General features: G+C 41.2%; 2 protein-coding genes across 9 annotated transcripts; one reads left to right on the top strand and one right to left on the bottom strand.

The window, feature by feature from the left end:
• Positions 1-26,420: 26,420 nt before the first annotated feature.
• ACHE (acetylcholinesterase (Yt blood group)) lies at positions 26,421-32,128 on the top strand. Its single transcript, XM_020979166.2, is given in 6 exon segments — positions 26,421-26,484; positions 26,487-26,588; positions 28,257-29,320; positions 29,702-30,186; positions 30,787-30,956; positions 31,830-32,128. Coding segments are annotated over 6 exon segments (1,992 nt in total). The 5' UTR covers positions 26,421-26,435; the 3' UTR covers positions 31,952-32,128.
• Positions 32,129-33,393: 1,265 nt separating this feature from the next.
• Positions 33,394-55,361, bottom strand: SRRT (serrate, RNA effector molecule). Of its 8 annotated transcripts, none has more exons than XM_078155581.1 (20): positions 54,991-55,361; positions 53,438-53,567; positions 45,933-46,061; positions 44,653-44,799; positions 44,206-44,418; positions 42,265-42,434; positions 37,838-38,016; positions 37,598-37,699; positions 37,375-37,492; positions 37,081-37,250; positions 36,796-36,857; positions 36,605-36,683; positions 36,172-36,360; positions 35,636-35,809; positions 35,366-35,519; positions 35,021-35,214; positions 34,246-34,402; positions 33,908-34,010; positions 33,677-33,809; positions 33,394-33,577 (listed from the first exon to the last, which is right to left on the bottom strand). In XM_078155581.1, the coding sequence occupies exons 2-19, from the start codon at positions 53,557-53,559 to the stop codon at positions 33,722-33,724; spliced, it is 2,550 nt and encodes an 849-aa protein (XP_078011707.1). In that variant the 5' UTR covers positions 53,560-53,567; positions 54,991-55,361; the 3' UTR covers positions 33,394-33,577; positions 33,677-33,721. The 8 variants fall into 8 exon arrangements, with proteins under 8 accessions (XP_078011707.1, XP_020834801.1, XP_078011706.1 ...); XM_020979142.2 differs by having other exon boundaries at positions 33,908-34,006; positions 54,991-55,359; XM_078155580.1 differs by having other exon boundaries at positions 33,908-34,006; positions 55,002-55,359.
• Between the last annotated feature and the right edge of the window lie 16,728 nt (positions 55,362-72,089).

Genomic DNA, 72,089 nt, shown 5'->3' with positions numbered 1-72,089 from the left:
ATCCAGCAATAGCACTTCTAGGGCTATATCCCAAAGAGATCATAGAAATGGGAAAAGGACCCACATGTACAAAAATATTTATAGCAGCTCTTTTTGTGGTGGCCAAGAATTGAAAATTGAGAGGATGCCCATCAATTGGGGAATGGCTGAGCAAGTTGTGGTATATGAATGTAATGGAATGCTATTGTGCTATAAGAAATGATGAACAGGCTGACTTCAGAAAAACCTGGAAAGACTTATATGGTCTGATGCTGAGTGAAGTGAGCAAAACCAAGAGGACTTTGTACACAATAACAGCCACGTTATGCAATGACTAAGATTGTTAAACTGAACCCTTCTCAGCATTACAAGAACCTAAGACATCTCCAGAGGCCTCGGGATGGAAAATGCTGTCCACATCCAAAGAAAGAACTATGGAAGTCGAATCGCTATCACTTATTTTTACCTTCTGTTGAGTTTTGTTTCATCTTTCTGATGGTTCCTCCTATTGGTTTTAATTTTTACGTACAACTTCACTAATGTAAAAAATATGTTTAATGGGTATGTAAATGAAAAGCCTATGTCAGGTTGTGCACCATCTTGGGGAGGATGGGGGAGAGGAAGGGGGGAGAAAAATTTTCAACTCAAAAGCATATGGAAGTGATTGTTGATAAATCAAAATAAATTAATAAAATTAAAAAATAATAAAAACAATCCCCTTTGGCAAAAAAAAAAATTTTTTTTTGGTAGTTTGATTGCTATGGCATTGAATAAATGAATTTAGGTAGAACTGTCATTTTTATTATATGGGCTCAGCCTACCCCATAAGCAACTGATATTTTCCCAATCTGACTTTATTTGTGTAAAAAGCGTTTTGTAATTGCGCAGATATTGTTCCTGGGTTTGTCATAGCGGGTAGACTCCCGAGTATTTTATATTATTTACAGTTATTTTAAATATCTCTAATCTATCTCTTGCTGCTGGACTTGTTGGTAACATATAGAAATGCTAATGATTTATGTGGGTTTATTTTACGTCCTTCAACTTTGCTAAAATTGTTAATTATTTCAATGTTTTTTAGTTGATTTTTTAGGATTCTCTAAGTATACCATCATATCATCCTCAAAGAGTGATAGTTTTGTTTCCTCATTGTCTATTCTAATTCCTTCTATTTCTTTTTCTTCTCTTATTACTATAGCTAACATTTTTAGTACAATGTTGAATAATAGTAGTGATAGTGGGCATCCTTGTTTCACCCCTGATCTTACTGGGAAGATTTCTAGTTTATCCCCATTACAGATAATGCTTGCTGATGGTTTTAGATAGACACTGCTTATCATTTTAAGGAAAGCTCCACTTATTCCTGTGCCCTCTAGCATTTTTAACAGGAAAAGGTGTATTTGTCAAAAGCTTTTTCTGCATCTATTGAGATAATCATATGATTTCTGTTGGTTTTATTGATATAGTCAGTTATACTGACAGTTTTCCTAATATCGAACCAGCTCTGCATTCCTGATATAAATCCCACCTGGTCATAGTGTATAATCCTGCTGCATAGTATATAGTTTATGATATTGCTGTAATCTCCTTGCTAGTATTTTAAAATTTTAGTATCAATATTCATTAGGGAAATTGGTCTATAATTTTCTTTCTCTGTTTTGGCTCTTCCTGGTTTAGTATCATGGTACCATGTTTGTGTCATAAAAGCGTCTGGTAGGACTCCTTCTTCACTTATTTTTCCAAATTGGAATTAGTTGTTCTTTAAATGTTTAGTAGAATTCACTTGTGAACACATCTGTCTCCTCTTAGGGAGTCCAATGATGACTTATTCAATTTCTTTTTCTAAAATAGAGTCATTTAAGTATTCTATTTCCTCTTCTGTTAATCTTAGCAATTTATTTTTTCATAAATATTCATCAATTTCACTCAGATGGTCAGATTTATTGGTATATAATTGGGCAAAATATGTCTTAATGACTGTTTTAATTTCCTCTTCATTGGTGGTAAATCTGCCCTTTTTATTTTTGATACTGGATATTTGGTTTTCTGCTTTTTTTAAAAAAATCAGATTAACTAATGATTCTTCTAGGGATTCTTTTTTGGCCTGAGACCAAATTACATTTTTCTTTGAGGCTTCACATGTAGCCATTTTGACACTATTGAACTCTTCTAAGTTTGTGCCTTGATCCTTCCTGTCACCATAGTAACTTTCTATAGTCAAGTTCTTCTTTTTTTTCCTGTCTATTTTGCGACTTGGTGTTTTTATGTGAGAGTTGGGCTCTAGTTCTACACTGTCCTAATCTTTTTGTGCTGGGGCTGAAGGTCTTACTGCTTGCTGGCTTTCACTGGGCTTTCACTGGCTGAACTGACTGAAATTTTCTGGGTTATATGACAACAGGAGGTTATCCCTAAGGAGTCAAGGTTGCCTCCATTGTCCATCTCTATAAAGGTAAAAGAAATAGGTTGTGCTGTGACAATCATGGGGCAGGGCAGGGGTGCAGGGTATGTCTCTCTGTTAGACATTGCCATCAAGATTCTTGCCAGAGTCTTCCTTAATAGCCTGATCCTTCACCTGGAAGATAGTCATCTACCTGAGAGCCAGTGTGGCTTAAGAAAGGGAACAGTCAATGTGGTGTTTGTTGCCCAACAACTCCAGGAGAAATGCCAGGAGCAGAATAGAAGTTTGTACACAACATTTATTGACCTAAGGCCTTTGATATTGTCAGTTGTGAGGGCTTGTGGACAATTATGACAAAATTTGAGTGCCCAGAGAAGTTTATCACAGTATTGTATGTCAGTTCCATGAGGGGATGCTTGGACAGGTTTTAGATAATGGACAGTGTTCTAGCACCAGTCATCAATGGAGTGAAACAGGGCTGTTTGCTTGCTCACATACTTTTTAGCATGATGTTTTCAGCAGTGTTGTCAGACGCCTTCAACAAGGATGAAAATTACATCAAGGCCAGCTACCACATTGATGGTAAATTATTTAACTTGAAAAGGCTACAAGCTAAGATGAAAGTGGAGGGAAAGTGCATGACTTTTTGTTCACAGGTAATTGTGTACTCAGTGCAGCCTCTGAGGCCAAGATGAAACAGAGTGTGGATAGATTCTCTGCTGCTTGTGTTAATTTGTATTGACAGTTAACACCAAGAAAACAGAGATTCTTCGCCAGCCAGCACCACACCATCCATACTTGGAACCACCAATTACAGCAAATGGAGAAATATTGAATGTTGTTGATAAGTTCGCTTACCTTGGCAATTACTTTCCAGAGATGTACACACAGATGTTGATGTTGACCCATGCATTACCAGAGCTAGCTCAGTGTTTGGAAGGCTTCAAAGGAAAGTGGGAGAGAGAAGAGCTATTACCTGCCTACCAGACTGAAGGTCTACAAAACCATCGTGCTCACTTCATTGCTGTATGCCTGTGAAATCTGGACAGTATACCAGTGCCAAGCCAGGAAACTGAATTGCTTCCATTTGAATTGTTTTAGGAAGATTCTGAAGATCAGCTGGCAAGGTAAGGTATCAGATAATGAGGTCCTTTGAGCTGAACTGCCAAGTATTCAAAGTGTGCTGCAGACAGTGCAACTCCAATGGGCTGGCCACATGGTTTAAATGCCAAACTTACATTTGTCTGAAAGACTATTTTTATGAAGAACTTACATAAGGCAAATGTTCGCATGGTGGTCAGAAGGAGCAATACAAGGACACTCTCAAGGTCTCTCTGAAGAACTTTGGAATCAATCATGAGACATGGGAGGTGCTGGCACAGGACCTCCCAGTATGGCATGCCCACATCAAAGAAGGTGCTGTGTTCTATGAACAAAGCAGAATTGTAGCAGCTCCAAGGAAATATGAGATGTGCAAATATAAAGTCATCTCCAAATCGTCATGTAGACTATTTGTGCCTAACTTGTGGTAGAGCCTTCTGAGCTCACATTGGTCTGATCAGCCACAATTGTACACATTGTACATTGACCCTGACATAGTGATGTCATTTTGGTCTTCTTCAAGCATGAAGGCAACCACCAGTCAGAGTGCTAAAGACTTTCTTTTTTTAATTTATTTTTTTCTCAATTATGCTATAAACAAAATTTTTACATTCATTTAAAAAAATTTTACATTTCAAATCCTCTCCCTTCCTCTCTCCCCTCCCTACCACTGAGAAGGCAAGCAATTTGATATGTTATATATGTGTAGTCATGCAAAATATTTCCATATTAGTCATGCTGTAAAAGAAAATACAGACAAAATAAAACAAGAATAATAAAGAAAATTTTTTAAAAGTATGCTTCAATTTGTATTCAGATGCCATCAGTTCTTTCTCTGGAGGTGCATAGCATTTTTCATCGAGTCCTTTGGAATTGTCTTGGATCATTGTATTGCTGCTAAGACATTCACAGTTGATCATCACACAATATTGCTATTGCTAAGTGCAATGTTCTCCTGGTTCTACTCACTTCGCATCGGTTCATGTACATCTTTCCAGATTTTCCAGCATCTTGCAATAGTATTCCATCACAATCATAAACTACAAACTGTTCAGCCATTCCCCAATTGATGGACTTTCCTTCAATTTCTAATTTTTTGCCACCACAAAAAGAGCTACTATAAATATTTTTGTACAAATAGGTTCTTTTCCTTTTTAAAAAAAACTCTTTGGGATTTAGACCTAGTAATATAGTCCCTGGTCAAAGTTTTATAGCCCTTTGGGCATAGTTCCAAATTGCTCTCCAGAATAGTTGGATCAGTTCACAACTCCACCAATGGTGCATTAGTGTCCCTATTTTTTCCATATCCCACCCACATTTGTCATTTTCCTTTTCTGTCATATTAGCTAATCTGATAGGTATTGGGTGGTACCTCAGAATTGTTTTAAGTTGCATTTCTCTAATCAATAGTGATTTAGAGCATTTTTCATATGTCTATAAATAGCTTTGATTTCTTCTTTTGAAAACTGCTTGTTCATATCCTTAGACCTTAATTAGGGAATGATTCATGTTATAAATTTGACTCCTAGAGGTAACAGGGAGCCTCTGGAGTTTATTGAGGAAGGTAGTGACATGGTCAGCACTACGCAGAATAGAATGAGAAGAGATGTGAAGCAAAGAGAATGGCTCCATTGCTCCCCCCCCCAACCAGAAGTGAACTGCACTCTGACATGTATAGCAACCATCTATGTATCATCTACATGAGTGAGTAGAGAGGGACCAAGTTCAATCTTGGAGGTGTTCCCAACAATTATAACTTTTCTGGCCAATTTTGATCCTGCTTAGGATTTCCTCTGGAAATTTCAAAATATGGCTCATTTCTAGCTCTCATCTAGCAGTCTTCTGTTATTTTGCAAGCATCATGCTTCCAGGAACTTAGAACAAAGAAGAAGTTTATTATATATAAGAGAGAAATGTATACACACACACCACACACATACACACACACACACACACACACACACACACACACACACACATATATATATTAACTGAGCCCCTAAGTACTAAATCTACCTTCCCTTTCTTGTCTAGTCAACCTCTGCCTGCCTTCCCCAGGGACCTAGGAAGTCACTTCAAACTTAGGGGATGTGGGGACCTCTAGCAGCCCCCTACTTGCTAGAGCAAGGAAAGTCTTGGAGGCAATGTCAAGTGAAGCAACCCACTCTTTTCATGGGCCCCACATTTACCAGTGACCTGCCATTTCAGATTTATAGTGGTATTCTGGGACATGCAGGAAAAGAATTCAGAGTCACTGGAGAGTTGACTGTCCTTCCCTAAAACCTCACATGAGACCTTCCCTAAGACATGCCTCACAGTCCTAGGGGAAGGCATGCTCTCTCTTCTACATTGTGCTGCTTTCCCACTATTCTGCTTCCCACAATTCTTGGCTTACCAACAGCTCCTTGCCTGGATACAGGAACTCCCCACTGCTCTATCTTCTGCTGCCACCATCACTGCCTCTGTCTCCACTGCTGCCATCCACTGAAAGCAATACAGGAAATGTGGTTAGAACAGTATAGTGAAAAGAGCACTGGATTCATGCAAGTCTGTGCTTGAATCTTGACTCTGAAACTCACCACTTCCTACTACCCCCTTCTCTGACCCTTAGTTTTCTTCTCTCTATCCACTGCATCTGGGACCGTCTCCATTCATACTGATAGTGTATCTGGCTACTGGATGCAGATGGCTCCAGAGGAGAAAGTGAGGCTGGTGACTACACAGCCCTCCCTCACTTAAATCCTATTCACTTGCATATCATGGAATCACCTCCCTGATGTCATGGTCCTCTTAGAGAAGGAAGGAAAAACCACAACAGGAATTCTTATCTCTAGACTAGGGATCATAATATCTGCAGTACCTACTTCACAGGTTTGTTGGGGGAATACTTTGCAACCCTTAAAGACATTATAGTTTGTTTGTTTTGTTTTGTTTTGTTTTTACAATGAGATAGCCAAGGTCAATATGCCTCCAACACTTAACATAACTAATTCTGTTTCTAGTCAGGACCACAGCCTTGCCCAGCCAGCATGAAAAAAGACAATTAGGGTGATTGAACCGACTTCATGGAGAAGGTTCTTTTGAGCTGAGCCTTGAAGGAAACTAGAGATTCTGAGAGGGGGAAAAACCAAAACTTAAGTAGAAAATCCAGGCTTAATACCTGAGTATGGAATTACCACATTGAAGGTAAATAGAGTACAGGATTTGGGTCTTTCAGACTTATTCCAAGACAAATATTGTAACTGCCATCCACCACAGTTACATAAGTCAATATCTGAATGAATAATGAATGGATAAAAAAGCATTTATCAAGAGTGTGATGTGCCAAGCACTGTGAAATGACTGGGGATATAAATACAAAATCAAAGACAGTCCCTGACCTGAAGAAGCAGACATTGCAATGGGGTTAACCCACATAGAGAGACACTTTGGAGGAGATTATTATCAGTTTATCTCATTTCGGCTAATTTTTTTTTTGAGAAATTTGTTCAAAATGTGATACTAGCCCCCACAGGTGGTCTTTTGGTAATGGAGTTCAAGTGCTACGTTCCTAAAGCCTAGGGAAAGATAGTGTGTATGTTAATTCTGCAGCAAGAGCAATTTAATAATTAAAAGGGTGCCTACTCTGAATTGCCCACCAGATAAAAATTCTATGTAAGCTACCAGTCCACAACTGTTCAGTCGAATAGCCCCATCCCAAGGGTCTGTAGTACCCCTGCTAGACACCAGAGGGCACCGAGACAGTGAATAATCAGGATGCTTTTTCAGAGTCAAGCCAGGGATGCAGAGATGGGGCCAGAGCAAGTCTGACTAACTTGCTGACCAGGTCTGACTGTAATCTAGGGTAGGATAGGGTTGGGTTTTTTTTATATTTTGACAACTGCATTTTTAATATAACTGGCTTCCTTGTAATCTTCTGTATTTTATATATTTGAAAACATTCTGAGAAAGGATCGAAATGCTTCAAAGAGATAACCAAAGGGATCAATGATACAAAGAAGAGTTTAAGAACTCCTGTTAGGAGAGACTAGCCATGATGGTGAAGTTGGAGGAAGCAGTACAGACCACATATCAGATCTAATCCTAATTGGGAAATCCACAGAAAAATCACAGTGTCATTTTCCCAGCCCAAATCAGCATAGGGAGAGGGTAATAATAGCTAATAGTTATGTAGCACATAGGGAAGATGTCAGAGTAGGTCAGAAAACTTCATGGTCTACAAATTTCCTCCACAAAAAAAGACAGAACATTGCCTCAGAGTGAACATAGAACAGCAGAAATAAACAAAAGTTGGGGTAAAGCAGTGTGGCATTTAAAAAGTCCAAGAGACAATTTCTGGGTAAATAGTCATTTTATTAATAATGATAGAATTTTAATAAAAAGAGGTCAGTGGCACTCTCAAATGCCATAGACAATCATGGGGTGGGCTCACAGCTTATATGCCCTGAGAAGGATGTGTGTTCCAGAGGGTGGCAGTCAACTCTGATTGGTTAACAAGTAATGAGAGAATGAATATTACAATGAGGGGCTGAACTTATTCTAATGAACTTTGATTATGTCATTTACTTCTAAGTAGTTCCCCTCCACACCTTGGGCAATGTATTTGAATAATTTATTCCCCTCCAAATCTTTGTAGAGCACAATGGCTACCCAACCTGGGTGGGGTTTAAACAAGGTTGCTAAGAAAGTTAATCCAGTCTCGTTATCAGCAATGTCCTTCTAGAGATGGAACTTAGAAATAGAATTAATCACTTAGCACAAGAGATATAAAGCTTTACCCAAACAACAGATTTCTTGAAAATTAGAATGGGTCAAACAGAAGTTAATGATGCCATAAAACAATAAGAAATATTAAAAATGAAGTCAAAAGTCTAAATTAAAAAAGAACAAGAAAATTTAAGGAATCTCATAATGAAGGCAATTAACCTGGCAAGTAGATCAAGTAGAGATCAAATACTATCTGAAAGTCATGATAACATGAACTATAACAGAGCCATGAAAGAACATTGCCCGAATCTCTGAAAACCTGACAGCAAAGTAAAAATAAGAAGAATCCACTATTTACTTTCTGAAAAAAAAAAAACCTCAAAGATGATCCCAGCAATATCCAGAGCTTTCAAATCAAAGGAAAAAAATACTGCAAGCAGCCAGAAAGTAACAAAGAGCCACAGCCAGGATCACACAAGATTTATCAACCACCACAAAAAGAAGAAGAGTTTGGAATGTGATATTCAAAAAGGCAAATAATCAAGAATAACTTACTCTGAGTAACTAAGTATAATCTTACAGGGAGCAGGAGGGAGGTATACTTTTAATGAAACAGAGAACTTCTAAGGATTCCACATGAAAATACCAGAGCTAAGTAGAAACTTTTAAATAAAAGCACAATACAAATACAGAATACAATACAAATCAAGAGAAACATAAAAAGATAAATATTAATGAGCAATCACAAGGGAATAAACAAGGGTGAAATAATTTCATTTTATTAGAGGGAGGTAATACAAGTGTCCCTTCAGAATAATAATATCATTGGGGTTTATAGAGGAAGTCAAGTAGAACAAAGTGTTTTTATTATGTCATAATAATCAAATAAGACAATGGGAGAAATGGTAGGAAAAATTATCTCACATAACCATAATACATGAATAGAAGACTATAGAAATAAAGAAGAGGGATGGGGTCACTGGGTGACACTTGAACCTCACTTTCATCTGAAATGTCAAAATACACACACACACATACACACACACACACACACACACATAAAGACAGTTAATACAAAACCTTCTCCTAAGAACCTAGTTCCCTCCTTCCTCCTTTTTAAAAATCATTTTTAAAAAAACTTTTCCAGGAACCCTTTTTGGGCCTGAGACCAATTTACATTTTTCTTTGAAGCTTTGGATATATCAGTTTTGATTTTGTTTTCTTCTTCTGAGTTTGTGTTTTAATCTTCTTTGTCACCATAGTAATTTTCTAGGTTAGGTTCTTTTTGGTTGTTTACTAATTTTTCATCCTACTTCTTGATTTTTAACTTTATGTTAAAGTTGGGATCTTCTCTTGAGGTGGAGGGGGCATTTTCCCAAGCTTCAGGTTTTAGAGCTAGTTCTTAGGGTCTGTAAGTTTTCAGTTCTTCCAAGGTGGTGTGATCTAAGGAGAGATGTGCTTACTACTCTCCTAGCCTGTGATCTGGCCTTGTGAGTGAACACAAACACTCTTTTCCACTCCCAGACATGGAAACTACATTATATTGAAAGGTGCCAAAGACAATGAAATAAGATAAATACTAAACATGTATCACAAAATAGCATATTTTTACTTAAAAGAAAAACTAAATGAAAATAGTGGGGGCCCTCAATGTACTCCTTTTAAGAACTAGAAAAATCTAACAAAAAAAAAGTTAAGAACCTGAATTAGATTTTAGAAAAGTTAGATATGACAATTATTAGTTATTACATATAATACATAATAATATATAATTATTAGTTATTATATATAATATGTATTATATTATATATAATTATTATTATTAACTAGTAATTATTGACTCAGAATAGAAAGAAGTATACTTATGTCTTCGCTGTGCATAGTACCATTACAAAAACTTGCCATATATTAAGGCATTAAAAAAACCTTACAAAAAATGCAGAAAATAGGGGCGGCTAGGTGGCACAGTGGATAGAGCACTGGCCCTGAAGTCAGGAGGACCTGAATTCAAATCTGGCCTCAGACCAAACACTTGACACTTACTAGCTGTGTGGCCCTGGGCAAGTCACTTAACCCCAATTGCCCCCCCGCCAAAAAATGCAAAAAATATTAAAAATCAAGTATATTGAACACAATGCAATAAAAGTCATATTCAGTAAAGGGTTACTGAAGAGATAATTAAAATTAATAGGAGACTCCCTATTTGCTGATGGTACAATGGTTTACTTTATAAATCCTAGAAAAGCAGCAAGGATACTAATTGAGACAACTGATAGCTTTTGCAAAGTTTCAGGCTACAAAATAAACCCTCGGAAATCAATAGCATTTCTATATAATAATGACAAAATCTGAAAGGTAATAGTAGAAAAGAAAATCTCATTTCAAATAATTACAAAATACAGAAAATATCTGATGATCACACAAGATCCTTAAAGAAATAAAGAAGAGGCAGGTAAGTGGCACAGTGAATACAGCACCTGCCCTGGAGTCAGGAGGACCTGAGTTCAAATCTAGCCTCACACACTTGACACTTACTAGCTATGTGACCCTAGGCAAGTCACTTAACCCCATTGCCTAGCCAAAAAAATTAATTAATTAATAAATAATAAAATAAAGTTCAATTTAAATAGCTGGAAGAATATTCAGTGCTCATGGTTAATAAATAATAAAATAAAGTTCAATTTAAATAGCTGGAAGAATATTCAGTGCTCATGGCTTGGCCATATCAACATAATAAAAATGACAATGTTTCCAAAGTTAATTTATACTATTAATGCTATCTCAATCAAATTATCAAAAGAATACTTTACAGAACTTTGTAAAATAATTACAAAATTCATTTTGAAAAATTAAAAATCTAAAGCATCAAGAGAAATAATGAAAAGAGATTGGAACAAAGGGGAAATAACACTTCCAGACACCAAATTATATTATAGTATATAATATAATAACATATATTATAGCAACAGTCATCAAAAGAATCTGGTATTAGTTAAGAAACGGAGACAGACTAGACAAGAAGAATCAGAAGCAATTAATTCAATAATAGGAACTGGAAAAGATGAATTGCTTAGGAAAGAACTATCCATTTGATAAAAACTTCTGGGAAAACCAGAAAGTAGTTCGACAGAAATTAGATCAAGACCTTACACTATGTTCCACAATATATACTAAATAGGCATTTAATCTTAATATTAAAGCTCATAATATGAAAAAAAATTAAAGAGAATAAGATCATACACCTTTCATATCTCTGGGTAGCAGAGCTACCTTATCTTAATTAAACATGGTATAAAGGCAATTACAGAAGATAAAATTGATCACTGATTACATGGAAACAAAAAGGGAAGCAATCAAATGGGAAAATTTTTGTATCAAATGTATCTGATAAGGATTTGATATCTAAGATACATAAAAAATTAAGTTATGTGTGTATATATATATATATATGTATATATATATACATATATATGATGAAAATTTTTAAATAAAATACTAGCCAGGAGACACCAACAATATATCACAAAAATTATACATGGTGACCAATTAGGATTTTACCAGGAGTACAGGGATGGTTTAACATAAGGGAAAACATTAATATAAATGATTATACCAATAACGAAAGTAACAAAAATCATATGATGATATTAATAGTTGCAGAAAAAACTTTCGAAAAAATATAAAACTCATTCCTATTAAAAACACTTGAAAGCAAACATATAAGTGAATTTTCCCTTAAAATGATTAAGAAGCATCTACCTAAAACTATTAGCAAGTATTATTTGTAATAGGGATAAGCTAGAAACCTTCCCAATAAGATCAGGGGTGAAGCAAGGATGTCCATTATCACAAATATTATTCAATACTATATTCAAAATACAACAGCAATAAGGGGAGGAAAAGAAATTGAAGAAATCAGAATAGACAATAAGGTAATAAAACATCTCTTTTTGCGACAATATGATGATAAACTCGGGAAATCTGAGATTCAACTAAAAAGTTAGTTGAAACAATTAAAAATTTTAGTAAAGTAGCAGCATATAAAATAACCCACATAAATCATTAGCATTTCTATGTATCACCAACAAAACCCTGCAGAGAGAGTAAGAGATACCTCATTTAAACAACTGCAAACTGTTTAAATGCCTGGGAGTATACCTACTAAGACTACATGAACAACATTATTTTTAAAAAAAAAACTTTTTATACAAATAAAATCAGATTTAAATAATTGGAGAAATATTAATTGTGCATAAGTGGGAAGAGACAATGTAATAAAAATGATAATTCTACCTAAATTACAAAAAAAACCATTTTATTGAGCTAGAAAAAATATTAATAACAATTCATTTGGAAGAATAAGAATGTCAAAGGAACTAAAGAAAAAAATTTAAAGAAAAGAGGTTTAGCAGTACCAGACCTTAAACTATATTATAATGCAGTAATTATCAAAATTAACTGGTACTGGCTAAGAAACAGAAAAGTGGATCAGTGGAACAGAGTAGACATACAATACACAGTAGTAAATGATTATAGTAACCTTGTGTTTGACAAATGTAAAGATTAAAGCTTTGGGGATAAGAATGCACTATTTGATAAAAAAAAATTATTGGGGAAAACTGGAAACCAGTCTGGCAGAAACTGGTTATAGATCAGTATCTTACACAATTTACCAAGATAAGGTCAAAATGGATACATGACCTAGATATCAAGGGAGATATAAAAAAAAAAGCCTAGAAGAATATGGAACACATGTTATCAGAATTATGATAGAAGATGAATTTATGAATAAACAAGAGAGAGAGCATTATGAGATATAAAATGGATAATTTTGACTACATTGAATTAAAAAGATTTTGTACAAATTAATGTAGCCAATATTAGAAGGAAAGCAGAAACTGGGAGGGGGAGAAGGAGATTTTATAGAGAGTTTCTTGGATGGTCTCATATCTCTAATATATAGAGAACTTTGTCACATTTACAAGCGTATAGGTCATTTCCCAATTGCTAAATGGTCAAAGGCTATGAATAGGCAGTTTTCAGAAGAAGAAATAAGAGCTATGTATATATATAAGAGCATATGAAGAAATGCTCTAAATTATTATTGATTAGAGAAATGCAAATTAAAACAACTTTGAGATACCATCTCATACCTATCAGATTAGCTAAAATGATAGAAAGGGAAAATGACAAACGTTGGAGGGGATGTGGAAAAATTGAAACATTAATATACTGTTGGTGGAACTGTGAATTGACCCAACCATTTTGGAGAGCAATCTGGAATTATGCTCAAAGGTTTATAAAACTGTGTATACACTTTGACCCAGCAAAACCATTATTAGATCTGTTTCCCAAGATAATCAGGGAAAAAGAAAATGAACCTATATGTTCGAAAATATTTATAGCAGCTCTCTTTGTGGTGGCAAAAATACTTGAAATTGAGGGGATGCCATCAATTGGGGAAAGGCTAAACAAGTTATGGTATATAATGGTGGTGGAAATCCTATGGTACTAAGAAATAGTGAGCTGATTGATTTTAGAAAAACATGCAAAAACTTGCAAGAAATAATGAAAAGTGAAATAAGCAGAACCAAGAGAACATTGTATACAGTAATTAGCAATATTTTTTGAAAAATAATTTTGAACAACCAAGGTATTCTGAATACTATAAATACTCAATTATAAAGGACCTATGAATGAAGATGCTATCTACCTCCAGAGAAAGAACTGATAAATACAAGAATGCATAGCATGGTTTTACATATATTGATAAATCTTTCTCAAATGGTGGCCTTCTCCAGTGCAGGATGGGGAAGGAGGGAGGGAGACAGTCTGGATATAACAAATGTAACCAAAAAAGTAACAAATGTAACTAGAAATAAATAATTTTATATATATATATATATACATACATATATGTGTATGTTTATGTATGTATAAGATCAAATTGATAAGTGGTTAAAGGATCTAAACAAACTAGGCTTAAAAGAAGAATTGCAAACTATTAACAACAATATGAAAGAAGGTCCCAAATCACTAATAATAAGAAAAATGACAATCAAAAAAACCCTGAGGTTTCACCTTACACTCTGCAAATTGGCAAAGATGACTAAAGATTGGCATAGTCAATGCTGGAGATGTTGTGAGAAGATAGGCACACTAGTGCATTGTTGGTAGAGCTGTGAATTGATACAACCACATAAGGTGACTAAAATGTCCATACTCTTTTGAACCAGAAGTTCCAGTACTGGGCTTATATCCCCAAGGAGACTGCTGATAAGAAGAAAGCCCACATTTACACCAAAATATTTATAGTCACTCTTTTTGTAATAGCAAGGAATTGAAAACAAAGTAGATGTTCATCGTTTGGGAAATAGCTAAACTAATTATGATAATAGGCATACCTCATTTTATTGTACTTCACTTTACTGCACTTTGCTGACAATGCAGTTTTTTTGTTTTTTGGTTTTTTTTACAAAAGGTTTGTGGCAACCCTGCATTGAACAAGTCTATCTGCACCATTTTTCCAACAGCATGTGCTCACATCATGCCTGAGTCACATTTTGGTAATTCTCACAATATTTCAAACTTTTTCATTATTATTATATCTGTTATGGTGTTCTGTGATCACTGCTCTCTGATGTTACCATAGTAATTGTTTTGGGGCACCACAAACTGCACCCATATAAGATGGTGAACTTAATCAATAAATATTATGTGTGTGCTGACTGCTCCATTGACCAGCCATTCCCCCATCTCTCTCTACCTCTCCTTGGACCTACCTCTTCCCTGAGACACAGCAATATTGAAAATGAGCCAGTTAATAACCCTATGATGGCCTCTAAGTGTTCAAGTGAAAGGAAGAGTCAATCCATGCAGCAAACTTCACTGTTGTCCTATTTTAGGAGATTGCTGCAGCCATCCAGCCTTCAGCAACCACCACCCTGGTCAGTCAGCAGCCTCAACATGGAGGCAAGACCCTCCACCAGCAAAAAGATTATACCTTACTGAAGGCTCATGTGATGGTTAGCATTTTTTAGCAATAAAGTATTTTTTATTAAAGTATATACATTTTTTAAGACATAATACTATTGCACAGTTAGTAGTACAAACATAACTTTTATATACACTGGGAAACCACAAAATTCACGTGACTCACTTTATTGTGATATTTGCTTTATTGAGGTCGTCTGGAACCAAACCCACAATATCTCTGAAGTATGCCTGTACATGAATATAATGGAAAATTATTGTGCTGTAAGAAATAATCTATGTGATAAACACAGAGAAGCATGAAAAGATCTAAAAGAACTGATGGAAAGTGATACAAGCAGAACCAAGAAACACTATAAATAATGGCTGCAACAATGTAAATGGCAAGAATGACTATACACACACAAAGTGAATGTTGTAAAATTACAAAGATCATGGCTCAAAAGAAGATATAGAAGACACCCCCACTCCACTCCTCTACAAAGGTAGGAAATCTACAAATGTTGTACATCGCACATATTTTCAGATTTTTTTTGATGTATTGATCAGTTTTGCTGATTTTTTCCCTCTGCTTTTTCTTTCTTTCTTCCTTTCTTTCTTTTTTTCCCCCCTTTAAAAATACTATTTGTTGTATGGGACAGATAGCTTGAGGGAGGGGAAGGTACTGGGGGAAACTGTGGTGTAAAAATCAAAAGACATTAACAAAAACTTATTTTGAAGAATTACTGAAGTCTAATTAACAAAACTAAAGAATAGGCAGGTCGAAAACAAATCAAAGAAACACAGATAATTTCCTTAAAGATAATGACAACACTGAGACAAGATAACAAAATTTAAGGGATATAGTCAAAATGGTCTTTAAGGGGAAATGTATATCTCTAAACATTTTCATCAACAAAAAAGTGAAAGAACAGTTCAGTAAATCGTTGAGTAAAACAGTTCAATAAAACAAACAAACTAGAAAACCCACAAATTGGAATATCCCAATTATAGAAAACTCCCAAAAAGAAATTTTAAAAATTAAAGAAGAGATTACCCAAAGAGATCAAACAAATGGGAAAAGCACCCACATGTACAAAAATATACATAGCAGCTCTTTTTGTGGTGGCCAAGAATTGGAAATTGAGAGGATGCCCATCAATTGGGGAATGGCTGAGCAAGTTGTGGTATATGAATGTAATGGAATGCTATTGTGCTATAAGAAATGATGAACAGGCTGACTTCAGAAAAACCTGGAAAGACTTATATGGTCTGATGCTGAGTGAAGTGAGCAAAACCAAGAGGACTTTGTACACAATAACAGCCACGTTATGCAATGACTAAGATTGTTAAACTGAACCCTTCTCAGCATTACAAGAACCTAAGACACCTCCAGAGGCCTCAGGATGGAAAATGCTGTCCACATCCAAAGAAAGAACTATGGAAGTCGAATCGCTATCACTTATTTTTACCTTCTGTTGAGTTTTGTTTCATCTTTCTGATGGTTCCTCCTATTGGTTTTAATTTTTACGTACAACTTCACTAATGTGAAAATATGTTTAATGGGTATGTAAATGTAAAGCCTATATCAGATTGTATGCCCTCTTGGAGAGGGTGGGGGAGAGGAAAAGGGAGAAAAATTTTCAACTCAAAAGCATATGGAAAAAATTTTTTTTTAAAACAATTTAAAAAATAAAATAAAGAAGAGATTAACAAAATTGAAAACAAAAGTAAATTGAATTAATAAAACTAGGAGCTAGGGTTTTGGAGACAATGAAATAGATAAACAATTAGCTAAATTAATTTACAGAAAGAAAGAGGAAAACCAAATTAACAGTAATATAAATCAAAAAAGTAAATTAACAACAAATTAAGAAGAAATCATTGGAAATTTTTTTTTGCCCAATGATATACCAGCAAAACTGACAGCCTAAATTAAATGGATCGATATTTACAAAAATATAAAATACCCAGATTAACTGAATAAGAAATAGAGGATTTACAAGATCTAGTTTTAAAAAAAATTAAATAAGCCATAAGTGAGTTCTCAAAGAAAAATGCCTCAGGACCACATGGATTTATAAATGAATTCTATCAAACCCTCAAAGAACAATTAATTCCAACATTATATGAACTGATAAAATGGGAAAAGGAGTCCTACCAAATTTGCTTTGTGATATAGAAATGTATATTAAAAGGAATAGAGAGTAAAGGAAATGTGGAGAGAAAAAGAACAGAAAGACATTTTAGAGGTCAGAGGGACCCAGGATTAAGTGCTGCCTCTGATCTATACTGGCTATGTAACCCTGGCTAACACACTTCATCTTTCTATGCACTAGGTAACTCTTAAGATTGTAAGCTGCAGAGAAGGCACCAGTCTGTACTGATAGAGGGAGTTTCCCCATCTGGTCATCCCCTGTACTAATGAAATCACAGGCCCAATCCCTATCCCTATTCTCATTGTTCTGTGTCAACTGTCTGCTTAAGAAAGGAACCTCTGATGCCTTATGACAGCCTGCTGTCAAGGACAGATTGGATTGTCCCATATTTGCAGGATTCTGAGTGGAGATTCTGAGCTGAAAGCAGTTAAGTATCACCCAGAGGAGGTCCAGGCCCTTGGGAACAACTCAAGGGTAATAGATTCTATTACTTAACTTCTCTAATTGAGCTCAATTCAATTAAACAAATATTTATTAAATATCTATCATTGCAAAGCATTATGCATGGCGCTGGGAAGATTCAAAGTGTACGAAGGTGGTAAGAATCTTCCTTTCTCTGATTGCAGGTCCTCCTTTCTCAAATGTGGAGAGCGTGTGACTCTTCCTACTCCCTCTTAAAGGGCTGCATAAAGCAACCTGGAATGATTTGCATAACCTTGCCTAGGAAGGTGGGAGGCAAATGGAGAGTGGGAGCACCTTTCCAAAATCCCAGAAGATTCATTGGGAGGTGCTGAATGAGTGGGAGGCAGACTGCCCAGGTACTGACAGGCTGAGAAAAATGAAAGGGATTTACCAAAAGTGGAAAAGCAGAGATTCAGAATGATCTAAGAAAGAGTGACATGACACCTTTGTGTGGGATCCTCCTTGTGCCACTGAAGGAGACCCCTTGTGTGAAAGGTGGAGCTGTGGATGCCATCAGGGTGAAAGACAAGCAAGATGGTCAGTGTCTGCTGCTGCTGCAGAGATGGCACTTTCTACTGGGGAGGAGAAATAAAGAGAGAGGCATCTGCAGAAGGCGAATTGAGTGGAAAGGCTCTTGCTAGGAGGCCCCATTCCTTCCTATTACTTTTAAGTCATCACTTAAAGTCATTATTGCTTTAAGTCATGTGAACTGTGAGGTCCCTGGGGGAGGGTTGACTCACCGAAAGACCTTTGAAGAATGTCTTCACTTGCCAGGAACTGAGGTGCACAAGCTTTCTAGTCCTTTACTGTGTAAATAAAATTTTTCTGCCTTTAGACCCTTTGTAAGCCTGAGGGCTTTCTTTTCTTTTTTATTATATCGCTGTCACTTGTCCATCACCCCTCCCCTCCCAAATAAACTAAGAACTAGCAAAGAAGCAGAGTTATGCAAAACAGACCAACACACTGGCCGTGTCTGACAATAGGGGTAGCTAGATGGCACAGTGGATAGAGTGCTAGTCTTGAAGTCCAGGCATTGGACAACAATGTTGTGACCCCATTTGGGGTTTTCTTGTACAAAGACACTGGATGGTTTTCAATTTCCTTCTCCAGCTCATTTTACAATTGAGGAAAGTGAAGCAAACAGGATTATTAAATGTTTTGTCCAGGGTCACATAGCTAGTTAAGTGTCTGAGGCCGGATTTAAACTCAAGAAGAGGTATCTCCCTGACTGCAGGCCTCGCACTCTATCCACTGTGCCACCCAGCTGTCCTCAGATACTTATAAGCTATAGAGGAGTAGTGACTTCATGCCTCAGTTTCCTCATCTATAAAATAGTGTTAAAAGTTGTGGTATATGAATGTAATGGAATACTGTTGTGCTATAAGAAGTGATGAGCCAGAAGACTTCAGAAAAACCTGGAAAGATTTGTATGGACTGATGCTGAATGAAGTGAGCAGAACCAGGAGAACATTGTACACAGTAACAGCCATGTTGTGTGATGACTAACTTTGATAGACTTAGCTCTTCTCAGCAATGCAAGAATCTTAGACATCTCCAAAAGTCTCATGATAGAAAATGTTATCCCCATCCAGAGAAAGAACTATGGAGTTTGAATGCAGATCGAAGCATACTGTTTGCTCTTTTTTTTTCTTCTATTTTGTTTTGTTTCCACTTTCTTCTGGTTCCTTCTATTGGTTCTAATTCTTCCTTACAGTGTGACTAATGTGAACATTCAGACAACTATCACAAATTACAGTCTCAGGAATTCTTACCTTAAATAGCAAAATTTTCATTAATCACAGGGCAGCTAGGTGGTGCTGTGGATAGAGCACCGGCCCTGAAGTCAGGAGCATCTGAGTTCAAATCCAGCCTCAGACCAAACACTTGACACCTACTAGCTGTGTGACCCTGGGTAAGTCATTTAACCCCAATTGCCAAAAAAATTTTTTTAAATTTTTAATTAATCATAACTTAAGAAAATAAGTACAACATGAAAGTGAAAGGGAAAAAAAACAGTCTCTAGGTGCCAAATGAGAACTACTGCATTAATTAATAGGTAGTCTTCATATAGTATGTGCCAGGCCCTGGGCTAAGCACTTTACAAACAGTATCTCATTTGGTCTTAATGACACTCCTGGGAGGTAAGTATAGTGGGCTGAGGTTTGCAGTTGCTCCCTCTATAAACTAAGCCTTTTTTCTCCTAGCTCCTGTCCCCTCAATCTCTTAGTGTTCATGGGTTTTTTTCTGGGACTGTTGACATGGAGACTTCTGAAGAAAGACATCAGAAAAAGGAGAGAAAGGAGACAGAGTTCATATCCACCATCTTGCTGTTATGTGAAGAGATGATGGTTGCCCAAGTGTTTTCTTCCTCTGCCTACCCCCTAGCTAGGGAAAAGATAAGGAATCACTGAACTGAAATTACTATCGGCTTCCTTGAGAATGACAATGTTTAGAGAGATAAACAGAGAGATTACCCTTTTCCCCTCCTTTTAAGTCAGGGAAATTTGTTACCCTTCTAACTGAGCAACTTCTCAAAGGTGCTTCTCTCTTTCCTTCCCACAAGGGGAAAGGAATTTAAACAGAAAGCCTATTTTTTCACTCCTGTTGACAGATGCACCTAGAAGATACTCCATCCTTTTGCTCTTTCCCACTGTGTTGTCTGCTACCCTTTATATAAAAGAAAGTAATGACTACTAACCTTTGTGTAATCAATGCTAGCCTCACAGATAGAGGTAGGGATACTGGTCAGTCTGGGAGACCCCACCCATCTCAGCAAGAGGAATGGGGGAAGGCAGCAGAGTAGTGATTTCTTCCCAGCATATCACAAACCTCTTGGGTCACTCTATGATTGTATCGTTAGCCAGCTTGAAGTTAGTTTGCAAGAGAGAGTAAACCAAGAATGATTAATAACCAGACTCAAAGAAAAATCCTGTAGATGAGAGAAGATAAGTCCCTGAGGGGAGGCACGAGTCAGCCTAGGATGAAGGGGCTGTCCATGGAGTTTTATTACTCCCTCAAGTAGACCTGGAGAAACATCTTATTATGCCTCATTACATATGGAGACCTAAACTCTAAACTAACTTGCATGGGCTTCATGTAGATTATTCTTCTGGTTCTGCTAACTTCGCTCTGCATCAGTTCATTCCAGTTTTCTCAAGGTTCTTTAAATTCTTCAAATTCATCTTTTCTTTTTTTTTTTTTTTAAGCTGGACCTGTGATTTCATCAGGGTAGACAACTCCCAGTGAGGTCCTTCCTCTACCAATGCAGATTAGCATCTTCTCTGCAGTTTAGATTTGTTCAGGGTCACACAGCTAGTATGTGTGAGAGCACAGATACAATATAGTAAAATATTGTTTCATTTCATTCCTATACCACAGTTTGTTCAACTGCTCTCAACACCCTTTTTGTTTCTAGTTCTAAGTCACCACAAAAAATATTGCTATAAATATTTTGGTATAGATGAGATTTTTTCCCCCTCCATCTTTGACTTCTTAGGCGTGTATGCCTCATAGTGGTATTACCAGGTCATTTAGATAATTTTTTTAGCACAATTCCAAATCATTTATGGTTGGACTGAAATATAGCTCTATCAACATTGCATAGCTTCATGTATAGTGACTATAATAACATGGTAAAGAAAAACAACTTGGAAAGCCTTAAGAGCTTTAACGTATTGGTAATGACCTTCCCGACAGAAAGGTGATAGACAGGGACAACTAGGTGGCACAGTAGATAGAGCACCAGCCCTGGAGTCAGGTAGGACCTGAGTTCAAATCCAGCCTCAGAAACACAACACTCACTAGCTGTGTGACTCTGGGCAAGTCACTTAACCCCAATTGCCTCACCAAAAAAAAAAAAGGTTATGGACTTAAGATGCAAAATAATATATATATATATATATATATATATATATATATATATATATATATATTTTTCATACATGGCCAATGTGTGAATTTGTCTTCTTTACTATGCTTATTTGTCACAAGGGAGGGTTTCCCCCCCTTTTAATGGGGTGAGTGGAATTTGAAGGGAAGTAAATTATGTGATGCCTTAAAAAAAGAAGAAAATTGAAATAAAGGTCATTAAAGCATTTATTAAAATGTATTAAAATGCCCAGGAGAAAAACAATTAGGATACAAGTTCTGAGTCAACAGCTGATCAGATGTCTACTTCAAATCTGGCACCAAAATGGTAAGCCACTGGGAGTGGAGGGGTCACCTGGTTGCCTAAAGAGGGGTGAATCGGTGTAGATTCTTGACCTTTTTCTTCCAGATAAAATTGGTTATTATTTTGTCTAATTCTATAAAGTAATTATTTGGTCATTTTATTGGCATAGCACTAAATCTAAAAATTAATTTAGGTTCTATGATCATTTTCATTATAGTTGTATGGCCCTAAGAAAGGCAGCATGCCAGGAAGCTGGCCAGAAAGACTTGGGTTCAAGTCCTGCCTCTGACACATAGTAGCTCTGTGACTCTGAGCAAGTCACTTAATCTCTCAGTGCTTTAATCAACTCTCTGAGTTGCAGAGAAGATGCTGACCTGCATGAATAAAACGAGTTTGCTCTTCTTGGAATTCCTATGTCAATAAAATTGCATTATTTCTGTAAGGAGCATTTTAAAATCATATTCTTGTGTCTCGATAGCTAATCTGTATGATATTGTTACTTAGAATGGTGTATCTCTTTCTACTATTTTTTGTTACTGTGTCTGAACACTTCTAAGTGGAAACCTTTTAAGGGGTCACCACTGGGTGAGTTGTTCCAGGCACCACCTGGGTGAAGATAAATAAATCAGATCAGTGAGATTAGTAATCTGATTCCACACTAAGGGCCATGTCTGAGACCTGATCTTCTCACCCATCATTGATCATCATCAGATATCATTATCACCTGGATGAGGATAATTAATTAAATTAATTAAAGAAGGGAGAAGTCCTAAGACTTTCATGTCAGGAAAAGTTAACAAGGGTAACAAAAGTTAATATAAAGCATGGTCTTTGCACTTTTAGAATTTATGAGCTAGTATGTAAAGCTAGATAGAGTGGGTAGAGTGCTGGGTCAGGAGTCAGGAAGACTTGAATTCAAATATGGCCTCATACACTTACTAGCTATGTGACCCTGGGCAAATCACTTATCCCTGTTTGCCTGTTTCCTCATTTGTAAAAATGAGCTGGAAAAGGAAATGGCAAACCACTCCAGTATAAAGATACTGAAGAAAACATCATATGGGGTCATGAAGAGTTGAACACTATTGAAAAACAACTTAATAACAAACTGAATGGGAATAAGAAATAAGTGCAGATAGTTATAATATAAAATATTTATGTTTATTAAAGAGGTGCAAAGTGTTACATATGGCCCAAGGGTAAAAAAAAAAATTACTGAATGTGGGGTCAGAAGTGGACAAGGGAAGAAAGAGTATTTTCAAGCAGGGAATAGTATGACCATGGGGCAAACCACATATGTGCAGAGCCCATTGAGGGGACAGACAGTAACCTAGTTTGCCTGGAGAGTAAGGTAATGGAAAAGAAGCAGTATGAGATAAGGCTGGAGAGCTGGAAGGAGGCCAAATTCTGAAGAGCCTTGAATGCTAAGTAGACTTTGACCTTTACTTAAGTAGGTAATAGGGAGCCATTAAAGAATTTTGATAATTAGGATTTTATGACTAAACATATCTATAAAAAAGATTTTGATAGTGATATGGATTGGCAAGGGGAAAGAGGAGAGTTGGGAAGACCTGCTTAGGTGGTAATGGGAAGAAAAGAGAGACAGATGAGGGATATTTCAGAGAAGGATTTACTAGGTCAAATCAATAAGCATTTATTAAGCCCCTATGCCTGTGCCTTGCACTATGCTAAATTCTAGTCTTACTAATATTAGAGGTGAGAAAGAGAAGAATTAAAGAAATAACTAAAGTTACTAATGTTCAAAGTCATCATCATGAAGTCAACAAAGTTAACCAAAAGAGGCAATAAAATGTTTTTTTAAAAATCATCCTTCCCCAGTTTTCTGGAGCACTCAAAAATATATGAGAATGTGAGAGAGACTGCCCAAGCTAGGTTGGGGACAACCCCATCTGCCATGTCCTGGACCCCCTAAAGTGGATATCAGCCCCAGGTCACTAAAGTCGCGTTCATTTACCCAGGCAGAATGCCTGGGAAGGGAACCTGGAGGTTCATCTAGTCCAACCTCTTTATTTTATAGAAGAGAAGACTGAGGCTGGGGAACTTGACTAAAGTCACACAACTAATTAACAGTGAGTCTGTGACCTCTTTCCCCTACACCCTTCTCATTTTTTCTCATTGTCAGTTTCTCAGTTCTCAATATTTTCTCATTCAGAATTTAGCTTTATCACCCAAGTAATGATAATTTCAATAACTGATCGAAATTATAATTATCATGTTCCTAAGGGGTGAAGCAGTCTCTGCTGCAGTAAAAAGAGGACCCTGGATTCCAATCCTGGCTCTGCCATTTACTACCTAGGAGACCCTAGACAAATCACTCAACTTCTCTGGGCCCCAGTTTCTTAATCTGTAAATCGACTGACTAGATGACCTCTAAATTCCTTCCCAACCTCTAAATCTTGTGATCTCTTTCCCTTCCGTTCAGCATCAGCCACTTGTCCCTCAGGAGGTGAGCGACAGCGAACAGGAGGAGAGGAGGAGATCGAACATTTAAGTCTTCGAGTCCCCCCCCACCAGACCCCCACCTCCAACACACCCAGCGTACTGTGAGTCCCTGGCGCCACCTGGAGGTCTCCACAGTCTTGCAAGGGAGGATGGGGAAATTCAGGGCTGGGAGTGAAGATGCATCTTTGAGCCCAAGGTGGGAGTTGGCGTGTGTGGGGCGGGGGTGCGCAGAGCTGAGCTGCGACTAATATCCTGCAACTGGGCATGTCCAGGAGGCGGACCCCAGGGTCGGACGCCTGGAAATGTTGGAGAAGGGATAGGATGTGATATCTAAGACGAAAAACAGTCACAGGCCTGGGTTAGCCCTCTGGAGAGTTGCCTGGACTCATTACCCGGAATTCCTAACTAGATTAGGCAAGGGCGGGGGTGGCAGGGAGCTCAGCCTAGAGCCAGAATGGCCAGGAAGGGAAGACAGGAAAGGAGGCTAGGGAGGAGGTCCCCACTTTTGAAGAAGCAAGAGGGACCAGCTTAGAGGGTTCTTGGGCTGGGAGGAGCAAGAGACAGAGAACAAGGAAGGCTTCCCTTAGACCCTTTTCCCCTGGTCCAGAGAGCCTTGCCTCCTTCCCCCGACTCCCGTTCTCCCCGCCCCCACTACATTCCCCTTGAGGGTACTGAGCTTGCCAAAGGGAAGACAGGCTGGGGCGGACTCGGGAGTGGCAGCCTAGGTGTGAAGTGACTGACAAAACCCCAGATACTTGCAGGGACACCTGCAGTATGTGTGAATGGATGACCGAGCCTACTCCAGTCCCATCCCAGAGCCTCTCGGGAACAAGTTGGACCCACAGGGACTAACCCGCCAATGTAGTCTCTCCCTCCAACACAAGTGGTCTGCGTGCTGCCCCATGCCGAGATATGTGGGGCGTTGGGTGTGGATTGGTGATGGCATGACTGATGAGAAGGCGTCACCTACATTCTAGTGGGACCCCCGGGGCGATAGGATGTTCCACCCCCACCCCCACCCCCCGGGACTTCGAATGGCTGCTATTGGTTGAAAGATGCGTGGAGGTTGGGGCGGGGGAGAGTCTGGGGGCGAGAGAGATGAACCGGTGAGGGAGGAGAAGTGGTCACGATCACGAAGGGACCGATCCCACCAACTGCCGGTGGCATTGGCCAATGACTACCCATTCTGGTGATGTCATGGACCAGCCGGTTTCTGATTGGTGACCAGGGTCCGAGAACATTCCCTCCCCTCCCCCAACGCACACGTTCTTGGGGAACCTAAGCCCTCAGTCTCAGAAGCCTCCGGAGATTTCCAATGTTGGGTGGGGTTGAGACCCCCCCAACCCCCACCCCAGTCCTACTAAGCAGTCCTCGTACCTCTTTTTCTGGTTCCCCCCCAGTGTCCATCCTCATCCCTCCTCCACCGGTTTCCTCAGCTCGGTCTTTCAAGAGTCTTCTCCGCCCTCAAGATATTCCAGCCCAAGGTCCCTCTTCTGCACATAGAGCCCATCTCATCCATCTCACCCTAGGGAAGCTGAGAATTAGGGGGTTAGGATAGAAAGGCCTGCACTCCTGCTGACCCAGCTAGGAGAATATAGGTTGTGTGGGTAGACAGAACGGATAGGCAGACGTCTCCCAGCTCTGAGTTTTTCCACTCTCTAGACTGGACTCAGTCTAGAGAAGCCCCAGTGTCAAGTGCCTGTGTATGTGTTGGGGTGGAACTGTCTAACACTATGTTTCGTTGTTTCTATTATTGTGTCTGCATCTCTGTCACACTGTGTGTCAATATGTGCATGGCTGACATACTGTGTGTCTTTCACTGTGTCAGTATGTGCCCATGTGAGTCTATCATTGAAAATTATCAGTGTATCTGGGTAATTGTGTTCTATCGTTTGTGTCTGTGTCACGTCTATCTCCATAACTGGGTCTACCCCTCCCTGTGTGTCAGTGTCTCTGTCACTGTAAGTAAGTGTGTCTAAGTATGTCTCTCGGAGTCTCGCAGAGGGGAGGGGAGGGGGGAGAGATGGGCGGGGGAGCCGGAGCCCAAGCGGCCCCGGAGGGGGTGTGTGTGTGCCAGAGGCTGGGGGCGGGGAGGAGGCGGCGGCGGCTGTCAGAGCCGGCTTAGCCTGCGTTGGGAAAGCTCCTCCGCCTCCTGCTCCCGGCCTGCCCGGCCCAGGTAAGACCCCGGCCTCCCCAGTCTGGTCATCCCCCTCATCTCCCATCCAGCGACTCTAAAACATCTGGGAAGGCGCAACTCGGGTGTGTGCGCGCATCCTCAGGCCCCCATAGCCCCCTCATACACCCCCCGCCAGCCCTCCACCTCAACACACAGCCCCCTCCCCCTCCAACACACACAACCCCTCCAACTCACACAAACCCCCACCCACCACTCCAGGCCTATAGTCCAAGACGCACCGGCCCTCACCTTGGGCAGAGGGGGAGTAAATTCAACGCCCCTCCCTGCCTCCCAAAGACCTGCACACACACTTCACCTTCGCTCCCCGGCGGACGCTCTAGTCTTTCCATTGCCCCTGCAATCCTTGAGAAGCCGCCACCTCCCAAGGCCAGAGCATTTTATCTCGTGTCTATTAGGTCCCTGGGGTGGGGCCGGGACTGCAATGAGGGCTCCCGGGACCCCCAACCCCAATATCTCCAGCTTCCTTTCCCCCAGTCTCCTGATCCCTTCAGGGTTCCCTGCGTCCCCGCCCCCAAGGGAAATCCATCCCTATTTTACTTACTGGGGGGGGGCTTAGGGAGGGGGGGAGTGTCAGCGGAAGCCCCGGGTTATAATTAGCCCCTTTCCTCGTGTTTCCTAGTTAATCCTCCTCTCCTGCTACCCCCTCCCCACCGCCGAGGCTCAGAACCTCACGGGGGATCCTGAAGGCTTCAGAGGAGAACCGCGGCGGGGGGCGGGGGGTGGGGTGGGATTTCCGTTCTGATCTGGGGAATTTTGATCCCTGGATGGAAATACCGGAACAGTAGCAGCTGCTGTCCCCAAAATAGAGGCCGGCTGGCGGTCCGTTCCTCTCTCCCAAACACCTACCCCCCCCCCGCTCCCCCGGATCTGGGGACCACTGGACTCCTTAGTAACCTGAGTGTCCCATGTCCTCTTCAGACTCCTAACCCTTGTGCCCTTGCCAAAAGCCGAGGATTCTCCCACCCCGCTGCTCCGCTCCTGGGTTGGAGATGGGGGGGCATGGAAGGGGGTGAGGAGAGATGTGGGGCGGGTAGGGGAAAAGTAGGAGGATGCACTTTTGTCAGTGGCTGCTGGCCCTCGCTGGCTGGATACTGGAACTGCAGTCCCAGGGCATAATATTGGGGAGGTGGGGAGGGCGGGGAAAGGGGGAGCGGGTCACCGAGGGCAGCTGGTTCTGGGGAAGAGCAGAACAGCGGAACAGGAACCGGCACAGAACTAGGCCTCTGTGCCAGGGGATGGGACCAGAACAGGTCAGGGTTAAGGATAGGGAGTGGGTTCCCAGCCCAACCCCAGAACTCCTGACCCAAGGACAATTCCATGAGAATCCTTTCTCTCTCTTCTTGGTCTCCAACTTCCCCAAACTCTCTGTGGCCCCACTCTGGGTGGACTGTAGCTTTGGGTGCCACATCACCCCTCCACAGCCTCATCTCAGTCTACACAACCCAAAGAGGACGGTATCTAGACCTTTGGAGCACCAAGCAAAGGGCTTTGTCTCTGGGACTTTCTCTGTCTCTATCAGCTTGCCCCTCCTCTTCTGTCTCTTCATGATAACTACTGCATCAAAGTCCTAATCTCCTTCTTGCTTTCTGTTTCTTCTCCCCCTCCCTCCTTGGCCATCTCGCCTTCTGTCCCTCTTTACCCTTGCAGGCACCAGGATGGCCATTGGACTGTCTCTACTGCTTCTCCATAGTCCTTCTTCACCCCTTCTCTTCCTCCTCTTCCTCCTGGGCAGGGGGATAGAGGCTGAAACCATTGAAGATCCTGACCTGCTGGTGACAGTAAAGGAGGGCAAGCTCCGTGGGATTCACCTTAGTGCCCCAGGGGGCCCTGTTTCTGCCTTTCTGGGTATCCCCTTTGCTGAGCCCCCAGTGGGACCTAGGCGATTCTTGCCTCCAGAACCCAAACGGGCATGGAAAGGGGTCTTGGATGCTACATCCTTCCAGCATGTCTGCTACCAATATGTGGACAACCTGTATCCAGGTTTCCAAGGGTCTGAGATGTGGAACCCTAACCGGGAGTTAAGTGAGGACTGCCTGTATCTCAATGTGTGGACACCCTCTCCCCGACCAGTAGTTCCTGCACCAGTCCTGGTCTGGATCTATGGGGGTGGCTTTTACAGTGGGGCCTCCTCCCTTGATGTTTATGACGGACGATTCCTAGCCAGGGTTGAGGGCACTGTGCTTGTTTCCATGAATTACCGAGTTGGTGCCTTTGGCTTCCTGGCACTGCCAGGGAGCCGGGAGGCACCAGGCAACATGGGGCTGCTGGACCAGCGTTTGGCAATGCAGTGGGTGCAGGACAATGTGGCAGCCTTCGGAGGGGACCCAAGGTCAGTGACACTCTTTGGGGAAAGCGCCGGAGCTGCCTCTGTAGGCATGCACCTGCTTTCACCTCCAAGTCGTGGCCTATTCCATCGGGCAGTGTTGCAGAGTGGGGCTCCCAATGGACCCTGGGCCACAGTGGGGGCAGGTGAGGCTCGTAGACGAGCCACCCTGTTGGCCCGGTTGGTGGGCTGTCCCACTGGCAGCAATGACACTGAGCTGGTGGTCTGCCTGAGGACCCGTCCAGCCCAGGACCTCGTGGACCAGGAATGGCAGGTGCTGCCCCAACAGAGTGTCTTCCGATTCTCCTTTGTTCCTGTTGTGGATGGAGACTTCCTCAGTGACACTCCTGAGGCTCTCATCAATGCTGGGGACTTTCATGGCCTGCAGGTAATTGTGGTTTCTGGCTCCTCATTCATTAAACCCCCAAATTCAGAAATCCTCTTTCACCTCTTATTTCACTTGGCCTACCCCTAAGCATACTTAGACCCAAAAACAGCTTAGTGGGGAAGGAAAAAAAAGGAATGAAAGTCAATGTATTTCTTTTCTCCCCAATCTTACCCATTCTTACAAATGTTTATCTTCTTTTTCTCCCCAATCTTACACAAATTTTCTCTTCCATTCTCTATATTTGTCCTGTATGCCTGTCTTGGACTCTCCATTGCTATCTGCCCTGATCTCTTTTCATCTTGGCTCCTGTTTTTCTGTGTAACTATCTCTCCGTACCTGATTTTTTTTTTGCCTCTACTCCCTTTGTCCTGTTTTTCCCAGGTGCTGGTAGGTGTAGTACAGGATGAAGGCTCCTATTTCCTGGTCTATGGGGCCCCAGGCTTCAGCAAAGATAATGAGTCTCTGATCAACAGGGCCCAGTTCCTGGCTGGAGTGCAGGTTGGGGTCCCTCAAGCAAGTGAGCTGGCAGCAGAAGCTGTGGTTCTGCATTACACTGACTGGCTACATCCCGATGACCCTGCACGGCTTCGTGAGGCCTTGGGTGATGTTGTGGGTGACCACAATGTGGTATGCCCTGTGGCCCAGCTAGCAGGAGGACTTGCTGCACAAGGTGCCCGAGTTTATGCCTACGTCTTTGACCATCGAGCCTCTACGTTGTCCTGGCCCCTCTGGATGGGTGTTCCCCATGGCTATGAGATTGAATTTATCTTTGGCCTTCCCCTTGAACCAACACTCAACTACACTGGCCCTGAAAGAATCCTTGCCCGGCGCCTGATGAGATACTGGGCCAACTTCGCCCGCACTGGGTCAGTGGGGTTGGGAGAGTGATGGAATATTTATAAGATTCAGATGAGGAACAGGCAAGGAGAGAGAAAAATAAGAAGACTGAGGGAAGAAGATTATTAATAATAAAGGGGCAATTGGGGATGAAGGAAGGTGAGGCAAAAAGATGAGAGGTGAAAAGGGGTGAAAGTAATGAAAGAGAAAGATGACTGTGAAACTGTGGAAAAGAGGGAAAAAGATGGCTGAGATGAGGGAGACAATGGGAGAAAGAGATGGGGAGACCAAAGATGGAACTGAAAGGTCCAATCACCTCATTTTAGAGATGAAGTAACTGAAGCCCAGGGGAGTTGCTCAAGCCCACACAGATGATAAGTGGCAGAAGTGGGATTTGAACACAGATCTTCCGATTGCAGATCCAAAGCATCTCTTTGGGGGGGGAGGGGAGAGGAGAGAAAAGGCAGCAGCAGTCAGTCAGTAAGCATTAGGAGCCTAATATGTGCCAGGCACCATAAAGGGGGAAATGAGGATGCTATGGGAAGAGACAGGGTCAAGTACAGACGGGAAGGGAGGAGGCGCAGCTCCTAGTAGACCTGGGTCTGATCCTGCCCTCGCCCTTCCCCCAGTGATCCCAACGAGCCCCGGGAGCGCGAAGCCCCGCGCTGGCCTCCCTACACGGCGGGGGCTCAGCAATACGTAAGCCTCAACCTGCGGCCACTAGAAGTACGGCGAGGGCTCCGCGCGCAGGCCTGCGCCTTCTGGAACCGATTCCTGCCCAAGTTGCTCAGCGCTACGGGTAAGCGGCTGCCTGGGAAGGGGGCTGGGGAGACCGCACGGGGGCGGGGCCTAGGGCGGGAGGCTGGAGGCAGGCGGGGCAGCAGGTTGGGTGGGCTGAGTGGTTGTTTGCAGGACCCTCGGGGGATGGTGGGTGCTGGGAAAGCTGCAGAGTCTCGGGGGGGGGGTGAGGGCCGTCCGGTTGCCCCACATCTCACCCCATCAGGGTGTAACCCACTCTCTTCTTCCCCCTCCCCTTCCTAGTCAGGGATGCCCCGTGCGCCAGCCCCAGCCCGGCCGGAGGTGGGACTGCCCCAGAGCGCAGGCTTGGCCGCTATGTCCTCCCCCCGCTCCTCCTCTTGTTGCTCCGATAACGTACCCGTCACCCCCTCCGCGGGTCCGGGTTACAGCGACTCGCCGGAGCGGCCCAAGGGAGGGGCCCCGGTGTCAGGGAGCTCCAGATTCAGAGCCCCTCCCGCCCCGCCCCGCCCCGCGAGAGTTCTCGGCGGAGGGAGAGCCCTAGATTGGACATTTCAGGGACGCCCCTCCCGGGGACACGCCCCTTCCCCAGTTTGTTGCTTACGTGAAAAAGGCAAATATTTTTTATAGAATAATCCTTCGTATCCTTCGCATGAATATAGAGGGGAGGCTGAGGGTCTCCAGAGCGTTTCAACTCCACCGCCCCACCCTTGACGGGACTGTTCTTTCTCAACTCTCTCTTTTTCTCCTCCCTTGTGTTCTGCCGCCCCTTGTCACCTCCATCACCGTCCCGGCCATTCGTTCTTCTGTTGCATCTCCTCCGCTTTCATCCTGTCTCCTGTTCCTTTCTGCCCCCCCCCAATGTTTTCCCGTGTGCCTGGGGACCCTCCGCCACGGCCGACGGCCGCCCCCACAGACAGCCTGGATGAGGCGGAACGCCAGTGGAAGGCAGAGTTCCACCGCTGGAGCTCCTACATGGTGCACTGGAAGAACCAGTTCGACCATTACAGCAAACAGGAGCGCTGCTCTGACCTGTGAAGGGGCTCGGGACCCTCGGATCTCCCTCGCCACTTAAGGAAGCCGGCCTCCCCCTCTCCCCAGCCCACAGCTGTATATACTATTTATTTCAGGGCCGGGATGTAACGCGGATAAAGCCGCAGGGCTGCCCCCCCCCCCCGCCAGGACTCTCTCCGCCCCCTGCATGCCCGGGGCCGAGTCCCCCCCCCCCCGCGGTGCCTTCGCCCCTCTGGGCCGCCAATAAACTTAGTCACAGAGCTTGTGTGAGCTTGGTGGGGTGAGGGGGAAAGCAGGGCTGGGCAAGGCCCGAGCTCAGCAGATAGGCGAGCGCAGCTTTGGTGCCCACATTACTGTGGGCACGTCTGGGGTAGCACCTAAAGGCTTAATGGAAGAGGTGGGACTGCTGCATTGTGGGAGCCCTTAGAATTCCGCTGTTTCCGGCCCGCTACAAGCTTCACACTCTCTTTTCCAGAGCTCCTACGAAGGAGAGGCAAGGGGTGGTATTAAGGGCTACCAAAGTAATTTCCAATCGGCCCTGGGAAGAGCTGCAAGCTGCAGCAGAGAGAAGATAAGCACCCTCCAGACTAAAAGGGCTGCGAGGTCCAGCTTCCCAAAATGTGCCTGTTGCCCCATCCCATTCATTTGTGCCCAACGCCCTCCAAACTGGAGTGTGCTAAATCAAATTTCTTCCTTTACACATAAAACTAGGCCCTGCTTCCCAATGCACACCTGAGCCTGGGCCCAACCTTAACACTTCTGGGATGGGTAACAAGGGTTGGACTCGTGGCTGTGGGTACAGGCCACTGCAACACTGTTCCTGGCCTGATAAATACGTTGCCGAAGTAGATTCTCCACCAGAAGGCCCAGTAGGCTGTGATGGACCAGAGATAAGCCTTCTGGCTTTCAAAGTTCTGAGAGACTATCTTTCCACTTAGTAGAAAAGTGTTAGGTGTTGGAGGAAGGGAGAGGAGGGCAAGGAAGGAAGCTCAGAGAATTGTGAGTGCAGGGGCCAAAGCAGTTGTTGGCACAAGTCTGTCTGGGGATAAAGCCAAAATGTGATAACTGGCTTTTCACTGCCAAGGAGGCTCCATGGAACCACAAATGGTCACAGGTTGGTTGGGTGAGCTGGCAAGAAATAGGCACAGCTTTTGATTCCCAATTCCTTCTACAATCTGTGTTTGAGAATTTAGGACTCCAGGGGAAAGGGGATAAAGCCTGACCTGAGAGGCTAATATAAAATGACTAAGCTTCCATCTTTATCTAGACTTAAGGATGGCTCTACATCTAGTAAACATTTGGAACCTGTGAAAACTAATGGCAGACACTAGACATTAAAGGAATCATCCTTTTACATCATCCCAACTTCAGAAGGATAGGTCAATAAATAAAAAAGGTCTTAGGCACCTGTGATACTTCCGTAGCTCATGTCTGCCACAGGCACTCTGTACACCCAGCTGCCCCAGTCATGTGGAAAGCTGTTTATTGGCAGTAGGGCTGAACATACAAAAAATTATTTTGGATTTGAAAGGGGGGAGGGAATTATGGATACGGCAGTTGGGGGAAAAACTTGTTCAGAAAAAATCAACATCTTCAGGGGCATCCAGGTCACGATATTCCACGATTGCCCTTGGGTCACCACGAACCATCCTGTGAAAGAAAGTAATCAGACAAGAGGTGAAGCCAGACTTATTTAAAGCTGGAGTGCAAAGGAGAGAATATGTGAAGTCCGGAAATCTCAGATCTTACCGGTTTCGGGGTTTCCCAGGATAACCACCCTGGCCCCGGAATGAGTCATAGTTGCCACGGCCAGCACCATATGGAGCATGGGGGCCACCATATGGGGGTCCTCCTGTCGGGACCGTGGGACGGACAGCAGCAGCTGTGAATGAAATATATGTTTAAGTAAGGACATCTATTGCATCTCCAATCTTCTCCCGCCTCCCCTAAATGATCCATTCATCCTTCCTTTACACTTACCTCCATAGCCAAGGATAGGTGGCCGAGGCTGCCCATAAGGCATGAGGCCCTGGGGTGTCTGGTGTGGGTAGGGGAGTCCTGTCAGGCCTGGGGGGAGTACAGCATGGACAGGAACATGAATTACTGGGTAAGGGGGAGGGGGGAGGGGAATAAGGGGAGGATGGATTCGTGGTACTGAGTGCCAAAAAAACAGAAAACCTGGGTCTTCATATTCTTGGAAGGCCTTGGGAAAGGGTAACAAATGACTACATCCTAAGAGCATAACAGATTGGGAAGAGCCAGGAGTCTCAAACTGCCCAGGAAGAGATAAATTAGAATCTCCATGAAGCACTTCTTACTTTGAGCAGGACCAGGTGGTTGAGCTGGCTTGACCTCAGGCAGCGCAGGCCGCTTGGCATCAGTGAGGAAGTTGTTGAAAAAGGCCACTTCCTTCTTAACTTCCTCAATTTTTTCAGCATGCTTGTTGAAGATGTGCTTACGTACAAATTCAGGGCCCTGGGCCAGAAAAGAAAAGAAGTTAAAATATGGCTTTATCCATGGTTCCCCAAAACATCTGGAAGGATAAAGTGCTGTTCAGTCTCTTTGTGACACTGTGGATCATGAACCCCCGCTCTGTGGGGTTTTACTGGCAAAGACATTAGAGTTTTCCCCACTTCCTTTGCCTTAAGGCAAATAGAGTTTAAGTGACTTGCCTAGGGTCACACAGCTTGCAAGTGTCTGAGGCCAGATTTGAACTTAGGTCTTCCTGACTCCAGGCCCAGTGCTCTATCTACTGAGTCATCTAGCTGCCCCTAGGAATGACAAAAACAGATCTACTTCCCCCTGACTCCTTTGTTCCTTGGAGTTTTAATTTTGAGATCTCTTCCAGGAGGTGATTAGTGGATTCTTTCAATTAATATTTTACCCTCTGGTTCTAGGATATCAGTGCAGTTTTCCTTGATAATTTCTTGAGAGATGCTGTCTGGGCTCTTTTTTTGATCATGGCTTTCAGGTAGTCCAATAATTCTTAAATCGTCTTTCTTGCTTGTTCCAGGTCTCTGTTATGCTACAATTTCTTCCCCCTTTCAAAATCCCGTAAGACACCCGGAACCCTTCACTTCCGTCATTCCTAACCTTGAATTTCTTGCCACTGAGGGGACATAGCCACTTGTCTTTGCCCAGCTCCTGGGTGTTGGAAGTGACAAATTTTTCCACCTCTTGCTCAGGATCTTTGCGTCCCATCTTCTGGGCTTCATCTTCTGACAAAGATTCCCGAACACTCAACAGGGGGGTCAGCTTTTCTTCAAATGTCTTCTGCCATTCTACCACTGTGATAAAAGCAGAATACTAGGGTGAAATATACAACTAGAGAAAAGGAGATAAGAAAAAAATCACAGATGAGAATAGTGAGAAGTAAATATGAAGATGAAATGGGAAAGTAGAGAAAGGAGGAACAAGGGCAGATACTGGATGTCTTGCCTTCTCCATGGCTGATGCGATTTGGAGGTACAGGCCCTCGAACGTGAATGATGCCACATCTGTTGGGCATTTCATCCTCGTTGGGATATTCACAGGTGTTGTAATAGTCCAAGGAGTGCACAATGCGTAAGTAAAGAAGGAGTTTGTCAAGAACCTGCAAAGACATGTGGTATCAAGAGATCCTTTACTCATACCACCTTGCCATTTTACCTGCCCAAGCCCCTGTTAATATCTCTCTCCCTAATACACATACAGGTAACTCCCCCTCACCTTGAGCAGTTTTTCATCTCGTTCCACGTTAATTTCAGCTGGATTCCCCTCCTTGGGAGGTTCTTCAGGGGGTCCCCCTCCGCTATTCCCCAGCAGCTCTTCCTCTTCAGCGCTCACTTCCTCAATCAGGTAATCAGTGATATTCTTCAGGATTGGATTCTGAGAGGGCAGACTCTGAATTGGGGGGGCAGGGAAGGGAGAGAAGGGGGTGCACATGGGTTATAAGAAAGGAATAAGGGCACCACCCCAGGTTGGCTGAAATGGGCTGCTTACCACATCTGGCTGTGATAGCTCAGAACTTCCCTATTCAGGAATGCAGAATTTGAAAGGTGAGGTGAGATTCTTACTATTAAACTGTGTGTGGGGATCACTGAGAGTGGTAGCTTTAGAATGGTAATGTCTTGACTTTTGTCCAGCCTACAATAGGCTCCAGCCCCACAGTGGGGAGGAGGACGACAGGAGGGCAATGATGACAGTAGAAGAGTCCCATAATATCAAAAAGGGAAAGCAGTTATGACCCAGATGCAATCACTGACCGTGGGCAAGGGAGGGGTCCCAGACTCAGCCCCCCAAAGTTGGGTCCTATCATCCAGAGTGTGAATCAGCTTGGCAGCCAGCTTGATGTCATTGCGAACAATCTGTTTGTGTTGAGTGATGCCATTGACATTACGGACCCGTCTAGTTAAGTCTCGATTCACACCAGGGCTCAGCTCACACTCCCGAAGCTACAGAAGAATAAATAATTAGAAAACTACTACCTTAAGGGCAACCCTGAAGGAAAAGAAAAGAATCCAGAACACCCTGCATATGGCCCATGGGTTTATACTACTACTAGGAACTGTAAAGTCTTTCAGAGAAGTGATTGGTGAAGCTTATTAAATGAAGACAGGTATGACCACATCCCTCAACAGATCTTGCCCAATCTCTTGGATATAATCCTATGTAATTTATTCCCTCCATGGCACTCACCCTGATATTCTGCAGGTTCCAGCAGATTTCTTTGATGTTAACACTTCGATCAAAAGTCACCCAACCTCGACGGAAAAATCTAGGCAAAGGTGGTGGTAGACATGTGAAAATTAAGAATAATCTTAATCAATCACACCCTACCTAGCCCATTCTCCTCAGGGTACCCAAAGATCTTGTTCTTTACAACTCACCTCCTCTCAGGCTGGGGTTCTGACAAAGCTACACGCATGAAGCCTGGGTATTTCTTACACAGCTGGGAGGAGAAAACGAAACAGGTATATTCAGAATTCACATTTGTCTTCTTCCAAGTCCCTAAGAACTCAGGGTTACCACCCCTTATCTTCTTCCCTTACTAGTTAGGGGGAAGATGGTGTTAATTGGCCCTCCATAATGAGCCCATGATATAAGAGGGGTAAAGGATAACTTGAGATAACAAACACCCGCCCTGACAAATAAGGTATCCCCATCTCACTCACAGAAATAATCTCAGCCCGAGGGATATTGGGCGCAATGTTGCGCATGAAGAGGGAGCAAGTCTTGTGTAAAGGTCGGGGTTTGAATTCTAGTCCAAGTGTTTCCTTGGGCTTCTCTTTAGGCTTTTCTCGGTCTTCCTCTTTAGGCTTCTCCTTCTCCTTGGCAGCTTCCTCTGTGAGTTGGGGATAAGGAGAGCAATAAATAATTAATCTTATACCCCTCCCTCCCAACTCTATCCAACTATCTACCCCCTCACAAAAAAAAAAAAAGGATCATCAACAGGAAGCTAAACCCACCAGACTCATCCTTCTCCTCCTCAGCCTGGACACTCTCTGACTCAGATTCAGACTCGGATACACTGCCTTCATCAAAGCTGTCATCCCCACTGTGCTTCCGGTTCCGCTTCTTACTGCTCTGTAAGGAATGACAGGTGGGGTTGGAAAAGTCAAAGGATGAACAGGAAATCAGGAACATCGCACCGCACCACCTTAAGGGTCAGTCCCTGCACCACAGGCCTACCACCTTCTTAGCTTCTTTCTCAGGCTCTTCTTTCTTCTCGTCTTTCTCCCCATCGCCATCAGGTTTTTTGGCTTTATCATCAGACATACTATCATTTTCAGTCTACAAGCAGAGAAAAAAAATGGAGGTTTATCTCCCTAACAACTCATATTGTAACCTTTTCTCCCTAAAAGTGGGTTCAGAATTTCTACCTGTACCACCCCACTCTTTCCACATCCTCGGGGCCCCAACATTCCCAACCTGTTTGCTGTCTTCTTTGTCATCCTTATCAGGTTTTCGTTCCCCATCAGCAAGCCCTAAGCCTCCTCGTCCATCTTCCTTCTTGCCAGGTTCTCCAGGTTTCCCTGACTGTTCTTCCTCCTCTTCCTGGTCCAGAATCCGGAGGTCATGTTCTGTGCCTCCTTCCATCTTAATCACAGCTGCAGACAAAAATTCTGAGGTTACAACCCAAACTTCCTAGTCATTCACTTTTGGCTTTCCAATTCAACAAGCAAAGTAAGTACACACTACGGGCAAGGCACTGTGCAAGGTGATGGGGACACAAAAACATAAGTCATTTCCCTTGGGAAGCTCATGTTGTATTTGAGAAATATAATATGCCATATGTATACATGAAAATTTGAGATGGAAAATAGTACAAACTACTAGGGGAAATCATATAAAACTTTACTTGGAGATGCATATACACTTGAGCCTTGAAAGAAGCTAAGAATTCCAAGGGGCAGAGGTGAGAAGGGAATACATTCCAGATAGGGGAACAGTTTTTCTGCAAAGGCACGATGATGAGCTGATTATCTAATTGGAGGAACAACAGGTAGGTTTAACTGGTACATTAAAGTACCATGAAGGAAAGTAATAGGGAATGAGTTCATAGGGAACAGGTTGTCTACTGACACGCTGCGCAATATTTTATCCTGGAGGCAACTCACAGCTACTAGAGCTTTTGAAAAGGGGAATGATATAGTCAGACCTGTATTTCAGAAATATATTTGGCATCTGTATAGATTGGAGAGGGGGTGAACCTGAAAGCTAGGAGTTCTATTGGAAGGCTGTAAGAGAAGTGATAAGAGCCTGAATTAGGGCTCTCATGTAAGTAAGAAAAGGGATGGATGGTGAGATCTGTTAGAGGCAGATGCAACAATATTTGGCAACTGAATGGATACAGAGGATGATGGAAAAGGAAGGGCTGATGACTAGACTATGGTCTCAAAGAACAGTGACTTAGGGAGGAAGGGAAAAAAGAATGAGTTCTGTTTTGAACACAGAATCACAGAATTTTAGAGCCTGAAGGAATCTTAGTGATCTTATTCAAGCCATACAATGCTGAATCTGAAATTAAGATAAAACAGCTAAAGATGTCCAATAAAGTGATATTATTTGGCAATAAGTGATGAGGAATTATAGTTTAGAAGCAGGTTAGGTAAACAGATCTAAGAGTTTATTGTAAGAAAATAAGAATTAAGTCCAAAGAATCAGAAGAGGGCCCAGGACACATCCTCGGAGGGAGTACATACAGATCAAAGAGTGGTCAGACAAGAGGAAAAGTAGAAGAGAAGAATCCCAAAAACTCCAGGAAGAAACAGTGGTCAACAGTGTCAAATGCTAGAGAGATTAAGGAAGAGAACTGAGAAAAAGGCCATTGCATTTATCAACTGAGAGAGCTAAGAAATTAGAAGAAAACATTTTCAGTTAAGAGTTTGGTCAGATGCCAAAATCCTTGGGGTTAAGAAGTGAATGGGAGGAAAATAGTGGAGAAGAGGCTTGCCTGGGCTCTCCCAAATTTCCTTCCAAACAACTTTAAAATACTCCCTCAAAACAAATTCTGGAGTGGCAGAACCAAGAAAAGAATGGGGTGAAACAATTTTCCAGCCCAAGACAACTTAGGTCAACAGAAAAGGTTTGTTTCAATGGAGTGAGAGTAAAGCACAGTCTAGCAGCAAGTGAATCAGCAGCAGGGGTTTCCATAGCTATCAGCCCTCAGAAGGTAAGGGGGTTAAACAGCTAGTCAGAAGGAGATAACAAGGGACTCTGCTGGCACTGGGTGTGGGACTCTGTTGCATTGCCCATACTTGGTTTCTGTTTATAGTCCCGGGGTGAGAAGCATTAGCACACTAGAGCATGTAATCACAGGGGAAGGGACTCTGGTCACAGTTCTAGGGCAGAAAAGAGTGCTTGTAGTCACAGGCCAGGCAAGTAGTAAATACACATGTCCTTAGATTATACTACTTGGAAGAACTGAAAACTTAACAGACCCTCAGAAGTAGCTCTGAGTAAGAAAGGCTTGAAGCTTGGGACACTGCCTCCTTGACCATGGGAGCAGAGCTCAACTTGAACATAAAGTTAAAAGTCAAGAAATAGGCTGGAAAAATGAGCAAACAAAAGAAGAACTTGACCACAGAAACGATCAAAATACAAACTCAGAAGACAAAGTCAAAGTAACTACATGCAAAGCCTCAAAGAAAAAATGTAAATTGGTCTCAGGTTCAAAAAGAATTCCTGGAAGAGCTCAAAAAGGAATTTAAAAAATCAAATAAGACAGGGAGAGGAAAAATTGGAAAAGAAATGAGAGTAATGAAAGAAGAGTCAACAACCTGGTAAAGCAGATAAAAATACTGAAGGAAAAAAACCTTAAAAAAAAACCCAACAAAATAAGCCAAACAGTAAAAGAGGCACAAAAATCCACTGAAGACAACTCCTTAAAAAGCAGAATTGGCCAAATGGAAAAGAAGGGGTACACAAGTTCATCGAAGAAAATGACATCTCCAAAAGTTTCATGCCGGAAAATGCTATCCACATCCAAAGAAAGAACTATGGAGTTTGAATGCAGATCGGAGCATACTATTTGCTCTTTTTTTTCTTGTTTCATTCCCTTATGATGAAAAATACTATCTCCAAAGAAAGAACTGATAGAAGTCTTTCACTTTTATTTTTTGTGTTTTCTTTCACAACATGACCAATATAGAAATATGTTTTGCATGATCATACATGTATAACCTGGAGCAAATTGCTTGCTTTCCCAATGTTGTTTGTCTTTTATTCTCAAACAGGACCAATGATATCAGGATGCTATCTTGACTTGCAAGTGAATTGAATTTGAGCAAGGCAGAACTGTACAAAAATCTGCCTTACTCTCTTCTCCAGAGTCCAGTGGCAAGACATAGGTCAGAATGACTGGCGATGGCCCCAGAAGCAGTAGGAGACCTTGGCAGTTTGTCTGAGGCAATACCCATTCAGTAATTGAAGGCTAGGTTAGAATGGAGACAAAAGATGGCCTAGTCTGCCTTCACAAAAGAAATCAATCTGGAGTTTCTAGCCAAAACAATTGCTATTTATGCTCACTCTAGAGATACCAAAAACTAAACAATAAGCAAGAGAGGCTTGGGCTGGGACATATTATTGGCCAATCAGTGAGAGCCAGAGTGATTTGGGTTTAAAGGCATAGTCATTTGAAGCCCAATGGGCTTTATCAAAGCCTGGTTTAACTAAGCTATATTTCAAGAAATCACAAATGAAAACCATCTGAGACAAAAGAGTCAACTGTCCCAGTTTTGTTTTTTTTTTTTGCGGGGGGGGGAATAATGATAGAATAAATAAGTAGGGAAGGGAAAAAAAATCTAGCTCGAAACCCCAAGACAGCTTGCAAAGTATAAGCAATCAAAATTTATATTCCTTTGGACAAAGCACCCACATGTAAGGTATGACTCCCCAGGTGGAGAGGGAGAACACAGAAAGAAGAGGAAGAGGAGGAAGAAGAACAGCAGCACTGCCTAACTGGATCTAGACAGCTGGATCCCCAGAGGGAGAACTACCACTATTCACACCTTCCCAATGAGGGGATGAGAGAATGAATTCAAGAACGCAAAATTTTTAAAAAGTCAAAAAATTCTTTTTACATGTAATTGGAAAAAAAATGTTAAAAAAAAAAGTGAGTGGTAGGAAATGAAAACAAAAAGCACCAGCACCTTTTTCTAGATTTTTTTTTTGGGGGGGGTAGGGAGTTCCTTCACTTTATTTCAGAGTGACAGAAATCCTAACCACTCCTGGAGCAGAGACCTATATTTATGGCTACCTAGGACAAGGCTTATCACTAGGCAGAGGAAGGAAAGATACTCTTTCCTAGCTTGAGAGGATGGTATGGTTGAATGTAGGTTTTCAAAGAATGGAGATCTGGGGCAGCTAGATGGCACAGTGGATAAAGCTCCAGACTTGGAGCACAGGAGGACCTGAGTTCAAATCCAGCCTCAAGACACTTGACATTTACTAGCTGTGTGACCCTGGGCAAGTCACTTAACCCCAATTGCCTCATCAAAAAACAAAGGGGGAAAAAAACAGTAAAGAATGGAGATCTAGGTACATTTGCAAGAAAGGAGAAAAAGTAAAGATTGGGGCAGGAGAGGAAAGGACACAATTACAGGGGTTGACTTTGGTAAGAAAAGCTACTTCTTTATCGCTGACTGGAACAATGACGAGAAAATGGGAATTGAGGTTGAGGAGTGACAAAGTGGAAAATGGGAAAACAGATGATCATAGATGGCCTCTATTTTTTCAGGAGGGTTTCTGCTCCCTACTCCCTACCCTTAAAACGTGGATATTATGGCCCCTTACTCTCTCCAGACCCCCGTCGCTCCTTTCTGGGACAAAGCTATCTGTACTGTGCAAACCCATACCTGCATCCAGCATCTTGACAATGGCATCAGCCTTGTCAATGTCCAAGAGGAGGTTATCAAACCAGCCACTATCCATTAGAGACAGGAACACCTGAAGTCTATTTTGTAGGGCTCCTCTGGCCTCCTGCCGACGTTTCCCCACCTCATCAGGGTGGTATTTGGACCGAAACCTGAGAAAGGAAATGGGAAGGGGAAAGACAAAATAGTCACAAGTAGCCAGGGCCATGGATGTGAGGGGGAGTCCAAGAGAGCCACAGTAGACCCCCACCCTCCTCATATACCCACAAAAGATGGTAAGAACAGGAGACCACGGGGAGGGCAACACAAAGAATTATCATGCCACCTCAAACGGGACAAAGAGATTGGCTTTAGGTGAGAAGATTTGGGAAAAGCTAGGATCAAGGAACTCTAGGTTCCAGAAAAATGGAGAGCCTAGAGGAGAATGGGGCAAATAAGGAAGGATCCCTTAATTCATTTCCCTAGATTTCTGGGGTACTAAAATAAATGGGGTCAGCACTGCCAGAGCCCCATAGATAAAAGAGGAAATATTACTATACCCCAAAAGATCTCCCTCTCCTCCCTTCAGTAATTAAAAGGACTATTACCCCCAATCCCTCTAGGCTTGGGGAAAGGGCCTGAGATACACCAAGTAGGTCAGGGCCAAGAAGGACCTGACACTTCTATCTCCCCTTGGGAAGACAGACAAAATGGTTATGGAGTAGAGAAAGGAAGTAGAAGAAATGACTGTCCCTTATAATTAAGACACTGCCTAGGGGGACAGAGAAAGCAAAGAGAAAAGGCGGGGGGGGGAGAGAAGGAAAACTAAGTCCTGGAAACAGAAAAAAAGAAATTTGAGATGGGGAGATTGAAGGGGTAGGGGGAGAGCATGAAAAGCTGAGGCAGATTAAAAGACACATAGATAGGAAAAGACAAAGGGCACAGACAGAGGTAAGGAAACATGGACCAGAGATGGGGAAAAAAGGACACACAGAAATATATGAAAAGGAGAAAAGAGAACCAAAAGTTCAGTGTGAGAGGGAAGGAAAAGCCGCAGGCGTCACCTCCAGGGACTTTACCTTGGCTGCTTGGTCAAACAGAGCTCAAGATTTAACTAGCCGGGCCGACCCGTGCTGGCTGGTGGGCCTGGGCCGGCTGGCTCCTGGCTGGGGCAGGCTCCCGGCCCGCCGCCCCGCCCCGCATGGCTTGGCGGTGGGGGCCCTGACTGACTAACTGCCTAAGCATTCACATTCATCTAAGCCACTGCATTGTGCACAGTGGTGCCCTTTCTCTCTGCCTGGCCGGGGGGGAGCACGGCTCGGCCCAGGGGGGCTGGTGTATGGGCTGGGTGTGGTGGGGGTGAGATGGGTTTGCTCCGAGCTCCGGCGATGGGTGGGTGTAGTTCCCGGTTCTGGCTCTTTTCAAAGAGGAGGAGCACGAGGAGGGGGGAAAAGATGGTTGATTAAAATCAAAACATCCACAAACAAAAAAAAAAAATCAAAGGGTTTTTTTTCAGGTTTGTTTTTCTTTAAAGATGACCCCAAAACCTCTGCTTTTCTTGTTTAGATTCACTTGTCACTTTTGGGAGACCATCAGTCACAAATGGTACAAAGATTGGGGGTGACACAGCCCATGGTTCTATCTGTGCCAGCAAAAGGGGAGAACAGCCTCTCTGCCACCCACAGGAGAAAATCAGTGCAGGAGGGCTCCAGCCAGCTCCCTGAAGGTATCTCATTCACTGAGGACAATGGTACTGGGGGAGTGGAGAAGGGGTGGAGGTAGAGGAACACAGGAGTCTTTATACCCAGGAGACCACAACAGCCAATGTTGGGCACTTCCCCAAACCCGCAGGAACTCCAGGGCACATAGGGCTTCGGGCTCCATCTCCTAGGCCAAGGGTGACATGCCAAGGGAAAGGAGTATGGGTAAGCAGGGGGCACTCACCACTCCTCATCTTTATGAGCCAGGAAGAAGTCCTGCATCTGCTGCCTCCGGAACTCCAGCTTGTAATCATTGTAGCGCTTAACAGCTTCTGTTTCATCCACAGAATCATCCAGTGACAGCAGAAACTCCTTAAAGGTCTTCATAACAGGTGGTGGAACACCCAAGTCGATTTCTGCGATGCTGCCCAGCCTGGGGGGGGCCCGGTCGGGGGGTCTTGGTTGGGGGGGAAGAGGGTGGGGGGATGGGGGGCTAAGGTAGCCAGCAGCCCCATTCCTCACCCAACATGGACATTAGTCCATGCACCAACTAGTGCCCATTTCCATTCCCCACACTATCAATCTAGTTCCCTATCAGCCCTTTTATCCAATCCAAGTACCTACATTCTTTTTAAAATAACTTCAACATTTCTACTTCCCACAGTTCTCTAATTTTCCCCTGAGTCTTTACCTGGCCTGGATGGGTAGTACATGATGTTGCATAATGTGGACGTCTGGATGGCCCCAGGGCTGAGGAGGGCCATAAGTTGGGCCTCCACCTCCCCCGGCATAAGGCATTTCATAGCCACTGTGGTATGGGTCAGAGCTGTGCTCATCCCTGAGAGTAAAGAACAAGAAAGTCAGAAAAGCAAGAACTTTGCAGGACAGAACAAAGGATGGGAAAGCTATAATGTTACAAGGTCTAAGGCAGAGGTGGGGAACCTGCAGCCTTGAGGCCACACGTGGCCCTCTAGGTCCTCAAGCTCGGCCCTTTGACTGAATCCAAACTTCGCAGAACAAAATCGCCTTAATAAAAGGATTTGTTCTATAAAACTTGGACTCAGTCAAAAGGCTGCACCCAAGGACCTAGAGGGCCAGGTTCTCCACCCCCAGAAGGGATATCTTTGTCTAAAGACAAAGAGATGATTTGGTTAGAAAGGGATGGAAAGGGCAGAAGAATGTCTTTGTCTAAAGACAAAGAGATGATTTGGTTAGAAAGGGATGGAAAGGGCAGAAGAGAAAGATTCCAAATGAAGTGGATAAAGATTTATAGATTTAGGGAAACAAGCTTCTCAGCTGGAGTTTGAAAGAATATGTTGGAAAACCTCTGGTATTGTTGGCAGAGTTATGAATTAGCCCAGGAATGCTCAAAAGCAATTTTGGAACTATGCTAGAAAAGTCACTAAACTATCCATGCCCAGACTGTACCCCACCAAAGAGATTTTTAAAAAAGCAAAAAAGAATCTGTATGTACAACAAAAATGTTTATAGCATGAATTTTTACAGTGGCAAAAAACTAAGAAGCTAAGGAGTTCCCACCAACTGGGAATAGCTGAACAAATTATGGTAATGGAGTACTATTGTCCCATAAGAAATGACAAATCTGTAAGAACTGGTACAAAGTGAAGTGAACAGAATTAAAAGCCCAATTTATACAACAACACTGTAAAGACAACTATGAACAACTTAAGAACTCTGATCAATATAATGACCAAACAAGATATCAGAAGACTAATAAAACATGCTAGCCACCTCCTGAGAAAGCTGATTGATTAAAGATATAGAACGAGATGCATTTATGGATATGGCCAATGAAGGAATCTATTTTGCTTGACTATGCATATTTTTTACAAGGGCTTTTTTTTTCTTCAGGAGGTGAAAGGAAGAAAAAAATGAATAAAATGTTAATTAAAAACAAACAAAGATAAAAGCAAGAAAAAGCAAAGCTAAGCTAAGCTCTGGCATTCTTACCAGTCTCGCCTCATTCGTTTTTGGGGAGGACTGAGTTCATGGCGTGGTGGAGAAAAGCGCTCACGTCGATTTCTATCATAGTCACGATACTCCCCTCGGCTTCTCCGATCTCGCCCGCGGTCCCACTCTCTAGGGTTGTAAAAATAAAGTTAATCAATCAATAAGCATTAGTAATATCAATAATCACCTACTATCTGCCAGGAACAGTGCTAGATGCAAGGAATAGACAAAAAAGACAAAAAAGGAAATAAACCATCCCTCTATGAATTTATATTGTATCAAGGAAGATAATGTTTAAGTAGATAACACAATGGATAGACTTGGAATCAGGAAAACCTGAATTCAGATCTGCAAATCATTTAATATCTGTTTGCCTCAGTTTCTCATCTGTAAAATAAGGATAGTAATTGCACTTACCTCCCATGGTAGTTATGAGGATAAAATGACATATTTATCAAGCACTATGAAAATACTATCTACTATATTATATAAATGCTAGCTAATATAACACAGCTGGACTTGGAGACAAGATATGGATTTGAGAACCAACTCCGATAAATACAAGTCTTTTCAGTATAGCAGGCAACCCTTTCAGACGATAAATTGCAGAGAAGATGCCAAAATGTATTGCTAGAAGAAGTTTCCTCATCCTAGAGTTCCCTATACCAATGAAATCACAAGTCTAGTCCTTATCCCTATACAAAATACAAGGCAGTATTGGTAAAGAGGGCATTTAGCATCCAGGAAGGGTGGGAGAGATTAGAAGGCTTCAAGAAAAAAGTGATGCTCGTGCTGAGTCTTAAAAGAAAAGAGATTCTGTGAGCCAGAGATGAGAAGAAAGTGAATTTCAGGTTTTGGGGAAAGACCAGCACAAAGGCACAGAGATTGGAGACGGTCTTTAAGGAACAAAAAATAGAGCAGTTTGGCTATAACATAAAGTACAAGGAAAGGAGGTCTAAAAACATAGGTTGGGCCCAGGATGTGAAAGGCTTTAGAAGCCGAACAAAGAATTAATATTTGATCCTAGAGGCACTAGGGAACCAGAAGAATTTAATGAGTAGGGGAATGATATGGTCAGAACTATGCTTAAAGAAAATCACTTTGGCAGGCGTATTGAGGATGGACTGTGAATACAGAGGAGAATGCAGGTAGTAGGGAGACCATTAGAGGACTAATGCAAAAGTATAGATGAGATGCGGTGAGGCTTGCCTAAGGTAGTGGTTGTGTTAGTGGAGAAAGGGAGATGCAAGAGCTACTGTATAGATAGAAAATAAATTATTTTCACTCAATTGGCAGTGATAGGATATGTAGAGTGAGAGAGAGTGAAGAGTTGAAGATAACTCTGAAGAAGACTAAAAGGATGGTGATACCCATAAGAGAACTAGTGAAATTTGGAAGCCAAACAAAGTTTGAGTGAAAAGATGAAACTAGATCACATGAGATTTAGCTGCCACTACATAAAGAAGGGGAGAGCTCGGAACAGTATATTCCAGAAGGCAAAAGATAGAATTACAACCAAGACTAACTTACCTAGCAAAAATAAGTGTAATCCTACTGGGGGGAGAAAAGATCTTTAATAAAACAGAATTTCTAAGTATTCCTAATGAAAAGATCAGAGCTAATTTGAAACTTTGAAATATAAAGAATGAAACATATTTTTTAAACATTTTTGTTGTAAAACATCTTATTGCAACATTTTCAATAGAAAAAAGTAAACGTGAGCAAGAAATCATAATGGACTAAACAAGGATAAACTACTTATATTCTAATATGGGGAGATGATGATGATACATATCATCAGGGGTCACAGAAAAAGTCTAATAAGCCAGAGAGCAAAGTAGAATAAATTAACTCACGTAATCTGATCTTCTACTGAAGACTATACAAACAAGGAGTAAGAGATGGAGGAAAACATATGACACTAGAACCTCATTCTCATCTTAACTCATCAAAGGAAGGAAGAACACACACACAGTTATGTACAGAAATACATTTAATTAAACAGGAAATAGGGAGGGAAAGGGGAGAGACAGCAATAAAAGAGAGGACATATTAAGGGAGGGATTAATTCTGGGGGTGCAGTTGCTTGGGACTGAACCAGAGAGTGAATTTAGAATAGAGGTTTAAAAGCAAAGAAAGGGTAGGGCCTATGATTGGGCTCTGAATAAGGGAAAGAATGAGGAGCTGGAGAGCAGGAATGAATTATACCAAACCTTTGTAGAACCAACCCAAATTTATAAGACTAAGAGTCATTCACCAAACAGACAGTCAAACAATATCAATAGGCAGTTTTCAAAGGAAAAATGCCAAGCCATCAACGATCATATAAATATGCTCCAAATCACTAATAATTAGAGAAATGCAAATTAAAGCTTCTTACAGTCATCAGGCAATGACAAATGAGAAAAATGACAAATGATGAAAGGGCTGTAGGAAAACAGCATACTAATGTATTACTGGTGGAGCTATGAATTTGTCTAGGCATTCTTAAGAACAATTTGAACTATGTCCAAAATGTTGCTACATCGCGCATATTCTCAGACCCGTGGATAAGACTATACTCCAAAAACAACAAAAGAGGAAAAAGATTCAAACACACAAAATAATATAGCTCCTCTTTTTACAGTAGTCAGAAAGTGGAAACCAAGGGAATGTCCACTAATTTCCCTCTAAACAACTTTAACTCATACCTCTAAAGAAATTCTGGATCAACAGAAGCCAAAAACAGACAGGAAGGAACAATTTCCCAACCCAAGATAACTTAGAAGGACTGCAGGAAAAGCTTGACTCGCTTGGGTAAAAGCAGAGCGTAGTGCAGCACAGGCAGTATGGAGCTAGCTGGAGGCCGCTACCCAGAGCACAGATCAGCAATTGAGACCCTGGGGGCCTTAGGACAAAAGGCCAGTGGCATATTGGACCAGCTGTGAGAAATTAACAAAGAAAATTGCCCCAAAGTTCTAGAACAAGAAGGCAAAGCAGAAACAGAAAAAATCTACCAATCACCACCTGAAAGAGATCCCAGGAGGAAAACTTACAGGAATATCAGAGCCAAGCTTCAAAGCTCCCGTGTTAAGGAGAAAACATTGGAAGCAACCAAAAAAATTATATATATATACACACCACTACAATAAGGATTACACAAGACCTAGCAACTACTACACTGAAGGACTACAGGTCTTAGAATACCATATTTTGTAGAGCAAAAGAGCTGGGATTACAACCAAGCGTAACAACCAGCAAAGTTAAGTATAATCCTGAATGAAAAAAAAAAAAAGAATATTTAATGAACTGAAAGATTTTCAGATACTTGTGACAAAAACAGCAGAACTTAAGGAAAAATCTGACTTATAACATCCAGGAGAAATATAAGGTAAACATTAAAGACCAATTATAAGAGACTCAATAAGGGCAAACTGTTTACTTCTTATATGTGAAAATATTATCAGTTCTTTTATGACTGTTATTATTTGAGTAGTTTAAAAGAAAGGCTTGGGCTGAGCTGAGTATGATGGGATGATTCTAAAAAACTATAGGAAGGAAAGAGTAATTATCTCATACAAATGAAGTATAAAATGAAAATCTGATACAGAAGAAGCTAGTAGGGGAGGGTGGGTAACATTAGAACCTTACTCTCATCAGAAATGCGTTAGAGAGGGAACAACATCTGTATCTAGCAGGATATAAGTCTTCTAAATTCAGAAAGAAATAAGAGGGCAAGGTGATAGGGTGGCGGGGGGGGGAGAGGATAAGGGAGAGAGTCTTGAAGGGGTGGGTAGGTTAAGGAATAGGAGGGCAAGGTAGCATGCAGAAGTACACGAATGAAGGACAGGGTGAGGGTAGTGAGGAAAAATAGGAAGGAGGAAAACACACAACAAGCAATTGTAGCTTAGAATGGAATGGGATGAATTTGCCCATAAAATGGAAATGGATAGCAGATTAAAAATTTGAATTCAACGATATGTTGCTTTCAGGAAACAGTAAAAATGACAGACACAATAAATAAACAAACAAACAAATAAATGAAGGGCAAGAGTAGAATTTATTAGGTAAAAAAGCAGGGGTAAGGGACAGCTAGGTGGTGCAGTGTATAGAGCACCAGCCTTATGGTCAGGAGGACCCCAGTTCAGATCTGGCCTAAGACACAGGACACTCACTAGCCCTGTGACCCTGGCCAAGTCACTTAACCCCAATCCCCCCCCCCCAAAAAAAACCCAGGAGTAGTAACCATGATCTCAGACAAAGTTAAAGCTTAAACAGAGTTAATTAAAAGAGAAAAATAGGGAAACTACACTATATGTGTCAGCAATATTATTCAATATTGTTTTAGACTCTTTAAAATATCTAGACAGTATAAAATACCTGAGAGTATACCTGCCAAAACAGACACAGGAACTATATGAACATAAACATAAAACACTTTTTATACAAATAAAGTTAGATCTAAATAACTGAAGTAATATTTATTGTTAATGGGTAGGTAAAAACAATAAAATTAAAAAATGCCAATTTTATCTTAACTAATCTGTTTCATGCCATCCCAATTAAATTACTAAAAAATTACTGAGTTAGAAAAAAATAATAAAGTTCAGTTGGAAGACCAAAAGGTCAGAAACTTCAAAGATACTAGGGAAAAAAAGACGTAAAGAAAGCAGCTTTAGTAGTATCAGACTTTAAACTATATTATGAGATGACAGCATTGCGGAAGCATAAAATGAATAATTCTGATTATTTTAAATTAAAATCTTGTATAAATAAAACCTATGCAACCAAGAACAGAAGGAATGCAGAAAATCAGGAAAAAAACTTTCACAGACAATCTCTCAGATAGGATGTGATTGGGTTGGAATGTCGCTATGGTGGTAAAACTGGTTGATTTAGAAAAAGATGGAAAGACTTGGACTTATGAAGGAAAATGCTTCAGAAAAACAGCTGGCAAGTGGAAATAAGTATAGTATGGTCTTACATATGTGTATATGTTCACAGATGGACATCTATGTATATGTCTCTATATCCACATTTAATTGTAGCCTTCTTTATGGTGGGGTGGGGGAATAAGGGAAGGGGAAAAATAAAGTAAAAATGTATAGCAGAGAATAAAACCTACAAGAAAGCAAAGAAAAGCCGGGCAACTTTGAAAACAAAGTATAGTATTTATTATATAAGTTTTATTGAAATGGAAATTTATTGTTTTATATTGAATCCTCTCTCATGTACTGCTATGTACATAGTAATGTTTTTTCTCTCCTCATTTTGTATTTAAAATAAATTTAAAAAATTTACCAAAAGAAGAAATTATCAAGGAAAACTGCCCTGACATCCTAGAACCAAAGAGCAATTGAAAGAATCCACTGATCACCTCCCTAAAAGACAGGCCAAAATGAAAACACCCAGGAATATTATAGCCAAATTTCAGTACTATCAGGTCAAGGAGAAAATAGTGCAAGCAGTCAAAAAGAAACAATTCAAATATCAAGGAGCCACAGTCAGGATTATGCAAGACTCCGAAGTTTCTACATTAAAAGACTGGAGAGATTAGAATATGATATTACAGAAGGCAAAGGACCTTGGATTACAACCTAGAATCAACTAACCAGCAAAACTGAGCATAATATTTCAAGGGGGGGAAAAAATGGACATTCAATGAAATAGGGGACTTTCAAACTCTCCTGATGAAAAGACCAGAGCTAGGGAGCAGCTAGGTGGTGCAGTGGATAGAGCATCAGCCCTAAAGTCAGGAGGACCTGAGTTCAAATCTGGCCTCAGACCAAACACTTGACACTACCTGTGTGACCCGGGAAAGTCACTTAACCCTGACTGCCTAAAAATTAAAAAAAAAGAAAAAGAGAAGACCAGAGCTGAATAGAAAATTTGATTTTCAAATACAAGATTGAAGAGAAGCATAAAAAGGTAAGCAGGAAAGAATAAAACATAAGTTATTCAATAAGATTAAACTGTATACATCACTACATGGGAAGATGAGACTTGCAATGCTTAAGTTCTATTAGGGCAGTTATGAGGAGTATATTATATAGAAGGTATAGGTACAAGTTGACTTTGATGGGGTGATATAAAAAAATAAGGGGTGAGACAGAGGACTGTACTAGGAGAAAGGAAGGGGAAAGCAGAATGGAGTAAATTATATCACACGAAGAGGCATAAAAGACCTGTTACAGTTGAGGAAAAGAAAGGAGGGAGGTGACCACTGCTTGAATCTTACTCTCATCAGAATGGCTCAAAGAGAGAATAACATACATACTTAGTTGGGTATAGAAATTTATCTTAACCTACAGGGAAGTAGGAGGGGAAAGGGGAAAGAAAAGGGGAAAGGGGGAAGGGGGACCTGAAAGAAAGGAGGGCAGATGCAGGAGGGGAAAGAGGAAAGAAAAGGGCCGGGGGGTTGGGGCCCCACTGCTGATAGAAAGGAGGGCAGTAGTCTCTGGCAGAGCTGAGTCTGGTCCACAGGTCCAGTGTTCTTTGTACCTCAAGCAGTAACATACGTGTGATGCTCAGACCCATCTGAGAGATATGCTCAGATCTAAAGCATGGAGCTAACCCTGCTCTTAGCAGAATATAGGGAGGAAAAACCAAAATACCCATTTTAAAGAATGCTCCAAATCACTAATAACAAGAGCAGTACCAATTAAAACATCTCAGATTTTTCACCACATACACATCATATTAGCAAAGATGACAAGACAAAAATGGCAAAGTGAGAGTGTGCTATTACTTCTTGGGTCCTGGAGGGATCTGCTATTAGATTTGTGAATCTGTCCAACTTTTCTGTAAAATAATTTAGAATCATGTCCTCAAGTCCCTTTGACCCCAATCATATCACTACAAGGCACATGCCCCCAAAGGGAGCATGAAGAAAAATGATCAATGTAAAAAAAATATATAACACCACTTTCTGTGGCAGAAAACAAGTGAAAACATTAACTGAGGAATAAATGAACTGCAGCAATAGCTGTGTAATGGTATATTATCACATAGTAAAAAAGTATAAAAATTCTAAAAACCACAGAAAGGCTTGTATGAGCAGACAGAGAGGGAAGTAAACAGAATCAGGAGAACAAAGATAATAACATTGTAAAGGTAAACAACAATAAAAATTCTAATCATTACAGTGACCAATCATGATTTCTGAGGACTGGCCACGAGCTAGAAGTTTGGACTTGGATATACACTTTCAGAGATGTCCAAAGCGTTGTTAGACTAGGCTTATGTTACAAGAAAGGGCTGGGGAAACTTTAATGTGAAGTGACAGGTATGTCCCCCAAAAGAAAGAAAATCAATCAATCAGAAAAAATACACAAAAGAAAATAAACTTCAGACAGTCCCTCCGAAAACACTAATTTGCTAAACATACTTTAAAAAAAAATCAACTACATAAGAAAAGTTTGGTTTAATATACAATCCTCTTTTTTGTCTTTTTGTGTTTGAAAGGTTTCTGATGATTAAATTCATAATGAAGAAAATATTTATTTAAGAGAATGGGACTATTTTACCGATCATTCCAGTCATCCCCTCTCCGTCTCTCATCTCTTTCCCTTGAACGATCGTAATCACTTCGTTCTCTTCGGAATTTGTCCCTTCGCCTTCGGTCATACTCATCATCGCTGTCACCCATGGTAGAGGCTGGAAAGTGAACAGAATCACAAGGTAGTAAACAAAGGGGCAGGAAATAAGCATTTATATAGCTCCTTCTATGTGCCAGGCACTATGCTAAGTATTTTACAAATATTATCTCAATTGATCCTTCCAACAACCCTTAGAGGTAAGTGCTATTATTACAGGTTTATACAACAGTGTCTGAGGCCAGATTTGAACTCTATTCCTGAATGCAGGCCAAGTATTCTATTCACTGAAAGCCACACTTATTTTGCCACTAGCCCCCCCATAAGGGTGTCACTGCTCCCCTATGCAGCTCGATAGCTCCTGGTCACCTTAGTTAAAAGGACAATTTCTCCTCCCTTTCCCTCCCTCCACCAAGAGGGTCCCTTATGTCTCTACTCTTCTAATGATATTCTCCCACATGTCCAAGAGAACCCACCATGGCCCTACTACCAACAAGCCACCCTTAGATTTCCAAGTCCTTCCCTCACCAGAACAACAACAACAAAAAAGACTTTATGTAAGCCTTTAAAGTTTGCAAAGTGCTTACCTTGATAAACAATGGCTAAAAAGGAAGGAACCAAGCTTTCAGAATTTTGGTCCAGTGCTGTTTTCAGTGTACCACATTACTCCCCAGACAATCCTAGCCTTCCTTCCCACCCCCACTATCCACAATCCTGGTAAAATCATTGATTTTGTCATCAATTTAGAGCTCAAAGGGACCCAGAGATAAAGGACTGTGGCGATTATTTAGCTCAACTCTAATAAAATCATTTTTTAATCACAGATTTAGAAATGAAAGGGACCCAATGATGAAAGGACCTTGGAGATTATCTAGCCCAATCCTCTTATAGATGAGTCTAAAACCAAATCATTCCTTATCGTGGCAGACACACCACTAAAATTCAGGTCTCTCAACTTCAAATCTAGCGTTCTGTTCACTTCACAATGACATCCATAACTAAGGCTCCTTAATTATCCCCCCCCTCAACACTCCAAACTAGCTCTTGATACCCTATTGCCCTCAGACATCTCTTTCCAAGATGAGCCCCACTCAGAGGTCTTCCAAGCTTTAAACTCTTCAGACCTCGAACGGATATAAAGACACACACAGACACACATTCCCCCCCCCCCCCAAGCTGTGCTCTCAGCTCCAGGACCTTATTCAGAACATACATCCCCAGTTCTGGGCCACCAACCATAAAAGACATTCATAAAATAGCCTTCAAAGTTTGCTCAGAGAACGCCCAGGAAGGAGATGAGGGAGCGGTGGGGGGGGAAGGGAATTAGGTCCTGAACTACCTCTCATCCTCTGGGGCCTCTAAAAGCTACATTCCTGCAGCAGAGTAGGAAACGGGGGCCCACGGGGAGGGGGGGGAGTGGAAAAGAGGGACGGAAACTCCCCACCCAACCCAGGAACCACTACGGCAACCCATCCCCTCCTCACCTCAGGCCCACCTCAAGCCTATCGGCCTCTGCCTTTACTATAAAAGCAAATGAAGGCGGGTCGGCTTAGTGGCAGCACGTCGAGTCTTTTATCCCTTCTACTGCTGAGGGAGTCGGGGTGGGGGTGGGGGGGCGGAATCCAAGGCTGGAGGGGAGTCTGTGTGAACGGAGCCGGGGGGTGCCGGGGAGGCGGTAAGGAGGACCGTAGAGTCACAACTCAGACGTGACGAAAACAGCTCTCCGCCGAGTCCGCGCGCGCCGTTCCTGCCACAGTGCCTGCTGGGAGCGACTGTGGCGTCGGCGTCGGCGTCAGCGCATGCACCGCTCTTGGGTCGAGTTCTGTTTTGCGTTCTCTCGGGGCCTGGGTGGAGAGTTCCCGAATGGACGGAAGCGGAAGTGTCTGGAGAAGGGCGAAGGGAAGTGGAGGCCCGTTGTTCCGTTTCATTCTCTCTTCGGTTCGGTTATACTACAGTTCATGTAGTGTACGCGGCTCGGTGCTAAACTTTTTTGGGAATCATAGATGAGAAATGACACAGTCATTGACTTCAAGGAGCTTATGATCTAATTGGAGGAGGGGAAGGAGCAAACCAAATAATAAAACTTATTAAACTGATTACTGGATGCCAGGCAGGGCAGCTAGGTGGCGCAGTGGCTAGAGCCCTGGGCCTGTGATCAGGAAGACTCTTCATGCCTTCAAATACGGCCTCAGACACTAGCCGTGTGACCCTGGGCAAGTCAGTCCTGTTTGCCTCAGTTTCCTCATCCCCAAAACGTGACTTTGCCAAGAAAATCCCAAATGAGATCACGAAGAGTCAGACAAACGGAACGACAGTAGATGCCAGACACTGGTTTTACAAATATTTCATTTATGGAATAGGAAAGGACTTATTTGCTGCCAATGATCTCTTAAAAATGAATTAAACTCATTACTTATAAGGTCCTTAAGGCCTCCACCCTCTTACAAAAGGAGGTGCATAGATTAGTTTGCCTGTATGGTATCATCTCTGGATCTGATGCATAATTCACAGTATTAATAATAGTTTCCCCAGACCTTAATGTAAATTATGTTACAATCCCCCAGTTGTTTGACCTATTCTTTCAGTGTCTTGGTAATGTCAATATTTTTAATATTGTGGCCTGCCTCTGAAATCAGGAGGTTCCCACAAGTTTTTAGTTCAAAAACATCACCATATTTTTCAAGCAAAGCATACCTTATCTGATCAATGGACTGATCCCGAATGGCAATATTTAAACGATTTTTCCCTTCACTAAAAAAAAGGGTATACAGAATAATTAGGTATGTTTTCCTCTTGATGGGAATGAATTTTCTATTGTTAATAGTCATCATTCCCTAATTACCTCAGTGAAGTCTATGGAAAGAAGTCCCCTCTAAAGATTTAAGGGAGTCATATCTTTGTATGAATGGGGAAAGAACTTTTGTTTTGAATGGCTTTTTGGAAATGACTAGAAAAAGCATTCTTCACTGAAATAATGAATTGTATATGGATGTTGAGGGACAACTGAGGGGTGGCATGAGGAACCTCAACAGCGAGAAAATGAAAATCAAGGCAAATCTCTGTAATTTTAGGATGGTTTAACAATTATGTTGAAGAAATTATTTGGATTTTGTCTTTGTTTTATTTTTTAAATTTGGCATTTGAGGAGAGGTTTCTAGGAAGATGGCAAAGAAGGTGAGAAAACTTTCAGCTCTCCAAATTTCCTCCACAAAAAAATGATAGAACATCACCTCAGAGGGAATGTAGAGCAGTGAAAAGAAACAAAAGTCAGGGTAAAGCAGTTGTTCTAAGAAAACTTAAGACACTGTGCCCACACCCTGCCAAAGACCCAGCCTCCAGGGTCAGAGGTTAGGCCTGAGTGAAGTACAAACACCTCCAAGCCAACTCTGCTGAATCCACAAATAAAAAGCCCTGGGGGCAGCTGAGGTTGGGAAGCAGCCTCAGCCTTAGAAACTTCCATCTCAACGTGGGGATCTGAAGGCTGAGTAAGAGAATATTGAAGGACCTTCCACTGTAGAGGGACACCAAACACTCCAAACTGACCAGGCACATCCCAGGCTGGTCCCGAACTGCTGCTGTGAGAGAGAAGGAGACAGCACACAGCTGGTGAGTACGGTAGCAGAGGGGTGGGGACCATGCTGGTTGTGGGAACAGAACCCCTAGTTTCAGTTCCAAGGCAAAGAGGGCAGAAGAGAGCAAGATCATTTGCAGGACAGCTGGGGGTTCTACTGTGGTGATTTAGGAGTGGAAAGGAGAATCCAGGATTAAGCCCTAGGACAGACCTCGGAGACTTGAGACATCATTACCCATACTTTGGGACTAGAACTTGATTACACTAATAGCTGTTAAAAAACAAAATAAAAATAAATAAATGAAAATGAGTAAGCAAAGGGGAAAGAATGAAGATCTGGGTTCATATTAAGGAGGAAGATAATGGAGCTAAAAAAGTCACTGCTTTTTCAATGAAAAATGTCAAATGGTCCCAAGCACAGAAAGAGTTCTTGGAAGAACTTAAAAAGCACATTAAAAATCAAATAAGAGAGATCAAAGAAAAATTAGAAGAAAAAAAAGTAAGAATAACCCAAGAAAATTATGGGAAAAAAAGCAGACGGACTTCAGAAAAACCTGGACTAATGCTGAGTGAAGTGAACAGAACCAGGAGAATTTTGTACAAGGCAACAGCCACGTTGTGTGACGACTAATTTTGGTGGACTTAGCCCTTTTCAGCAATGCAAGGATCTAAGACATCTCCAAAAGTCTCATGATGGAAAATGCTATCCACGTCCAAACAAAGAATTATGGAGTTTGAATGCAGAGTGAAGCACACTATTTGCTCTTTTTTTTTTCCTTCTGTTTTGTTTCATTTCCTCTTTCATGTGGTTTCCTTGTATTGGTTCTAATTCTTCCTTACAACATCACTAATGTGAAAATATGTTTAATAGGAATGTATACATATAGCCTATATCAGATTGTGCACTGTCTTGGGGAGGGAGGTAGGGCAAGAAAAATTTTAAACTCAAAAGCTTATGGCAGTGATTGTTGATGAATCAAAATAAATTAATAAAAATAAGGGACTCAGAAAGGTTAAATTGTTTACTTCTTATACATGCAAATATCAGTTTTTATGACTGTCATCATTATTTGGGTAATTTAAAAGAAAGGCTTGGACTGGGCTGAGTATGATGGGGTGATTCTAAAAAAGTGAAACTTCAGGGATACAGAAAAACGGATACAGAAGAAACTAGTAGGGGAGAATGGGTAGTGCTAGAACCTTAATCTCATCAGAAATGAGTTAAAGAGGGAACAACACATATCTAGAAGGGTGTAAAAATCTAACTTCAGAAAGAAATAAGAGAGTAAGGAGATAGGGGAGGAGTGGGGTGGGGAGGGGAGAGGATAAAGGAGGGAGTGTTGGAGGGGTGGGTGGGTTCAGGAATAGAAGGGCAAGGTAGCAGAAGTAAAGTAGATGAGTGAGGAGGGAGAGGGTAAATAGGGTGAGATGACTAGTGAGGAAAAATAGGAAGGAGGAAAACACAAGTAATTATAACTTAGAATGGAATGGGATGAATTTGCCCATAAAATGGAAATGGATAGCAGATTAAAATTTTGAATTCAACAATATGTTGCTTTCAGGAAACACAATAAAAATGAGATACACATAAAATAAAGAGCAGGCATAGAATTTATCATGTAAAAAAAAGCAGGAGTAGTAACCATGATCTCAGACAAAGTGAAAGCTAAAAGAGATTTAATCAAAAGAGAAAAAGAGGCGTGAAAAGAAAATGTTTGTGAAATTTTCTGTTTCCACCCAAGTTAACATAAAAACAGGATGCCTGTGTGTTAGTACCTGATCCGCAGGTACTCTTATCCACAAGTATTGGAAAAATAACCAACAGCTATTTTTGTGTCTGCCATGCTTAATTACCTTATCTGGCACATCTTAATTAGCTTATCTGATACTAAGGTGTAAGAGCTCACTCTCCCCTTCTGTATCAATTGTGTGCTCTTTGGGAGCAGCACACCCACTTATTGCAGAGGGAAACTACATTATATGTCAGCAATATTATTCAATATTGTTTTAGACCATATAAAATAACTAGACAAAAAAAAAAAACAGGACTTCAGCTTCCAGGAGCCAAGATGGCGGAGTAAGAAGTAAGTATCTCTAACCCTCTCTTATTAACCTCTGAAAGCCCAGGAAATATCACCCAGGAAAAACCCTTCTTCACATACTGGTAGTATCGGGGGAGGGGAGGGGAGAGAGAGATGGAGACAGAAACAGAGAAGAGAAAGGCAGAGACAGAGAGAGCAGGGAAGAGGGAGGGGAAGGGGAAGAGAGAGAGAGAGAGAGAGAGAGAGAGAGAGAGAGAGAGAGAGAGAGAGAGAGAGACATACGGAGAGAGACGAGCAAGGAAGTGAGGCATGACAAACAGAAAATCTCCTAGAGCCAAAGGCAAGTAAAGAAAAGCTGGTTCACAACATACTCTTTGCTTGAAACCCCAGAGACTACTTATATAATGAGATCATTCTCTCTGCAGTTGAACTGAGACTTCATCTCATTCTCAGGTCACAGAACTCCCTGACTCTTGTATATTCTATCACTTAAACTAATCTGTGTGACTCTCCTGATTACCGTTGCACTGCTTGCAATATATTTATTCACTCTCTGTCTTTCCTGTAATAAGTATTTGGTAAGAAAGCTAAACTGGCTTAAATTATGTTAACTTTTGTTCCTCAGGTCTAGAATGTTGGTTTAGAATTCTTCAGGTCTAGAATTGCCCGGCTCAGAGCAACCAGGGAAAATGGCTTTTATCCTAAATCCCAAAAGACCTATACCCAAAGACTTAATATCTGATGTGATAGCTGTAATTCCAGCCCAATAACCCCTTTTCAATATAGGAGTACAATAAAATAATCACCCGGCTATAGCCATCCTCCTACTTCCAATAAAGGCAGGAAAAAATACACATACATATACGCACACACATTCATACCTATACTCATATTATTCATGGGCTAGCCTTGTTCTTTGTTACATGGTCACATTTGTGTTACACACAAAAACTTGTCCACGAGAATTACACTTTCTTGCTTACTTGACTTGCAATGATTTTTTAAAACAATCTAAATAGTAGAATTTTAGTAATAATCATGAAGTAAAGGGCTTATCCAAACTAGCTTATCTTCATATTTCACCTAATATTTGTAAGGCACTTAGTACAGTGCCTGGCTTACGGTAGTCACTTCAGCAATGCTTAGGTGGCATAACTTTCTGAACTGTATGGAGATATATATATATATATATATATATATATATATATATATATATATATTTTAAATACTTGCTCTATGCATCATTGTGTAATATGTGTTAATACATGAAAAAATTATTGTTATATATGTTGATGCATGGGGGAAAAAACTCATGGTTTTGAGTTCATGCATGTTACTTTGAATTTTTGTCACACACAGTATTCCATGAAGTATTATTTGCTGCAGTAATATGAATTTATTATTTGCAGTGACATTTGGGTATTGATGTGTAATTGGGTATTGGTGTAATACGAAAAAAAAGGACTGCTGCATTTGAGTTTTATTATGACTCATTTACGTTTGAAAAGAATTTAAGACTCCAAATATCAGAAGTAGACCCAGATCTTAAGAATAAGAACATTTTAAGGATATAGTGCAGGAATGTGAAAATGCTTACAACGAAGGACACTAACTTTAAGGCAGGTGAGACAATTGAGGAAGTTTTCCTAGTTTTACTTGAAGATTTTGATCATGGAAATATACCTGAAGACGGGAACAGAGTCAAGATGATAGTGAAGCCAGCATTTTTCCAAACTCTCCCCACAACAACTTTTAAAAATGTACCAAACCAAATTCTGAGCAGGAAACCTATGAGGTTTTTTCCTGAGCCAATGAAAGTCACAGTGAGTCATTTCTCCAATCCAAGGCAGCTTAGGAAGACAGAAAGAGAAGTCTTTGGATACTGATGGGGACTGACTAGGAGATGGTTTGGCTAGAATTGGCATAGGCTACGTGCTGTGGCAATGGTGGCAGCAGGAGCCACCAGTCCCCAGGGAATGGTAAAAGGACTGAACACCTTGTCAGAAAGACAGGGCAGGGGAGTCCTATATTATTAGCACAGGGAACAGTTTTGGCTGGCCTGGGACTCCCTTCTTGAGTGTAGGCCACAGACACAGAGCAAGGGAATTACTCCTCCAATGTAAAGCCACAGGCACAAGTGTAATAATGGTTTAATAGTGAGAGAGGAAGGAGAGGACTAAAATCTTTCTCCTTAGAAAGACAAAGTACAGAGGGAATGGAGAGCCTGAGATAAGAATACTTCCAACAAGTAATAACCAAAGTAATAGACTTGCCATCTATTATAATTGTGAATCCAAGGCCATAAACATGTTGAATATACTAGAACAAGAAAGGCAGAGTTGTTTGTATAAAAGCTGATGCCTTCTTTTCCAGATTCAGAAAACTGAGGTGGGGATAGAGAGGGAGGTTACCACCTTGTCACAATGACTACTTCATCAATTCCACCTGGATTCATAAGACCTCATGGAAAGATAATGGTAATGATTGAGAATATGGGTTGCAATATTATCCCAGAGAGTAGGTCTCAAATTATCATCATTTCCCATTTTTATCATTTATTATCATCATTTATGATTATTTATTATCATCATTTCCATCATAATTTTCCTGTATTTTTATGACAGATATTTAAGAAAAATACTTATAAAACCTATGACAAGGTGCAAAGATAGCTACCTAAACAGGAGACAGGCTGCCCAGCTCCTCCACGCTGACTGCAACAAAGACAGAAGGAATCTGCTTGTCACTTCCTGAAAGGACCCCAAAAGGAAAGGCCCCAGTATTGCTGTGATCAAAATCCAGAGCTCCCCATGTCAAAGAAAAATTATTGCAAACATCCAGAAAGAAACAGTTAATTACCAAGGAACTATGGTCAAGATCACATAAGACCTGGAAACTTCTAAAAAAAAAAACATCTTGGAAAAACGATATTCCAAAAGGAAAAAGATATAGTCTTACAAGCACAGATAACTTACCCTGAAATTCCTACAGGGGAAAAGATGGATCTTTAATGGAATAGAAGACTTTTTTTTTCTTTTTCTTTTTCTAGGCAATTGGGGTTCAGTGAGTGTTTGGTCTGAGGCCACATTTTCTATCCACTGCGCCACCTAGCTGCCCTAAATAGAAGACTTTCAAGCATTTCTGATGAAAATACCAGAACTGACTATGCCCTTTGACATGTAGTAGTAGTAGCAGCAGCAGCAGCAGAAACAAACATACAATAATACAAATAACAAATAATACAATAATACAAAAAATATGCAGGAATCCAGAAAAACCTAGAAAGGCAAATTTGTTTAAGTAATTGGAAGAAGGAGGCAGAACTTACTCTAAGGCAGAAAGCAGTTAAGTCACTTGCTCAGGGCCACACAAATGAGGATGTATTAGGAAGCAAGATACTTCCTAATTGAAAGGTAAAGACAAGGTGTAGCGACATGCATATTTGAGTGTGGTTGCTGTGTGGACATCAACTATACTTTTTTATTATATAGATTATGCAGACCCAAGCAAACTTTTTGTTTTCCACATACATGCTAGCCTTGAAGGTTTGGAAACTGTTCTATTCTGATGGGGGAAGGGTCATTAGAGGCCAATTGCATTCACCAGCAGAAGTTTGATTGGAAGTTGGTTGTATTTCTTGTGTTGTGTTTATGATGAACAGTTAAATGTTTTGAGCTTATCCTCAGCTGATTTTGTGCAGTGAACCCACAAAAGGGGCCTAACAGAAGAATTTAAGCCTACCCCGAGGTGGTCTTGGTAGTCCCATAAAGGATAGCCTTGAGAAATTGTGTTTGTGCTCTTCTCACTGGCTAAGAGATTTCTATGAGAGAGGAAAAGACAGAGCAAGGGGAAGAGGAGTAGACTTTGAATTGTGAACATATCTCCTGAAGCCATAGTCAAGTGGAGAAAAAGCTAGCAACACAACATATCCCTTGATTCTCAGCATCTGTGACCCCAGAGACTCTGAGTGAACTCATAGGGTGAGGTTCTCTACCTGGTTGAGCTAAGATGTCATCTTGCTCCCACGTTGGAGAGCTGCCCAACTCTTGTGTATTCTATTGCCTAAACTGTATTACTTTCACTGCTTGTATTAATAAATGTTTGCTTGCTATTCATGACTGTGTTTCATGTGTCTGTGTGGGTTGTCTAAATGTATAGACGCAGCTTGTGGGTAGTGTGGACAGTTCTGATCTGAGTTCTGACCCACCTTTACAAGGAGTAGGAAAAGGGACAATGCACCATTGGCATTCTTGTCTTAGGGGCAGGGCAGGCAAGATCCAGAACTGTTACAAAAGAGAATTTCTCTTATTTCCAAGAGGGGTCCTGGGATGGAATTACATAACTCCATTCTAGGGGTATGAGTCTGAGTTCAGAAAGAAAGCTGATTTCCTGATCACTCTTAAAGGTCACACTTAGCATCTTAGCTTACACACTTGTCAGCTTAGTTCCTCCTCACCAATTGTTAGTTAAAGGATCATCATACAAAACACAAATAATAAGTCCATTTATTCAAGTAAAAGAGCAAACAAGTTGGAGAAGCTCTATAGATTAGATATACCAAAGAATATACAGAAATAAATGAACTCTTCATCTGGAAACAAGATATGATCTCAATTCAAATCAAGAGAGAGAAAACAATCTCACTTAGGGGGAGTTCTTTGTCAGCAATCTCTAGAAATTCCAACTCTGGAGTCAAGGAACTTGATGGGGCTGGCTTCCCATCTGTGTCCCTGGCTCCAATCCACCATTCAAATAGCTTTTTTTCTTGACCAGCTCCTCTCTCTGCGTACATCTCCAAAGAGTGTCTAGAACTAATTGAAGTAATTTTCTTAGAGTGATGTCATGCTCAGCATTCTCTCAAGCAAACAGGAGTCACCTCTCCCTCTGTGTATTCAGAATAACAGCCCAGAGATGAGTCTCCCCAACCCTGCCTAGGTTGGTGATGAGCATTTGGTGGAAGGGGAAGCTAAACCAGTCAAGATTAAGTTAACTCTTGCTTCAGATGAGGGATGTAACTACTTCCCCCAAGGGAATGGGGCTTTTATCCTGAACCCCAAAAGAACTGTGCTTTTGTTGTTGTTCAGTCGTGTTTAACTCCCTTCTGTCCTCCCCTAATTCCTGAAGTCTATCCAAGTTCATGTTGATTGTTTCCATGACATTATCCATCTTGTCCTCTACTGTCCATTTTTCCTTTTGCCTTCGATCTTTCCCAAAGTCAGTGTCTTTTCCAACGAGTCCTGTATTCTAATTACATGGTCAAAATTTTTAGGCTTCGGTTTCAGTATTTGACCTTCCAGTGAACAGTCTGAATGAATTTCTTTGAGTATTGACTGATTTGATCTCCTTGCTATCCAAGGGACTCTCAAAAACCTTCTCTACCACTGCAATTTGAAAGAACCATGCTATTAGCCTTCAAATATCTGATGTGTAACAGTAGACAGACACAATTTTAGCCCAATACCTCCTCTCGAAGATAGAAGAGCAAAGGAATGATTACCCAGCCATAGCCATCCCGCTTTCCAAAAAGGTAGAAATCCAGTGGGATAGCCCAGTTCTTTATTACATGGTCCATCTGTTACATTAATGTAATTATTTACCTTATCCCCTAGGATTTGTATATTTTGACCCACATATTATTTAGGATATCATTACTTAGCCTTCGTTTAGGTCTTCGTCTTTTGTTCATATTTTTCTAACTAAATATAATTTTTATGGTGTTATGGTCTATAACTTCCCCTAAAGTCCTACTCGGATGTCTCAGCATTATCAGGCAACGACTGTTCTAAAAGTCTGTGCCAGTGGTGTCAAGTTCTACTAAGCTGAAAAGGCTTCAAGTGTTTACTAGGCTCTTTTTCTTTTTAAATTCAGGTAGTCTCATCTTCTATATTATCAGTCTTTTGAATTTGTTTCAGTATTTCTTTTTGGGTTTTTTGTTTGTTTCAATATTTCTTGTTGCTTAATGGAATGGTTTTTTTTTTTACTTTTAAAAAATTTTTTATTAATTTCTTTTGATTTATCAACAATCACTTCCATATGCTTTTGAGTTGAAAATTTTTCTCCCCCTTCTTCCCCCCCCTCCCCAAGATGGTGCACAATCTGATATAGGCTTTGCATTTACATACCCATTAAGCATATTTTCATATTAGTGAAGTTGTAAGTAAAAATTAAAACCAATAGGAGGAACCATCAGAAAGATGAAACAAACTCAACAGAAGGTAAAAATAAGTGATAGCGATTCAACTTCCATAGTTCTTTCTTTGGATGTAGACAGCATTTTCCATCCCAAGGCCTCTGGAGATGTCTTAGATCCTTGTAATGCTGAGAAGGGTTCAGTTTAACAATATTAGTCATTGTATAACGTGGCTGTTATTGTGTACAAAGTCCTCTTGGTTCTGCTCACTTCACTCAGCATCAGAGCATGTAAGTCTTTCCAGGTTTTTCTGAATGCTTAATGGAATCTTTAGCTTCTTTTGGTCCATTCTAATTTTCAGGGAATCTATTGCTTAGTCAAGGTTTTGTGCCTCTTGTACTATGCTGTTAATTCTCTTTCCAGTTCCTTGGAAGTGGTGATTTTTTTCTTGCCCTTAGTAAATTCTGGCACTCCATCAATTTTTATTAAAGTGTCTTGTGAGGCAGCATTTGACAGGGGGTGGATATCTGAGTTTTAATCCCATGAACTTAATTTCTCCAGGACTCAGTTTCCTAATCTTTAAAATTACAGGGATGAACTAGATAGTCTTTTAAATTTTAAATCCATTATCAAAAAATTAATTGCTCTTTAATATCCTCATTGTATTGTTACCACAAATATATCAAATCAAGTTTTTCCTATATTCTGTTCCAATCCATAATCTTATTTAACTTTCTGTTAAATTTGTTACAGTAGGAAAGAATCGCATTAAAGTTGCCTATAATTCTTTTTTACATTTCAGTTAGCTTTTCCTTAAAGTACTTATAGATTATACAATTAGGTGCATATCCAAAGCATATTATCCTGTGTTTGCAACTCTTGCTGTTATGGATTCATCTCAAACACAATACATTTTATTCTGGTCCCTCACTTCATTTTTTTAAATGTGTCTTTATTACTGAAGTGTGTTTCTTATATGTTGCATATTGTTGGGCTCTGTTATCTAGTGCATTTTGCAACTCTCAATTTTTACAAGTGAATTTAGCCCATTAATACGTAAGGTTATAGTTCTTATGTTTGTTTTTTCTTCAATTAAATCCCGTTGGTTAATTTTACAAAAAAAAATCAACAATCAGTACTTGCAATTGGTTTTGCATGAAACAATCCAGTCCTAATTTATGCCATCAAATACAGTCATATACAATGCCCCTCCCTAGTCCAACCCAGAAAGCAGCAGAGTTTTATCTGTCACTGATTTTAGGAATAATAAATCACTTCTCTTCCACCTTTTCTGAGAAACTTTTGTCTAATCATCCTTCAAGTGACTGACCACTAAGTGTTTTTCCTTTGTTCCCTCAATGGCCCTCAGACAAAGTAGGACTTCGTATGTGAGGCAATTGGGGTTAAGTGACTTGCCCACAGTCACACAGCTAGAGAGCATTATGTGTCTGAGGTCACATTTGAACTCAGGTCCTCCTGACTCTAGGGCCAGTATCTCTATCCACTGCACCACCTAGCTGCCCCTTAAAGTAGGACTTCTAAGGGACAATAGTTTTGTCTCCTTCTGGTAGCTTGTAAACATTGTTACATTACATAGCTTTTTTGTTCTATTCAGAGTTTATTTGCTGAGTATGAAGTTCAAAGGCTCTGTTTATTTCTACTTTTCTTTGAATATATGCTTGAAAACTTTTCTTTCTGTTCAAGGTTCATCTTTTTTGCCCATAAAGGAGTATGTTCAGCTTTGTAGTATATATTATCCTGTGGTAGAAGTGATTTCCCTTTGCTACTTGGTATATCATATTCTAGGGATTTTTTTTTCATTTCTCATGATCAGTGAATAATTCTGTGCAATTAGAACTGTCTCCTTTTTCCTTGCAAAACTCTTTCTTAAACACGAAAGATTCTAAAAATTGACCACTCTAGTTTGGCTACCTCAGAGTTGGAGTTCTATTGTGACCCTGTCATATGGACTCTGTTGGGTTACAAGCTCAATTTTCCTTCTTTCTTCCTTTCTTTTTTTCCTTTTTTTTAAAATTATTTAAAATATTTTTAATTTATGCCTTTTGCCTTTACATCACATTCATTTCCAAATATATGCTTTTCGGGGCAGCTAGATGGCACAGCAGATAGAGGACCAGCCCTGAAGTCAGGAGGACCTGAGTTCAAATCCGGCCTCAGACCAAACACTTGACACTTACTAGCTGTGCGACCCTGGGCAAGTCACTTAACCCCAATTGCCTTAAAAAAGGGAAAAAAAAGTTTCAAAAAAACAAAAACAAATATATGCTTCTCCCCTCCCCTGCCCACTAAGCCATGCCTTTTCAATCAATCAAGAAACATTTATTAAAGACTTCTGGTTGGTATAGAACTATGAAAGGTCCTAAAGAAGCCTAGCTCTTCCACATAAACTCCCATGTTTAGCTAGAAACTGTCTCCAAAAGACCAATTATAAAGAAAACCAAAAAGAATCAAAGGTAAGCTTCTCCATCCAGTTCGGAGCTATGCAAAAGGTTGGCCAGAAGAGGGCAGAGGCTGGTATAGATGTCAAACTAGAGCAGCCAGTGCCAGCTCAGTTAAACACAGAAGCAGCAGAGGCAGGGATAATGTGCTAGGGAAATGAGAACAAATTTTAATAACTGAACTAGAAGCTAGTGGAGGCTGGAAAGAGACAGGTCACATTAATTCCTGTAGATAGATAAGAAGCCAGTTACATTTTGAATAGGGCCTTTACAAGTCAGTTATGATAAAGTTAAATGTTGTTTTGTCCTTGCCTTCATAGACTAAAACAGGAACCCATAGCAGACCACAAAAGCTCTGGGAGATCTCCACACACCTGTGTCCTTATCTAGCTGACAATTACTGAGGCACATGTATTTCTTTCTTTCTTTTTCTTTTTTTTTCTGAGTCTTGAAGGATTTTTTTTAAGGTTTTTAAAGATTTTTCTTTAATTTTCAATTTTTAAAATAAATTTCTTTTTCCTCCTCTCTTATTATTTTAATAATTAATTTATTTTTCGTTTTCAACAATCACTTCCACAAGATTTTGAGTTCCAAATTTTCTCCCCGTCTCTTCCTTACCCCACACCAAGACAGCATGCATTCTGAATACCCCTTCCCCCAATCTGCCTTCCCTTCTATCACCCCCCTCTTCTCTTATCCCCTTCCCCTTCTGTTTTCCTGTAGGGCAGGATAGATTTCTATACCCCTTTGCCTGTATATCTTATTTCCCAGTTGCATATAAAAACAGTTTTTAACATTTGTTCTTAAAACTTTGGATTCCAAATTCTCTCCCTTCCTTCCTCCCCACCCACCCTCATTGAGAAGGCAAGCAATTCGATATAGGTTATACATGTGTAGTCATGTAAAACACTTCTATAATAGTCATGCTGTGAAAGACTAACTATATTTCCCTTCATCCTATCCCACCCCCTATTTATTCTATTCTCTCCTTTGACCCTGTCCTTCCTCAAAAGTGTTTGCTTCTAATTACTCCCTCCTTCAATCTGCCCTTCCTTCTATCATCCCCCCCTCTCGTATCCCCTTCCCCCCCTATTTTCCTTTATGGTAAGATAGATTTCCATACCCAATTGAGTGTGTATATTATTCTCTCCCTAAGCCAAATCCAATGAGAGAAAGATTCACTCATTCTCTCTCACCTCCCCCTTCTTCCCTCCACTATAAAAGCTTTTTCTTGTCGAGATAATTTACCCCATTCTACCTCTCCCTTTCTCCTTCTCCTAGTACAATCCTCTCTCACCCCTTAATTTTCTTTTTTAAATATCATTCCTTCATATTCAACTCACCCTGTGCCCTCTGTCTATACATATATACATATATTCCCTCCAACTACCCTAATACTGAGAAGGGTCTCATGAGTTACAGATATCATCTTTCCATGTAAGAATGTAAGCAGTTCAACTTTAAAAAGTCCCTTACTATGTCTCTTTCCTATTTACCTTTTCATTCTTCTCTTGAGTCTTGTATTTGAAAGCCAAATTTTCTGTTCAGCTCTGGTCTTTTCATCAAGAATGCTTGAAAGTCCTCTATTTCATTGAATGACCATTTCCCCCCATCATGGATTATACTCAGTTTTCCTGGGTAGGTGATTCTTGGTTATAATCCTAGTTCCTTTGATTTCCAGAATATCATATTCCAAGACCTCTGATCCCTTAATGTAGAAGCTGCTAAATCTTGTGTTATCTTGATTGTGTTTCCACAATACTTGAATTGTGTCTTTCCGGCTGCTTGCAATATTTTCTCTTTGACCTGGGAACTCTGGAATTTGGCTACAATTTTCCTAGGAGTTTTCCTCTGGGGATCTCTTTTAGGAGGTGATCAGTGGATTCTTTCAATTTCTATTTCACTCTTAGGTTCTAGACTATCAGGGTAGTTTTCCTTAATAATTTCTTAAAAGATGATGTCTAGGCCCTTTTTTGGATCATGGCTTTCAGGTAGTCCAATAATTTTAAAATCATCTCTCTTGGATCTATTTTCCAGGTCAGTTGTTTTTCCAATGAGATATTTCACATTATCTTCAATTTTTTCATTCTTTTGGTTTTATTTTATAATTCCTTGATTTCTCATAGAGTCATTAGCTTCTATTTGCTCCATTCTAATTTTTAAGGAATTATTTTCTTCAGTGAGCTTCTGGATCTCCTTTTCCATTTGGCCAATTCTGCTTTTTAAGGCATTCTTCTCCTCATTGGCTTTTTGGACCTCTTTTGCCATTTGGGTTAGTCTATTTTTTAAGGTGTTATTTTCTTCAGTATTTTTTTGGGTCTCCTTTAGCAAGTTGTTGATTTGTTTTTCATTATTTTCTTGTAGCACTCTCATTTCTCTTCCCAATTTTTCCTCTACTTCTCTTACTTGCTTTTCAAAATCCTTTTTGGGGTCTTCCATGGCCTAAGACCAATTCATATTTTTCTTGGAGGCTTTGGAAGTAGGAGCTTTAACTTTGCTGGTTTTTTCTGAGTGTATATTTTGATCTTCCTTGTCACAAAATAATTTTCTATAGTCAGAGATTTTTTTCCGTTGTTGCTCATTTTCCCAACCTATTACTTGACTTTTTAACTCTTTATTAAGGTAGAACTCTGCTTCCAGTGTGGAGGGTGTACTGTTCCAAGCTTCAGGGGTTTTGTGCAGGTGTTTTCAGAGATACTTCTAGGAACTTGTAAATTTTCATTTCTTCCAAGGTGATATGATCAAAGGAGAGTTGTTTACTCCTTTCTTGGCCTGTGATCTGGTCTATGAGTAACCACAAGCACTCTTTTCTGCCTTGGAACTGTGAAGACAATTCCCTCTCCACTGCAGCCACAAGCTCTACCACACCAGCACTCCTCCTTACCCCAGGACTACAACCCAGATCCAAGCATGGGCAAAGCAAGAGAATCCTGCCTCAGTACCAGCAAAGAGATCCCTGCAATTCCTTTCTGATCAGCTGCTTGATCCCCCCACCGTCTGTGGGCTGAGAGCTCCTAAAGCAGCTGCTGCTGCTGTGGCCACCACCCTAGGACTGCACTAGGGCCAGGACTAGACTATGTTTCTCTCTCACCCAGGTGCAATAAACCTTTCCCACTGACTTTCTAAGTTGTCTTTGACGTTTATGGATTGAGAAGTCTAGAAACCACCACAGCTGCCCGCGATTTAGTCTCCTGAGCCTGCTCCAGGTTTGCTGGGGCTCAGTCTTTGCCTGTGAAGCCCATACTGAACTGTGCTCCTCTCTCAGCCCAGCACAACAGACCTTTCCTATCACCCATCCAGGTTGTCTTGGACTGGAAATGTGTTTGACTCTGTCTTTTTGTGGGTTCTGCTCCTCTAGAATTTGTTTAGAGTCATTTTTTACAGGCATTTGGAGGGGTTTGGGAAAGAGCTCAAGCAAGTCACTGCTTTTACTCCGCCTTCTTGGCTCCACCCCTAGCACATCTATTTCTAACCAGTAGTTTTCTATCCTACATATCTGTAACTGCTTTCCTGTAAACTTTACTCCTTTAATTGATGAAAGATGAGGTTTTTCTTACTCTGCACTATGCATGTAGTAAAGGATTTGTTTCCTAGATAATTCTCTGCTATGACTGTTCCTCACTCATTAGCAGAATCCTGTGGATTATTTCCTTGAAATTTTGGTATCATAAGTGAGATGATGGTATACAACCAAGGACTCCAAGAAATAATGAAATACTGGTGAGTACATTTGTAGAATTATGATTCCAATTGATTTCCCCTGTCTTGGTTCTTCCCTGTGGCCACAATCCATCAAACCTGTTTCTCTGTTTTAGTTGAATTTTTTGGGAACAACTCAGTAGCACCACCTGGTCTCTTCTATTTTTGAGGTCTTCTGTAGTTATGGGAAGAATTACCTCCAAGACCTCCTGTCTCTCTTTCTGAAAGGAACTTAACGTAAATTTTTCTGCACAATCATTATGAGATAAAATCCATTACGAGGACGGAGCCAAGATGGGAGAGTGAAAGCAGTGACTTGCTTGATCTCTCCCCCAAGCCCCTCCAAATACCTATTAAAAAATGGCTCTAAACACATTCTAAAGCAGCAGAACCCACAAAAAGACAGAGTGAAACAAATTTCTAGCCCAAGACAACCTGGGTGATTGATCAGAAAGGTATATCATGCTGGGCTGGGAGCAGAGCGCAGTGCAGCGTGGGTGCGCAGGCCTCAGCGAACCTGAAGCAGGCCCCAGAGGACTGATTCATGGGCAGCTGTGGCGGTTTCCAGACTTCTCAACCCATGAACACCAAAGACGACTTAGGAGATCAGTGGGAAAAGTTTGTTTCTGCGGTGCTGAGAGAGGAGCACGGGGTCTCAGATCCAGTTCCCCAAGAGCACAAC

Source organism: Phascolarctos cinereus, unplaced genomic scaffold (genome assembly GCF_003287225.1).
Source record: "Phascolarctos cinereus isolate Bilbo 61053 unplaced genomic scaffold, phaCin_HiC Scaffold_5;HRSCAF=322, whole genome shotgun sequence".
NCBI classification, from domain to species: Eukaryota; Metazoa; Chordata; class Mammalia; order Diprotodontia; family Phascolarctidae; genus Phascolarctos; species Phascolarctos cinereus.
The sequence above is the reverse complement of the archived record's forward strand: the minus strand, read 5'-3'. Positions and strand labels throughout refer to the sequence as shown.

Coding starts and splice junctions, on each gene's coding strand:
- SRRT (XM_020979142.2), bottom strand. CDS start 53,559: ATGGGTGACAGCGATGATGAGTATGACCGAAGGCGAAGGGACAAATTC. Junction 46,062..53,437: donor GGGGATGACTGGAATGATCG/GTAAAATAGTCC, acceptor TTACAACCCTAG/AGAGTGGGACCGCGGGCGAG. Junction 34,007..34,245: donor ACCACCTGGTCCTGCTCAAA/GTAAGAAGTGCT, acceptor CTGTCCATGCTG/TACTCCCCCCAGGCCTGACA.